At 47.5% G+C, this 72,089-nt stretch overlaps 1 protein-coding gene across 2 annotated transcripts; it reads left to right on the top strand.

The window, feature by feature from the left end:
- The first annotated feature begins 24,879 nt into the window (after positions 1-24,879).
- Positions 24,880-70,066, top strand: prss23 (serine protease 23). Of its 2 annotated transcripts, XM_072505533.1 has the most exons (3): positions 24,880-25,141; positions 26,659-26,728; positions 66,471-70,066. In XM_072505533.1, coding segments are annotated over exons 2-3 (1,125 nt in total). In that variant the 5' UTR covers positions 24,880-25,141; positions 26,659-26,726; the 3' UTR covers positions 67,594-70,066. The 2 variants fall into 2 exon arrangements, with proteins under 2 accessions (XP_072361634.1, XP_072361635.1); XM_072505534.1 differs by lacking the exon at positions 26,659-26,728.
- Positions 70,067-72,089: the final 2,023 nt, after the last annotated feature.

Raw genomic sequence — 72,089 nt, 5'->3', positions numbered from 1 at the left:
GTGGATCGACATCAAACATGTGTACACTGCAACCATTAAGATAGTCATTCAGGCTTTAAAGGAAAGGTTTGCAACACATGGCCTCCTGAACCAGGTTATCTCTAATAGAGGTCCACAATTTGCTAATGCATGCTTCACACACTTCACAGAAAACAATGCGTTTATGCATCTCCCTGAGATATCCGCAAGCCAAAAGGCACGTCCATACCATCAAAGCATTGTTAAAGAAGAACGGGGATTTTCTGACTGCACTTCCTAAATTACAGGTGCACTCCAGTGCAGGAGTGGTGAGTGAATTAGCAGCATTAGAAATGAGGTAGAGATATATCTGGTTAGAAATACCATTAATAGATTAACACTGGCAGATGATTGAATGTTTGTGTGGAACATGAGGGTCAAAGATATTGTGACAATGGAATTATTAGGCCAAGGAAAGCAACTGCCCCGGACATATATTCAAGATGCAAGGATAGAAATACATCCTACAGTCTTCTTTCATCTACTATTGTATAAACTCAGATGTTTCCTCAGATGAAATGGGTAGCAGCATATCGAAAATGGAGTGGATTGTAGTCGGCAGCAAGAGCATTGCTGATGGGAGAAAGAGCCTCTTCTGATTCTGTGCGGGTTTCTGTTCTTTTCTGATAGATTTAACAGTGAACAATATATAATGAACAATGTGAAATACACAAAGAAACTGAATTATATAGGCATTAACTTTTTCCAAATGTAAGAAACTCATCAACCAACATTCAAGCATTATACACTGCTTGCTGGGAGAGTGTGTGCACCTGACTGTTCCTTAGCCCTTCGTAACGCTAAATAGGAATCTGCTAACTTCAATGTGCTTGGGATAAATTGACCTGCCCACAAATTTATTGCTTCATCCATCGAACGACACCTGCCTCTTCTACTCAAGCCCTGGTTTAATTTATACTTCCTTTCTAAAAATTGAGAAATTCCTTGAAAATTGAGCTTCTGATAAAATTCAATGAACACTGGTTAAAAGGCAGCATCCATTTCAATATGCTACAGCCCAGCTTGTCTACGGTTCATCTATATGTACAGCACACACACCATGTAAAATGGAGCATTCATTTGCCTGATTCAGTGTAACTTGGATGCATCTCATTGCCAGCACCCATGCCCATTTAGACTGGGACATACCATTCCAAATTCAGGCTACTGTGGATGCCTTCTTGGGTCCAGCAACAGTGGTCAAATTGACTTTTATTGAAGTTGCCTTACATTGCACTCCCCCTACCTGTATGATAATATAATCCATAGAACAAGGAATTAATATATCCCTTTGCAATTTGAACTGGATACATGTCTTTCATATATATATTGCTTCAACCACTCCAAAGACAGGCTGAGTGAGCTCATTCTTATCACAAAGCATTAAACTGTCTCTTTTCCATCAGGTGAAAAATAGAACAGTTCTAATTTGTTTCATTTATTTCAATCAATCGTTTTCTGCCTAATATAAAAATAATGAACTCGCTGATGCTATCTCAATTCAGTGGGTTGCCTTACTTGATTTGAAACAATTTTCCAGACTCATTTGTCCCATATTCCACTCTTCCCAGTCCTTTATAATCTGATGGTATTTTCCACTCTCATTTTAAAAAAAACTGGTTTCAGGGTCAGTGTTTAGTCAAATACCTTCCCTCAATAGTATCATTCCCAGCCTAACTTGGCAAACACCACTGCTGCATTCAAATGAATAGGGTTGATGAAGCAACAATGACTGTGAATGATCACTGGAATGCTGAACTATCTGTCATCATCTCCTGCACACTGGTTCAGAAGTCCTGTCTGAAATGTAAATCATATTTGCGAGTCATGCCACTCTGAATTTCACTCGTGAGCAAAATGTAGCCCAATGGTAGCTTTTGAACAGCTTCCGTTCAGGTATTGTCTGAAATCTGACATATCACACACACATACACACACACACACACACACACACACACAGAATGAGACTTGGACAGAATTTGGATTATTACTTTTTATTCAAGTGGATTGTGAATATACACAATTGGCACTGGGACACACATATTCACTCCTCTCTGGCTCGAGTAAATCAGACTCAGGCTGCAAATTGCATTTAGGCTGAGAATTTTGTCAGAAAATACAGAGTTCATCCACCACAGCTGCATTATAACTTGGTTGGAAGAGCAGTGGGCACCATGGACTGTATTCTCCGTTTCGGAGACTATGTGCTGCCACCGGTGGAGAATGATGGTAACTAAGCGCTCGGAGCACAGGCCAGGAAAAGTTCAGATCATGCAAATGCGCCAGCATGCAACCCCTGTGCAGCTCGTCCGAGTCCCATCCCTGCAGGCCACTGATTTGCTGAGATCAGGAGCCGTCTTCAGAGCCTGACAACCAAGAGCAGCTTTTAAGCGCCCTACTAACCACAGGCTGTCATTCCAGCCAAGATGATGGCAGGTAAAAGACCAGCACCAAGGTTCCTGGACTTGGAGATTGAATAATGCTGCATGCCTTTAGTAGTCATGAAGGACTCTGGAAAAGAGAGTCAAAAGAATGGTTTATTACCAAAAGTATTTACAAGTAATAATCCCAGTCCCAGTCGTGACTACAGTGCAGCCCGGCATCTACCTGGGCTGGCTTTTAAGGTACCGAGTTAACTAGCCCACTGATGGGCTTCCACCCCTCAGCAGGGAGCTTTTATTCCACAAGCCTCATGGGGAGATCAATCCGGTTATCCCTGTGGGTCTTGTGGGGATTATAACAATGCCATTGAGGACAGGAAGGCCACCCTCTTCCCCAGGGTGGGGCAGAGACTCATGTCAGCTGAACAAGGCCTGGGATGAGGTGGCAGAGGCTGTGAGTCCTGCCAGCCTCACCAAGAGGACTGGCCGTAAGAGGATGAACAACCTCCTCAGAGCAGCTCAGTTGTGTAACCACCTCTGTGCCCCTGGCATCACGCCCATCCCACACTCCTCACATCTGCTCCCAATCCCCTCAAGGCCAACAACATCCCACCTGCCTGCATCTCCCATACGACCCACCCGTCACAAAACCCCAACACGTGTATTGTCCTCTTTGGCCAGGAGCCTTTCACACACATGCCACCAGCTACAAACTCCCCTTAAAATTCGCATCCCAAGGTCTCAATATGTCCTTTTCGTGTTCCCAAGGATAAAGCGGCCCATAATCGCCAGGAGTGCCAGAGGACGGGAGGGGGCCATAGCGGCTTGGCCCAAACCCTTCTGAGGAATGGACGCTGAGTCACGCAGGAAAGGTCAAGGAGAGGGGGGTGGCTGCAATGGAGTTTGGCATGTGCCAAACAAGTGAAAGTCCATTGTAACGCTGATATCCCGATAGTAATTCAGTCACCCCTCTCCCACAGACCTGTCATTTCCAAGATTTCACCCCAAGTCTGTGGTCTTGCAGGATTCCCATCAGATGAGGCCTGGCTGTCCGGGGTCACTGCCCCCCATCGAAACCCTCAAGAACACTTCGGAGCACCACTCCGGAGAAGACAACCAAGTCTCAACACTGCTGTCACCTGCACCATCCACCATCACAGAGACTATCACCTTGTGACCAGGCTGCTGGGTCACCCTCTGGTGAGCACCACACACATGCTGCAGCAAATCAGGTAGAGGCAGGGACTTCCAGGGGAGTGTTGAGAGCATTGGTCAAGCACTGACTGACCTTAGCTAGGAACAGATGGACATGTCACAGTCACAGAGGGACACGACCAAGGCAGTGAGGGACATGGCTCACTCACTGAGAGACATGACCCAGTCTCAGTGTGCCATGGCAGAGGGCATCGAGACCATAGCTCAGACGAGGGCGGGTCTCCTGGACTGGAAATGTCAGGTGATGGTGGGGTCCCCGGAATTCACTCCGGCCTCCCCTCTGTCCCATGGAGCAGCCCGGGGCCAGCTAGCACCCCGAGGGATGAGGAAGTGATGGGGCCCATTCCAGCACCTCCAGTAGGAGAGGTGCGAGAACACATCAGCCCTTCCGAATTCCCCCACCTGACAGTTCCGTATCTCATGGGCAGAACAAGCTGACACGTCACCACCTGTGACCACTGAAAGTATGTTTGGGGGGGACATATAGGGTGCCCATGACGCCTGAACGTCCCACATAGTTACATGGGGCAGCAGTGTGGGCCCGCCTTGTAAGACAGTAACCTCAACCCTAACCGTTGACTATCTCCTACACCACTCCCACCCCCTCAACATATTTGGGCTCGTGAGAAGGAATCGGCAGCACTAGTGCAGAGATCATCCAGGCGGGTGACGGTATGTTATATTGAGGACAGGAGTCATCCTTTGTCAGACCTTTGAGGAGCACCAGAGCTCATCTCACAGCGAGTCATTATCATCCTCTTCCATCCCCCGGCAAGACCCGCTGACATTGCCAACCCAGGACCAACACCCTGTGGTGGAAGACTAAGGGAGAGGGAAGGGTTGAGAGGCTCAGGAGAAGGTGGATTCTGTATTGGTGGGGTTTGAAGTAGGGGGAGGGGAGAAAGAGGTGGGACAAGGTGGCGGAGCAGCCTGTGGCCAGGCCTCCTCATTGGTAAATTGGGAGATGATGAGATTGTCCCGCTTTCGGCCGCCCTGGACCACATATTAGGCGGCTCTCCGGAGCCTCTCCCAAGTCTTCCCGGAAACCATCCTCGTTCTCCTCATCAGATGAGGCCTGCCATTCATGCTCCTCTTCCAGCATATAGACTGCTGCTGCGCAATGTTATGAAGGTTGCAGCAGGCCATCATGATGCTTGGGACCCTCTGGGGGGCTATATTGGATCATCCCACCAGTGCGATCCAGGCAGCGGAAGCGCATCTTGAGCTTGCCAATGTACCACTCGATGACTCTTCTGGTTGTTGTGTGAGCATCGTTATAATGGGTCACTGTGGCAATCTGGAGCCTCCGCACAGGCATCACTAACTATGATCTCAACAGGTAATCTCTGTCACCCTCTTTCCAACCCCTCACCTGAGGGAATGCCTCGAAGGTTCCCGGAATCAATGAGTGCGCCAGGATGTATGCATTGTGGATGCTGCCTGGATATCGGGCGCAGATGTGCATAATGTGCAGCTGGTGGTCGCACACCAACTACACATTCATAGAGTGGAAGCCCTTTCTATTGACTTCATGTCGAGCCGGTGTTCCGAGGGCGACATGAGTGTCATTGATCGTCCAGACATGGTGGCAAAATTTACTGCCAGGGCACCCTTGTGTACCTGGTCCAGGTTGAAGGTGATGTAATCTGATGCCCGGGCAATAGAACATCCGTAACAGCGCAGATGCACCTGAGCGCAGACGTTTGAGAGATCCCATACAGGTCCCCACTCAAGCCTTGGAATGAGCCAGAGGCATAAACATTCAGGATGACTGTCACCTTGACGGCCACCGGAAGCGGGTGTCCTCCTCATACCCCACAGTGCCAGGTGCGCCAACGTCTGGCACAGATAGTGTATGGTCTCCCTGGTGAGCCTGGGTTGTTGGCGGCACACGTGGTTCAATAGCTCCTGGAAGGACCGGCGCCAACAGTATATAATGGACTGATGCAGCGCCTCCTTTGCACCTTCTCCTTGGCCTGGTGGATGACCGGCACTTGAGCCTCACTGGTTGACCCCTGTTCTTCTAGAGCAGGCTTTTCTTGTGCAGGCTCCTCCCAGGGCTGGCCCGAGTGCTCTCGTCGGCGTGCATCTGGATTTGGCTTCAGGGGCCAAGTAGATAGCGAGCATAGCTGGCTGTACTCCGAAATCCATATCTTTGTGGGGGGGAGGGGCTAGACAGGGAATATCAGCAAGGTGAGGATTTCCGTGACTATCCAGTGCCACCAGTTTACATGGCCACCTGAGTTGTACTGCTGCACCACCCTCAACACCAACCCCCCACCACCGAACCCCCCTCCCCCACCCACTAATGCCCTTTGAGATGATGTCATCCGCACTGCACCCCTGTCCCCATCAGTAGTTGGCACCGTCCTATGATGTGGGGGGCCTCTATCCTCGCCACCCTGTCCTTGCCAACTGAAGTACCAGTGGGTGCCACAACCAGTGTTAATGTTAAGCTCTGTGGCCCCTGTCCTGTTTCTCCCAGTCTGGATCTCCTTACTGGGTGAGTCTTGTGCTATTCTGCCAAGAGGGTGGCAACTGGTTGTATGATGGAGACGTTTATGCTGTGCAGCCATTCATCTCCATGCTGAGAGTCTGGTGTGCGGGGAGGCCCCATTGATAGGAGTGAGCGAGGGATGCTTGTGTTTGCTGGGAGATTAGCTGCCGTGTTTTGTGGAGCCTGGGATTTACACACAGGTTGAGGTGCTGGTTGGGGTTCTTGGCCTGGGGCAGGATGGATGGGAGCAGGAGCATGATGGACAGGCAGGGCCTGGAGAAATCTCATGATCCTCAGGGGTGGGCTAGCTGATAGTGTCACTGATGAGGCTTCTACTCTGAGAGGGGCTGTGTGCCAGGCAGGGTTCCAGCGGTAATGTTGCATGTGTCCTTTGTTAGGGGTGAGTTCTGCTAATCCCGTGCTTTCTCTGCTGTGGGGTTGCACTTCTAAGGAGTGCACTGTGGAGTGCCAACCCATGTTGGGCTGGTGACTGAGCATGGCCACGCCCATCCCCTTGATGATACATGATGGGATGAGGAGATGCCCAGGCAGACAAGTTGGGTGGGTTTCCACCTGACCAGATCCTTCAGAACATTTGCGGGTCTCAGCAGTCGGGAGCCTGTAAGTTGCCACTAGGAGGTGGGTTTAAATGAATTTATGCAGCAATGGGCGTCACAGCCAGGGTACTCTGATCCTGAGGGAGACACCCCGAGTCTACACACTTGTCAGGCCCTGTGTGTCCGTCCTCTGTGTGTCCATCCTCTGTGTGTCAGTGTCCTGGGTGTCCGTGCCCTGAGGCCCTGCCAAGGCGGGTTTTCTCACAGCGGTTGCGGCAATCCAAATAAATCCCCATTGACTTTGGCGGGACCAGTAGTTTCTTCCAGCAGACGGGCCCCCTGACTTGAAGCCAACTCCATAAGCATTCAGGCAAAACCCTTGAAAATCAACTCTGATGAACTGAACACGGCGTCCCTAAAAGCATCTGCCCGACACATCCTATTTCCTCAACTCTCAAATGTCAAAAGTTACAGGGGAGGACACAGAAAATGCTTCAAAGCTCTCCTCGAGGGGCAGCAACGCTGACCTTAATGACTGGGACGAGCTTGCTACCAATCATTCAGAATGCCGACAACTTGTCCATCAAGCTGCAACACACTTTGAGTCCTAATGTTTTCATGATGAGATAGAGATGTGGCAGAGAAGGAAAGACAAAGAAGCAAATTCTACCCTTCATATCCCACTACCTCATAGACAGCCTGCACCCGTGTGTCCAAATAGCTATGGGTTGAGAATTAGCCTGTTCATTCACATGAAGACAGTGATGGAACCTCGGTTTTATTTTTTGAGATAGACCCTAATTGGAAAGGGAAACTGGGAAAGGAAATGACCATCCCAGTTGATAAGGAAACTAAGACTGAAACTGAGATTGGAAACCAAAACCTCTGGCGAGACTGACACTAGCTGAAACCATGTAAGATGACACAGAGCCATCAGAACTCAGATGATGATCCCAGTGGTGCCGTACCGGCAAGCTGAAGAAAATAAGGCTCATCCAGAAGCTTTGGTTGTTTTTCGGGAGGTTGATGTTGTATCCTTTCAATCTAAAAATTACAATTTTATAAGTAAAATATATGGGCTGGGATTCTCCGAGCCCGCGCCGGTTCGGAGAATCGGCGTTCACGAGGGAAAGTCGGGCGTCGCCGGTCCAACGCCATTTCACTATTCTCCGCACAAACAAAAACGGCGTGGTCGTGAAAGGCGCTGCACGGCCCGGAGAATCGCCTGAGGTGGTCCACTGAGCGATTCTCCAGGCTCTCGGCGAGACTGCGGCCCGCATGGGCCGAAGTCCCGACGGCGTGACCTCGCGGCGCGGTTCTAATGTGGTTTCAAAAATCGTCAGCCAGTTGTGCTGGCTGGCGATGCGGCAGCAGGAGGTAGGGGGCGGCGTCCTACGGCTGCTCCTACCTCCACCTGCTGTACCGGGACGGCTGTGTGGTGCACGCCAGTGAGTGTCCCAGAAGCCGCATCACTAAATTGCCCGACTGAGGTGAGAGTCTCTGTGGTGGTGGAGGGTGTGGGAGACAGCAGTGACAAAAAATCCATGTCGTCATCGGAGCCAAAGTCAGGGGTCCCCTGTGTCACCCCCATCTGTGTGTCACTGTCCGGTCTGTCTGTCCTCTGTGTGTCAGTCCTCTGTGTGTCAGTCCCCTGTGTGTCCGTCCTCTGTGTGTCCGTCCTCTGTGTGTCAGTCCTCTGTGTGTCAGTCCTCTGTGTGTCCGTCCTGTGTGTGTCCGTCCTCTGTGTGTCCGTCCTGTGTGTGTCCGTCCTCTTGTGTGTCCGTCCTTTGTGTGTCAGTCCTCTGTGTGTCAGTCCTCTGTGTGTCCGTCCTCTGTGTGTCCGTCCTCTGTGTGTCCGTCCTCTGTGTGTCAGTCCTCTGTGTGTCAGTCCTCTGTGTGTCCGTCCTCTGTGTCCGTCCTCTGTGTGTCAGTCCTCTGTGTGTCAGTCCCCTGTGTGTCAGTCCTCTTGTGTGTCCGTCCTCTGTGTGTCAGTCCTCTGTGTGTCCGTCCTCTTGTGCGTCCGTCCTCTGTGTGACCGTCCTCTGTGTGTCCGTCCTCTTGTGTGTCCATCCTCTGTGTATCCGTCCTCTGTGTGTCAGTCCTCTGTGTGTCAGTCGCCTGTGTGTCCATCCTCTGTGTGTCCGTCCTCTGTGTGTCCGTCCTCTGTGTGTCCGTCCTCTGTGTGTCCGTCCTCTGTGTGTCCGTCCTCTGTGTGTCAGTCCCCTGTGTGTCAGTCCTCTTGTGTGTCCGTCCTCTGTGTGTCAGTCCTCTGTGTGTCCGTCCTCTTGTGCGTCCGTCCTCTGTGTGACCGTCCTCTGTGTGTCCGTCCTCTTGTGTGTCCATCCTCTGTGTATCCGTCCTCTGTGTGTCAGTCCTCTGTGTGTCAGCCGCCTGTGTGTCCATCCTCTGTGTGTCAGTCCTCTGTGTGTCCGTCCTCTGTGTGTCCGTCCTCTGTGTGTCAGTCCTCTGTGTGTCAGCCGCCTGTGTGTCCATCCTCTGTGTGTCAGTCCTCTGTGTGTCCGTCCTCTGTGTGTCCGTCCTCTGTGTGTCCGTCCTCTGTGTGTCCGTCCTCTTGTGCGTCCATCCTCTGTGTGTCCGTCCTCTGTGTGACCGTCCTCTGTGTGTCCGTCCTCTTGTGTGTCCATCCTCTGTGTATCCGTCCTCTGTGTGTCAGTCCTCTGTGTGTCAGCCGCCTGTGTGTCCGTCCTCTTGTTGTCATGATATTCAAACACACACATCATGATAGACACACCAACAGACAAATCAGAACACACAACACCACAACCTATCTCAGAAAGATATAAAAGCACAAACACGACACCTGGTGGTCAGTATTAGCTGGAGAGGAGGACCAGGACAGACCTGCTACACGACACACTCAGGGAGACAGCACGTGCAGGGTATCCAGAACGAACTGTAGATAAGAGTTAAAATAAAATAGAGTTGTACTACATACAACTGTGTTGGCTCATCTGTGCACCAGAGAACCCAACACCACATGGTACAGGAGTGGATCGATACCTGCCGGCATACCTCAGTGTACACAGACAACCAGCAGTGCCCAGGCAAAATGATAGAGCTCCCGGTTCCGCAGCCGCTTCAGTGCCACGGCGATCTCCGCGAAAACTGGCGGCGATTCCGGCAAGTGTTCTCATTGTTCCTGGTGGCAGCTGAACTCCAAGACCTGGATGATACCGAAAAAACTGAATTTCTCCTCACCATCGCCGGTGCAAGGGCAAGAGAAATATTCACAAGGTTCAAGTTCTCCAGGAGGCAGCAAAGGTACGATTACCAGGCAGTCCTGGACAAATTCTCAAGTACTGTGAAGAAAACGCAATCCAATCGGCAAGTAAAGGTAAGAAAAGCGGCAGTACTCACCTCGTGGCCGGGATCCCGGAGCCCGAATTCCCAGAGGCCGAAATCCCGGGCCTGAGAGAGGGCTGGGTCGAGGTCGGCGGCCATCTTGCTAAAGGTATCACGCTAGCACAGTTGCGCGAGCAGTGCGCAGAACCGGAAGTTTCGTTTGCGCATGCGCGGGATGCTGCGCATGCGCAGTCAAGAAAACGGACATCGGTAAAGGAACAGCGATCTGAGCATGCGCAGTCGCTTCCTACGTGCTACATACCGAGCGTCAGGATGTCAGAGGCCCCAGACTGCACCAATTTAAAGGGGAAACGTCCCAAATCCAATTTAAAAGGGAAACGTCCCAAATCAAAAAAACAAAAATCTGTTAAAGCTGTAAAACAACCTTCCCTCACCTGGAATGACAGCACATTGCCGCAAATTGACCCAGGAGATGAATTTGACCTCCGAAGAACCCTCCGACAAGCAGTTACCTACGCACAAGCCGATGATTCCGACCTCAAATACTTCGATGATGATCTTTACAGTGTTTCCGGACCTCGCGAGCCCAATGATAGCTCCGTGGTCCTATACGACTATGACTCGGACGAACCTTTCGTGTTGCACATTGGCGGCCCCCACATTGAATCCGACGCAGATGCGGATTCATTTTTCGGATTTGAGGATCTTCAATCCAGCAGATATGACATCCCAACTTATCAGTACCGGATGATGCTGCAGCCTGACATTAACAGACAGGGAGCGGTGCAAGCACACGGAGAGCGCCCTGCTGCCACACAGAGCGTGGTCCACGTCCCGCTCAACGTTCCCGACTCTATGAAAGAAGACATGCAAGACTCCAGAGCGCAGTCCTCGCATGAACCAGAAGTGACTCCAGAGTCACAAGCCTCCACAGCAAGCTCATGGACAGACTCCACAATTGCAGAAACGCAAGACTCCAGAGCGCAGTCCTTGCATGAACAAGAAGTGACTCCAGAGTCACAAGCCTCCACACAGAGCTCGTGGACAGACTCCACAATTGCAGAAACGCAAGACTCCAGAGCGCAGTCCTTGCACGAACAAGAAGTGACTCCAGTGTCACAAGCCTCCACAGAGAGTTCGTGGACAGCCTCCACGATAGAAGCAACGCAAGACTCCAGAGCGCAGTCCTTGCACGAACAAGAAGTGACTCCAGTGTCACAAGCCTCCACAGAGAGCTCGTGGACAGCCTCCACGATAGAAGCAACGCAAGACTCCAATGTGCGGTCCTTGCAGGAACAAGACCATGAGGGTCTAGCAACCTCTCCTGACCAACCAGCGGCAGACGATGCAAGTCTGCCATGCTCACGTGAACAGCAAGAAGGCTATAACAGCCTACCATGCTCCACTACACAGCAGCATGACCATGACGGTCTCTCATGCTACAATGAAGAGCACAGCGCTGAAGACTGTTCCAGCCCAACTGAAGACAAGCCAAAGGAATCGCCTCTTCCAAGCCCGAAGAAAAAAGGTTTATGCGCTGACCTTCAGGATCATTATAGCCGAACAGAGATTAATAATGCTGCACGGTCACAGAAGGATGCTGAGGATTTGCTAAAGAAATTAATTGAATGTTTAACTTGCAAGGAGCAGACTGAGAATTGCCAGTGTTTTAGTACGGATCGAAAAAATGGACAAGACATTGATCCTCAGGTAATGGAAATAACTCAACCTGAATCATATCTACAGCAGGGACAAATGTCTCCCTTCAACACAACGCCGCAAAGTCCCAACTTCGGAGACCAGCAGTTAGTCAGTAATGACTCTTCAAACCTTGAGGGGAACATTAATTGCATTGAACCTATACACACTCCACTGATAAATGAGCAGAACATTGGAGCAAGAATCCTGAGGACACCGACATCGAGTAGCCAGATAACGAATTTAAAACCCGCAGCAGTTTCAAGTGAACCAAGTGTGCTTTCCACTAATGGTGAAGATGCAGATAAGGTCGACCCGATTATCCATTGTACCACACTAGCCCCAGTGATTAAGCAGTTATGTATGGGGTGTATAATGTGGGCAATTGAGAACAGTAAAAGAGAGACTGTGACCATGCCAGTCCCAGTAAAATCAGACCCAGAGACCATGAAGGCATGTACATTAGACAAAGATACATATGAGGTACCTGAGAAGAAAAGTGAAACGGAATGTTCTTTGGAAAATAGTACAATGTCGATAGAAACACTGGATCCTATATTCGAGACCATACATATGGGAGAATTTGGGGGTAATAAACAAGGTTCTGCAATGTCTGGGGGAAGATTTAAAATTCCAAAGAAGAAAAGCCCAAATGAAGGACAACGGCAAGACAATGACAGTCCACCGACATGGTGTGCACCACCAGATGAAAACTCTGACAATTTACCCAACCCTAGTGAACAGCAAGCTGCTAATGAGGATCTATCCACGGGATGTGAGACGAGTGACGACAGCATCCCACTTCCCATGCAAAAGGTGCAAGGTGACAGACCTCGCCTAGTGCGTACCGAGGCACTCGACGATCACGGTGGGACCACTGACGACTGCGGTGGCGGCGCACCGCTTCCACCCTCGATGGCTCGAGCCTCTCCACTGGTTGGTGCATTCCTGCATGTTCCGACTCCAGAAGTGCAGCTTCAGGGAAGCTCAGCTGCCTCCAGTGAACCTGTTGGGACTCCGGATGGAGAGCATCGACGGAATGCAGACCGGACTCCAGATGGGGAGCAGCCAAGTGCCGACTCTGATTTGCGCACGCCAGACCTTGCTCCGGACGGGCGGTGTCGCGGCCTCGGTGATGGCACGCTCAGGGTGACGACGGATGCCACGGCGACAGGGAATGGATCGCGTGGCAGTCCCACTGGGTCGGCAGTGGCGACCAGCACCGGCGGTCCAAGACGGACACACCAATTCGCGCCATCGCCAGACGTTGATGCGAGCAACAATTCTCTCTCCAAGGCGACATGCTTCGACGTTACTCTGCGGAGTCGCCCTTCCGGCACAGCAGGTGGCCGGAACCAGCGTGCACGGTCTCGGCCAACTTCCACATCTGGCACAGTCATCGCCTTGCATGATATTAGTGATGGTGCTTCTTCGATGGCAACGACCCATCGGCTACAAGATGCCGTCCACCACAAACATAAAAAGAAAAAAGACTCCACCTTGTTCCTGGCATGCAGGGCGGATGGATTGGTGCGTAGGCGCAATCAGCGAGCTTTGCGCCGCCTTCCACGCTCGCAACTGAACTGTACGCACACGCCGGATCCTCCACTGGTTCCCAAGGATGACTTTGTGGAGATGCCACGGATCATGCCCTTCCAACGCCACCAGAACCAAACCACAGCCAAGGCAACACTAACAAAGATGTTGAATGTTATATTTGCACGAATGAAAAACCAAGCACTGCACGAAGTACAACAAATGGAAAAGTAGAGACTTCGGCAACAGCATCACCTCCAACAGTCCAAGGTGATCCAGTGTGACCCCAAATCTCCACAGCTGAACCGGCTTGAGGACCAGCCTATTCTTGAGGCGGTCACCCATTAGACTGGACTTATAACGCTGTTCATACGTTCAAAAAGTCAAACACTTCTGTATTATAACCTGTTGTTGTTTATCGTTCCAGATATCGTCTGACCGGACCACTGTTCAAGTTTTTTTTTTTCTCTCGCATTCATGTTTTGTTATGGTACAACCTTGTTAGTGTGACGCACCCAACATCGCCCCATGTAAATAGTTATGTCATATACACACACTGTACACAACACACACACACACTCTTAGATGCACTCACGACACGATTATATTTATAACCACGTAGGCACATACCTTTGTAAAAAGGGGGGATGTCATGATATTCAAACACACACATCATGATAGACACACCAACAGACAAATCAGAACACACAACACCACAACCAATCACAGAAAGATATAAAAGCACAAACACGACACCTGGTGGTCAGTATTAGCTGGAGAGGAGGACCAGGACAGACCTGCTACACGACACACTCAGGGAGACAGCACATGCAGAGTATCCAGAACGAACTGTAGATAAGAGTTAAAATAAAATAGAGTTGTACTACATACAACTGTGTTGGCTCATCTGTGCACCAGAGAACCCAACACCACACTTGTGTGTCCGTCCTCTGTGTGTCAGTCCTCTGTGTGTCAGTCCCCTGTGTGTCAGTCCTCTGTGTGTCTGTCCTCTGCGTGTCCGTCCTCTGTGTGTCAGTCCTCTGTGTGTCAGTCCTCTGTGTGTCAGTCCTCTGTGTGTCAGTCCCCTGTGTGTCAGCCCTCTGTGTGTCTGTCCTCTGCGTGTCCGTCCTCTGTATGTCAGTCCCCTGTGTGTCAGTCCCCTGTGTGTCCGTCCCCTGTGTGTCCATCCTCTGTGTGTCCGTCCTCTGTGTGTCCGTCCTCTGTGTGTCCGTCCTCTGTGTGTCCGTCCTCTGTGTGTCAGCCGCCTGTGTGTCCATCCTCTGTGTGTCCGTCCCCTGTGTGCCCGTCCCCTGTGTGTCCGTCCTCTGTGTGCCCGTCCTCTGTGTGTCCGTCCTCTGTGCATCCGTCCTCTGTGTGTCAGCCGCCTGTGTGTCAGCCGCCTGTGTGTCAGTCCTCTGTGTGTCCGTCCTCTGTGTGTCCGTCCTCTTGTGTGTCCATCCTCTGTGTGTCCGTCCTCTGTGTGTCCGTCCTCTGTGTGTCAGCCGCCTGTGTGTCCATCCTCTGTGTGTCCATCCTCTGTGTGTCCGTCCTCTGTGTGTCCATCCTCTGTGTGTCCATCCTCTGTGTGTCCGTCCTCTGTGTGTCCATCCTCTGTGTGTCCGTCCTCTGTGTGACCGTCCTCTGTGTGACCGTCCTCTGTGTGTCCGTCCTCTTGTGTGTCCATCCTCTGTGTGTCCGTCCTCTGTGTGTCCGTCCTCTGTGTGTCAGCCGCCTGTGTGTCCGTCCTCTGTGTGTCCGTCCTCTGTGTGTCCGTCCTCTGTGTGTCCGTCCTCTGTGTGTCAGCCGCCTGTGTGTCCATCCTCTGTGTGTCCATCCCCTGTGTGTCCGTCCTCTGTGTGCCCGTCCCCTGTGTGTCCGTCCTCTGTGTGCCCGTCCTCTGTGTGTCCGTCCTCTGTGCGTCCGTCCTCTGTGTGTCAGTCCTCTGTGTGTCAGCCGCCTGTGTGTCCATCCTCTGTGTGTCCGTCCTCTGTGTGTCCGTCCTCTGTGTGTCCGTCCTCTGTGTGTCCGTCCTCTGTGTGTCCGTCCTCTGTGTGCCCGTCCTCTGTGCGTCCGTCCTCTGTGCGTCCGTCCTCTGTGTGTCAGTCCTCTGTGTGTCAGCCGCCTGTGTGTCCATCCTCTGTGTGTCAGTCCTCTGTGTGTCCGTCCTCTGTGTGTCAGTCCTCTGTGTGTCAGTCCTCTGTGTGTCCGTCCTCTTGTGTGTCCATCCTCTGTGTGTCCGTCCTCTGTGTGTCCGTCCTCTGTTTGTCAGCCGCCTGTGTGTCCGTCCTCTGTGTGTCCGTCCTCTGTGTGTCCGTCCTCTGTGTGTCCGTCCTCTGTGTGTCAGCCGCCTGTGTGTCCATCCTCTGTGTGTCCGTCCTCTGTGTGTCCGTCCTCTGTGTGTCAGTGTCCTGGGTGTCCGGGTCCTGGGTCTCTGTGTCGGTGGCAGGGCTTCTGCGACGGCTGCCCTCCCCGCCGTGGCCTGTGTCCCTGGGGGCCACTGGACCTGGCAATGGCCATGGGACTGGTACACGAGATGGCCTGGGATGACCGGCGGCTGGTCCTGTAAGACACAAAACAGCATCGTTAGACAGGCGGACGGGGTGAGGTGGTGGAATTGGGGGTGGGGTGAGGGAGTGGAGTGGGGATCTGGGGTGAGGATGTGGAGTGGGGGGCTGGAGTGAGGGGGTGGAGTTGGGGTGCTGGGGTGAGAGGGTGGAGTGGGGGGTTGGGGTGAGGGTGTGGAGTGGGGGGCTGGAGTGAGGGGGTGGAGTTGGGGGGCTGGGGTGAGAGGGTGGAGTGGGGGGCTGGCGTGAGATGGTGGAGTGGGGGGCTGTGGTGAGGGTGTGGAGTGGGGGGCTGGGGTGAGGGTGTGGAGTGGGGGGCTGTGGTGAGGGTGTGGAGTGGGGGGCTGGGGTGAGGGTGTGGAGTGGGGGGCAGGAGTGAGGGGGTGGAGTTGGTGGGCTGGGGTGAGAGGGTGGAGTGGGGGGCTGGCGTGAGATGGTGGAGTGGGGGGCTGGGGTGAGGGTGTGGAGTGGGGGGCTGGAGTGAGGGGGTGGAGTTGGGGGGCTGAGGTGAGAGGGTGGAGTGGGGGGCAGGGGTGCGGGTGTGGAGTGGGGGGCTGGCGTGAGATGGTGGAGTGGGGGGCTGGGGTCAGGGGGTGGAGTGGGGGGGCTGAGGTGAGGGGGTGGAGTCAGGCAGGGGAGTCTCACTTGGTGGTGCGCCTCCGACCTGGCAACTGGGAATCTCCCGGCCCTCGGCTCCGCCTACGAGGACCAGCGCCCTCTGCTCATGGACGGTGAGGGGGTGCAGTACAGGTGGACCTCCTCCGGTTTTTCCCCGCTCCCTGTGGTTGTGGGCACTCTTATCCTGGGAGGGGGTGGGGAACAAACATCAGTGTTAGACGGTCCGACGCATGCAGCGCAGCTGTTGTGTATATGATGGCATAGGAGCGCGGGACACCCGGCAAATGCGGCTGGCATGGGTGGGTGCAGCACATGTGGGGCAGGGAGGGCGTTTTATCATCCCCCTGGGAGGGGGGTGGAGCCTTTCACATGTGTGGGGGGTAGGGGGGGTGATGCCAGGGGGTGTGTACTCACCCTGGTTGGCCTCATTAGGATGTGCAGCTTTTTGAGGCACTGTTCGCCGGTCCGTGGAGTGTGCCCCACGGCGCTGACGGCCTGGCCCACCTCCCTCCACATACGCCGGACGGTGCTGGGTTGTGGTGGCCCCGACTGGGGCACAGGACCACTCTCCTCTCCTGCACCGTGTCCAGGAGAGTGTTGAAGATTGTAGTTTAGACGGCCCGCCTAGCCGACGCCGGTCTGGGGCCCCTCCACCCGTGCTTCTCGCGGCTCCCGTGCTGACCCCTTGTGCGGCGCCGCCTAGCGGCCTGCTGACACCGTCGCAAAACGCTCCGGCGTTTACGACGGCGTCAACACTTAGCCCCATTATTGGAGAATCCCGCCCATGTAATTGGAAATATGAAAAGGTATGCAATAAACCATTTGTTAAAATCTTTAGGGTATGAACTTGCTCTCCTTCAAAATTGTTGTGAAGACAACTTTACTGCAGTAACGCTTTCTTTTTCTCCAAAGGGGTAATGGAATCTGTAGTTTCAAAGTTTGTATTTTCTGAAACAGATCCTAATTGAAGAGGAAACCTAAAAGAAACTTTCCCTTTCAGTTTCAAAGGAAAGTACAGGCTGAAATTTCTGTTCCCACCCGCTGCCAGGATCATCCAGTCCCACCGAAAGTCATTGGGATTTTAGATGGGCCGCTGAAGGTTCAGTGGCCGGTCCCACCACACTGGAACTGGAAAATCCAGTTGATGGATCCCAGTGGTGCAGTACAGGCAGGCTGAAGAATATAGATCTGGCAGTTGAGAATAGGCAAAACAGTTGCTGTGGCTGTTTCTGTTATAAAGATAATTCAGTAAGTTTTAAAGTGCTGGTGGGCAAGGATAAGAGTGGTCCTTGGGTGAATGTGCTAAATTGGGGGAAGGCTAATTATAACAATATCAGGCGGGAACTGAAGAACATAGATTGGGGGGGGATGTTTGAGGGTAAATCAACATCTGACATGTGGGAGGCTTTCAAACGTCAGTTGAAAGGAATTCAGGACCGGCATATTCCTGTGAGGAAGAAGGATAAATATGGCAAATTTCGCGGTCCTTGAATAACGAGGGATATTGTAGGCTTTGGCAAAAAGAAAAAGGAGGCATTTGTCAGGGCTAGAAGGCTGGGAACAGACGAAGCCTGTGTGGAATATAAGGAAAGTAGGAAGGAACTTAAGCAAGGAATCAGGAGAGCTAAAAGGGGTCACGAAAAGTCATTGGCAAATAGGATTAAGAAAAATCCCAAAGCATTTTACACGTACATAAAAAGCAAGAGGGTAGCCAAGGAAAGTGTTGGCCCACTGAAGGACAGGCAAGGAAATCTATGTGTGGAGCCAGAGGAAATGAATACTTTGCATCAGTATTCACCAAAGAGAAGGAATTGGTGGATGTTGCGTCTGGCGAAGGGTGTGTAGATATCCTGGGTCACATTGAGATCCAAAAAGACCAGGGGGCGTCATTCTCCGCCGGCGGGAGTCTCCGTTCTGCCGGCGCCCGGGGGTTTCCCGACGGCGTGGGGCTGCCCCACAATGGGAAACCCGGCCGGCGGGAGTCTCCGTAACACCGGCCGGTCGGCGCAGAAATGTGGCGGGGCGGGTAGGAGAATTTCGCCCCAGGTGTTGGGCGTCTTGAAAAATATTAAGGTGGATAAGTCCCCAGGGCCTGATTGGATCTACCCCAGAATACTGCAGGAGGCTAGAGAGGAAATTGCTGAGGCCTTGACAGACATCTTTGGATCCTCACTGTCTTCAGGTGATGTCACGGAGGACTGGAGAATAGCCAATGTTGTTCCTTTGTTTAAGAAGGGTAGCAAGGATAATCCATGGAACTACAGGCCGGTGAGCCTTACGTCAGTGGTAGGGAAATTACTGGAGAGAATTCTTCGAGGCAGGATCTACTCCCATTTGGAAGCAAGGGGTCGTATTAGCAAGAGGCAGCACGGTTTTGTGAAGGGGAGGTCGTGTCTCACTAACTTGATAGAGTTTTTCGAGGAGGTCACAAAGATGATTGATGCAGGTAGGGCAGTGGATGTTGGCTTTATGGACTTCAGTAAGGCCTTTGACAAGGTCCCTCATGGCAGACTGGTACAAAATGTGAAGTCACACGGGATCAGAGGTGAGCTGGCAAGATGGATACAGAACTGGCTAGGCCATAGAAGGCAGACAGTAGCAATGGAAGGGTGCTTTTCTGATTGGAGGGCTGTGACTGGTGGTGTTCCGCAGGGATCAGTGCTGGGACCTTTGCTGTTCGTAGTATATATAAATGATTTGGAGGAAAATGTAACTGGTCTGATTAGTAGGTTTGCGGACGACACAAAGGTTGGTGGAATTGCGGAGAGCGATGAGGACTGTCAGAGGATACAGCAGGATTTAGATCTTTTGGAGACTTGGGCGGAGAGATGGCAGATGGAGTTTAATCCGGACAAATGTGAGGTAATGCATTTTGGAAGGTCTAATGCAGGTAGGGAATATACAGTGAATGGTAGAACCCTCAAGAGTATTGACAGTCAGAGAGATCTTGGTGTACAGGTCCACAGGTCACTGAAAGGGGCAACACAGGTGGAGAAGGCAGTCAAGAAGGCATATGGCATGCTTGCCTTCATTGGCCAGGGCATTGAGTATAAAAATTGGCAAGTCAAGTTGCAGCTGTATAGAACCTTAGTTAGGCCACACTTGGAGTATAGTGTTCAATTCTGGTTGCCACACTACCAGAAGGATGTGGAGGCTTTAGAGAGGGTGCAGAAGAGATTTACCAAGATGTTGCCTGGTATGGAGGGCATTAGCTATGAGGAGAAGTTGAATAAACTTGGTTTGTTCTCACTGGAGCGAAGAAGGTTGAGGGGCGACCTGATAGAGGTCTACAAAATTATGAGGGGCATAGACAGAGTGGATAGTCAGAGACTTTTCCCCAGGGTAGAGGGGTCAATTACTTGGGGGCATAGGTTTCAGGTGCAAGGGGCAAGGTTTAGAGGAGATGTACGAGGCAAGTTTTTTACACAGAGGGTAGTGGGTGCCTAGAACTCACTGCCAGAGGAGGCGGTGGAAGCAGGGACGATAGTGACATTTAAGGGGCATCTTGACAAATACGTGAATTGGATGGGAATAGAGGGATATGGACCCAGGAAGTGTAGAAGATTGTAGTTTAGACGGGCAGCATGGTCGGCGCAGGCTTGGAGAGCCGAAGGGCCTGTTCTTGTGCTGTACTTTTCTTTGTTCTTTATTGGTGGATCTATATCATCCAGACCCTTGTAAGTAGAGTTGAAGAAGTTCTGTTGTTAGACCATAAGGCATAGGAGCAGAATTAGGCCACTCAGCCCATCAAGTCTGCTCCGCCATTCAATCATGGCTAATATTTTTTTCATCCCCATTCTCTTGTCTTCTCCCCACAACCCTTGATCCCCTTATTAATCATGAGCCTATCTACCTCTGTCTTAAAGACATTCAGTGATTTGGTCTCCACAGCTTTCTGCGGCAAAGTGTTCCACAGATTCACCACCCTCTGGCTGGAGAAATTCCTCCTCATCTCTGTTTTAAAGGATCGTCACTTTAGTCTGAGATTGTGTCCTCTGGTTCTAGCTTTTCCTAGAAGTGAAACATCCTCTCCACGTCCACTCTACCCAGGCCTCGCAGTATCCTGTAAGTTTCAATAACAGTGCCTTCAGTTCCTTCTTCTTTGGTGAAGACCGTGCTTGTGGGACTCGGGTTGGTTGTGCACTGCTGTTGAATGGGGATCAGGCTAGATCGTGGAAGAGGAGCTGAAATTCATGAGGAAACATAAATCTGAAGGGCTTTGTGACTGAGATTTGTAGCCATGTAAAATGGCTGCGTTCCGATTAATCTGCCCAAAACCCAGTTTAAAATGGCTAACCCGAAAGACTGCTGGGAAAAGCAGCCAAGAAGACACAAGCAGGCAGCTGCAGACAGGTTTGCATATTCAGCTCTGGGAACGTAGCCCAGATCGATACTCAGGGCTATCAACAGCCCATCAACCCAGGTATCCACAGTTGCATTCAGGACTGTTTACACCTAATCCACTCAGACATCCACAGTTAAATCGGCTATCCCCGGGAACAATTGCAACATATTAGCAATTGAATACCGGGCCAGACCTGTCGGCGCCTGCAGTGGCCGAAACAAAGACAGGTGAGCGACCACCCCGCGATCGAGGAATCGCCTCACCATTGGACACATCGACCCCAGAGACTGGGGACAGAATCCAATCACTTGGGACTCAGGGTCGAGGGCCGCCCCAGGAGGCGGGAAGCCCCTGGGCCCTATAAAAGTAAAGGTCCAAGTTCAGATCTCTCTCTCTCTCATCTTCGCCTGCTCGAGACCTTCGCAAGACCAGCCACCGGCAGCAGGAAGTTTGAATCCAACGATCGCTATCCGGTAGAGACACCTAGCCACCGACCTGTAGCAGCCTTTTGAATCCCGCGGGCCAGATTTGATTGGACAAGCCATTCGTTTCCCTGACCTGGTGGGCTCTTCCTAAGTTAAGTATTGGCCAGTAGTGATAGGTTTGTTATATAGAAAGTAGTATCAGGGTATTAATATTGCTTGTTGTATATAATAAATGACCATTGTTTTAATCCTTACTAAGCAGTGTGCTGTGTTATTAATCATAACCTGAACTTGAACCACGTGGCGGTATCATAAAGATACCTGGCGACTCAGGAGCAAAGGTGACCTAAACAGAGCAAATAGACTAAAGCTAGAAAGAGCAACAGATTGATGATGTACATGCTGAGTGGATGCTGAGCCAACTCGTAAGGTCCATATTAGTTGTCGTTTTAGCTTATAATTGACTGCAGTTTGCCTATTAATTCAAGTTTAACTTCTGTTAATTCTGGGTTTTAGCATATAGGCAACTACCCAAAATAATATTTAGTGCATGCTTTGACTCTTTCTAGGAAAAATTATTATTTTTAAACCATGGAATCTTGTGGCTTCATTCTTTCAGTAAATAACTTGGATTTCTTCTATTTTCATGAAAAAGGTTACTGATGTTGACCAAGATCATACCAAGACCTGTGACAGAAACCTATGTCCTTGAGTATAGACATCATCCTAGAATCAAGGGACAGCCAGTCACAATGGTTATTTTGCACACAAAGGAAATGTGATACAGTAAAGCTGTGCAGTAACAATATAGGGATGCACGAAAGTTGTAGAATACCAGATTGGAGTGAATTGACTGCTTTTGTCCTTTAACACGGGAGGGGACTGCTTTCAGCCAGGTGTGTTCGCTAATATGAAATAACAAAACCATTTTCAATATTTCAGCTTGCCCCTGGGAGCAGATCGGATCAAACAAAAAAGGTGTCCAGACAGGGTGCGGCACTGCAGCTGGAAGGCACTTTAGAGAAAACCTTTTAATGCTGATCTACAGATGATAAAATCACTGTCAATCTGAAGTTAGAAAATGATTCAACAGCTAGTGGCTAGTTGCCTAGCTGCACCTGATGGTAACCATATCTGCATACATAGGAACACAGAACATAATCGGAATATCGTTTTGCCCAAAGGATAAAAGAACTTTAATCCTGAAACTAAGAGTGACCGATGGGGTTTTGTATAGCCTCACAATAGCATTAGGAGGGCTGCTTCTGCAGAAGAACAAATGACAAGAGGAATGAAAAAGGACCTGTCACTCTTTCCAGGCCAATCTCTTCTTTGAGCCCTGTGTCATAATGTTCCAAACATTTTCATTCCCGCTGTACTCAAAAATTCCTCTCCATTCCTCAATGAATTAGGCCATTTTAAACTGAAATGCTGCTTTATTCGGTCAGACTTCACTGCACAAAAACACTTTTCAGACTGCAAAATAGAGTCAATAGGTGCATCCAAGTGCTACCCTGTGAAAGGAATAGGCTGTACCCATCCCCTCACTCAATGCTTCCGTCCACATCCCTCTGCTTAAACGGTTAAGTAGGACAGACATTAGATTTAGTTCAGCACCCTCGAAGGGCTTATCTTTACAATATCAATCATTCCCTGGGAGACTGCATGTCACGGGTGAAAAACTAAACTCTTCAAACCGAGTGAACAGTTTTCTCTCACCCCAGTTCAGTGCTTGGGTTTAGACAGTGATATAATATGCATGTTATCACCAGGCCAGGACATTACATGACAGATGCGTCAGCAGTTCTTATTTTAAAGTCGCTAAATCCGGAAGTTATTCAGACATTTCCAAGATACAAGGCAATTTGCCAGAACTGAGATATCCCACCTTTGCAAAGGGCCTGCAAAAATGTTGATGCTTTATTATCTCCCGCCTTCAAAAACATCTTTACTGCTCCCCTTCTGCCTTGATAAACATCCTAAAATTGGTCTTCACAAAGTCTTTGGCCTTCCTCCTTTGTATTCTTTCCCCATTCAGATTATACCCCTTACCTTGTAATGTGCTCTATTACTTCAGGAGCAACATATAAATATAAGTTGTCACTGTTGTACTTTTATCCATCTGTGTTTGTGTATAATATATATAGGTATTTGTAGCAATGTTTCCATTTATTTCCCTGTATTTGTGTAAAACAAAGACTGGCAACATTTCAACTGTCAAATTAACCATTGTCTGTGTCAATTTATATCGACACACGATTTAGTTGAAATGGTTACACTATCATCAGAAATCCATGGCTTGCAAGCCAAGAATCATATATCTGTATTGTAACAGGGCCAAAAGTGGACAGACTGTGGCAGAAATAGAAATCTATTGAAAAGCTAGAAAATTTATCGCAACAACTGTCCTGGCTTAAGTTACTGTCGTAGTCTGGTTGAACTGAAAAATAGAATTGCTTTTCAGCTTCCAGTGGCATCTCCAATCTTCAATGTGCCTTAAGTTCTGTTCACTAATTTCTTAGTGTATCCATCCCTCCGCCACTTCATTTAACCTGAATTTCAACCGAGGCCAGAGTTGTTTGCACTTCTCACAAAGCACTAACGTAATTCCAGAATAGAAAGAGTATGAAGAACCTCAGATAGCTCTCAAGATTGGCAGAGTACTTTTAACAGGGAAATAAGTGCCAGTACGTTGAGGGGTAAAATGTAATTTTTAAAGAGTTATTTGAAGCATACTTTGACTTACAGGAATATAAAACAATAAAAAATCAATACATGTATCAAAATAAATTTAAATGCTACATATAATAATAATTTTTATTCTCACAAGTAGGCTTTCATTAACACTGCAATGAAGTTACTGTGAAAAGCCCCTAGTCACCACATTCCAGCGCCTGTTCGGGTACACAGAGGGAGAATTCAGAATGTCCAAATTATCTAACAGCATATCTTTCGGAACTGGATCCGTGGAACACATACAGGCCACCAACACTTAAAATGGTACACTATTTTATTAAGTTAGAAACTGTTGAACATACTTTCACTGTGGATTAACACGATGTTAGATTAAACTAAAGATCTATGCCTGTCCTAACCAGTCTATGCACTCAGCACATGGTGAAGATCTGTGCTGTAAGCTGTAAGCTCTGTCCTTCTGAGAAGCTGCATCCCGAATGAGCGGGAACTCTGATGCCCTCTGTCTATATAGTGAGTGTGCTCTAACTGGTGATTGGCCGCGGTGTTGATTGGTCTTGCTGTGTGTCCATCAGTGTGTGTGTGTCTGCACCATGATATACTGGTGTATATTATGACACGGAGCACCCGGAGGAAACCCATGCAGACACAGGGAGAATGTTCCGACTCCGCACAGACAGTGACCCAAGCCGGGAATCTAACCTGGGACCCTGGCGCTGTGAAGCAACAGTGCTAACCACTGTGTTACTGTGCTGCCCATTTCACACGACTTGCATTCATATGGTGCCTTTAATGAAGTAAAATGTCTTAAAGGCACTGTTCAAACATACAGCGCACATCAAAATATGTCACGTGAAACAGTATATAGTAACATGTCTGCCTTGACGTTGCACTGTATTAGAAATCAGACCAGAACTTGCTGGCACTAGGACCGCAGAGGAAACTTTTCAAGGCCATGTTAGGAAACTGATTTAAAATGCAAGCTCCCATACAGCCAGTAAGCAAGAAATATTCAAACACAACTAGTGTCTGTGAGCAGCAGAAAGAGAGAAATTTCAGCAGTCTGGATCTGGCGACGTACGCCAGATGTAACCCCAGAGGCAGAGTTCTGAGCTGGATGTCTGCATTAAAACGATATTAGCTTAAAAGCAGCAGAGACAGAGAGGAGACAATTGATTTGTGAAATGGAAATTGATTTGAACTTCAACTGTTTCACACGCAGACTGGAGTTAAACAAAGAACTGTGATTTTGTTTGCTTAAAAGTACAGGTAAGGACTTTTAGTTTACTACATTCTTGAATGCAATGCATGGATATTCTTTGAACAAAGTATTGAAAATCAAATCATGGAACTCAGTCACTTGATTACAGCATTGCTGTGAACTGGGTTCTGAACATACTCAATGAATATTTCACTAAGAATAATTTAATTCAGAAGAATATAAAATGAGTTACAGTAAAAGTCAAATTTTTGTTTCCAGTCCATGTTAATCATTCACAGAGACTCATGGTGCAGATACACATACACTTAAATGAGGGGGAAATGATTGATTTATTTTTGCATTTCAAAGCCCAGGTGAATGATCGAGCCCCTTAATACAGGACAAGGGAAATGTTGAAAAAGTACAAGACAAAATAAATTGAGAAGTAATGGTTTCATGATGCCAAATTTTGATTTTTAAAGTTGCTACAACATGACTGGAAGGGAAAATTAAAGAAAGATTAAGAAAAAATAGTTTTCAAAAATATAAAATCAATTGATCTTCTAACTGGTGCTGCTGACTCCAGATGGTATCATCAAATGTAATCAACTGTGACTTTAAATCTGAATAATTGAGTGATAGTTGTGTGTCAGGGTAATATTTTGTAGAACAGTTTGATTACCATTTCCACAGCGTCAGTGAGCAGGAAAATAATTTGGTCCATTTAAATTCAGAAACCTATGTATGACTGGGAAGAGGTTTAACTCATTCCAATTTCACAGAATGGAAGAGAATGGGGAGTGAATTGTTCCTTTGGAATTTAATGACTGGGTCAAAACTTGTATCCGATGCATCTTTGCATCCGACGCAAAATAAGTGCGCACGTTTTGCAGTCCTTATCCCCTTCCCCCACTTGTAATTTTCACCTTATGAATCTGGTAATTGGTCCTCTGAAAAAAGAGAGTCTTATCAGAGCTCAGGAATGGCTCCTGCCAGGTGCTTTGGTTGAAGTGTAAATGATACCCAGTAAAAACTTTGGAAGGAGTGCAGGGTAATGCAGGAATGAAGTACAAGCACCCAGGAAATCTAACTTGTTTCAGCATGAAGGAAGTCACAAATTGCACCAGCCCTGCAAATAATACAAGCAGCTTTCTTCACTTATTCTTCTGCAATAGGTTGTTACTGTTCTGATAGCAATAGCTTAGACAGAAAATCTGAAATACAAAATACCAGAAAAACACCACAAAGTCTGTTGGCACCAGAAAGAATAAAAAGATTTTTCCTCGAGTTCTTTTGTCAAAATTTCACTGCAAATCCTAGCTACCTTCAGATACTGGTCTAGCCTGATTTGTATAGTTCTCTCTTTTAACTTAAAACGTGTGTTCAAACAAAAGTGAGAAGAGAACTGGTTCACGTATTTTGTTCACAAGGCACTGTGGTCTGAATAGATGCCATGCAATAGTGCTTCTAATATTCCTTTATGAATGTTTAGAAGAAATATTGATATTTTCATTAAAAAAGCATTTGGCAGACATCTTTTTGTCTGGTGGTTATTTGGAAACTATGAGCTGGATTTTTGATCTAGGTTTGGAACCATTTCTGAGTCCTGAGCCCACACCACATCAGATTTGGACCCCGCCCCCATCTGCACTCATGTGAGTATTCATACAAAAGGCTAATTAGTGGTGAGAAGATGGCATGCCATTCAATTAAGGCTAATGAGAAAGCTTCTAAACCTGGAGAGCCAATTGAAGGTAAGGGGGAGAGAGAGAGAGAGAGGAGGAGGGGGCACCTCAAGTTGCAAAATTGTTAAATATCAAATTGTCCACAGAGGCCAGATGGAATCCCTCCACAAGGGAGTATTCAGCCACAGCTGCAGCCATTTAAAACACTTGTCTACAGAGGCGGGGTGTTTAAAAAGCCCGCTGGAGAGTTGACTTGTGTACCTGCCGCAACGATCCCACCTCTTCTCACTGGCTGGACACAGCTAGTGCTGCTTCATCCTCCACCTAGCCTTTTGGAAAATGTCTCAGCCGCCCACCCATGCTGGAAAATGGGCACGCTGGCCCTTGGTGGAAATCTTTTAGCCCCTGCCTCCAATCCCACCCCTCCCCAATCAGTCTTTGTTTATTCTGTTTAATATTATTGTACCACAAATTACAGCTCGTCATTCTGATTCATCCTCTTTCCAATAAAAAAAGTTTGCCAGACTCTTTTGTTCAGAAAATGTCTCTTTAAATTAAAGGAAAGTTGCCACTTCGTTGATCCGTTTAAAGGAAAGAATTGCGGTGTTGGGATGTTGCCAATTTCTGGAACAGTTAATAACAATGTTCTCACAAATTCAGGATTGATTGCAGCCAGGTTGGCAACAATTGCAAGTTGACACCACATGTGTATGTGCTGTGATTGCATATTCAGTCTCATTGCCTGCCTCTTTTTTTTTTTAAAGGGGCAAGGTTCCCAATTTTATCCCCTTTTCCTTACCCTTCCCCTTTCAGGAAATTAAACTTCCTTTAGTATGATTGCAGTATTACTTTGTCCAAATTTCCATTCTTCTTGTATATGTCCAGATAGTAAGTGATGGAAGCATAGAAACCCTACAATGCAGAAGAAGGCCATTCGGCCCTTCGAGTCTGCACTAACCCTCTGAAAGAGCACCCTACTTCGACCCCCACCCTATCCCGGTAACCCCACCTAACCTGCACATCTTTGGACACTAAAGGCAATTTTAGTATGGCCAATCCATCTAATCTGCACATCTTTGGACATGGCGGACAGCACAGTCAAACCTATACCCATCCTCATCCAATGTCCACACAAACACACTTTCCAGCAGGAGACACTTGATGGTGATTTGGAATGAGAATACAGGCTGAACATCTTCTCCCTAGTAAGAAGTCTTACAACACCAGGTTAAAGTCCAACAGGTCTGTTTCAAATCACTAGCTTTTGGAGCACTGCTCCTTTCTCAGGTGAATGAAAAGGTATGTTCCAGAAACATATATATAGACAAAGTCAAAGATGCAAGACAATGCTTTGAATGTGAGCATTTGCAGGTAATTAAGTCTTTACAGTTCCAGAGATAGGGGTAACCCCAGGTTAAAGAGGTGTGAATTGTCTCAAGCCAGGACAGTTGGTAGGATTTCGCAAGCCCAGGCCAGATGGTGGGGGATGAATGTAATGCGACATGAATCCAAGGTCCCGGTTGAGGCCGTACTCATGTGTGCGGAACTTGGCTATAAGTTTCTGCTCGGCGATTCTGTGTTGTCGCGCGTCCTGAAGGCTGCCTTGGAGAACACTTACCTGGAGATCAGAGGCTGAATGCCCTTGACTGCTGAAGTGTTCCCCAACTGGAAGGGAACATTCCTGCCTGCCGATTGTCACGCGATGGCCATTCATCCGTTGTCGCAGCGTCTGCATGGTCTCGCCAATGTACCATGCTTCAGGACATCCTTTCCTGTAGCGAATGAGGTAGACAACGTTGTCCGAGTCGCACGAGTATGTACCGCGTACCTGGTGGGTGGTGTTCTCATGTGTAATGGTGGTACCCATGTCGATGATCTGGCACATCTTGCAGAGATTGCCATGGCAGGGTTGTGTGGTGTCGTGGTCACTGTTCTGAAGACTGGGTAGTTTGCAGCAAACAATGGTTTGTTTGAGGTTGCGCGGTTGTTTGAAGGCAAGTAGTGGGGGTGTGGGGATGACCTTGGCAAGATGTTCATCTTCATCGATGACGTGTTGAAGGCTGAGAAGAAGATGTAGTTTCTCTGCTCCGGGGAAGTACTGTACAACGAAGGGTACTCTGTCGGTTGTGTCCCATGTTTGTCTTCTGAGGAGGTCGGTGCGGTTTTTTGCTGTGGCGAATTGGAACTGTCGATCGCTGAGTTGAGCGCCATATCCCATTCGTACGAGGGCATCTTTCAGAGTCTGTAAATGTCTGTTACGCTCCTCCTCGTCTGAGCAGATCCTGTGTATACGGAGGGCTTGTCCATAGGGGATGGCTTCTTTAATGTGTTTAGGATGGAAGCTGGAGAAGTGGAGCATCGTGAGGTTATCCGCAGGCTTGCGGTAAAGCAAAGAGCTGAGGTGACCGTCCTTGATGGAGGTGAGTGTGTCCAAGAATGCAACCAATTCTGGAGAGTAGTCCATGGTGAGTCTGATGGTGAGATGGAACTTATTGATGTCATTGTGTAGTCGTTTCAGTGATTCTTTGCTGTGGGTCCAAAGAAAAAAATGTCATTGATGTATCTGGTGTATAACGTTGATTGAAGGTCCTGTGCGGTTAGGAGGTCTTGTTTAAACATGTGCATGAAGATGTTGGCATATTGAGGTGCGAATTTGGTCCCCATGGCTGTGCCATGCGTCTGGATGAATAACTTGTTTGTTTTTTAAAATATTTTATTGAAAATTTTTGGTCAACCAACACAGTACATTGTGCATCCTTTACACAATATTATAACAACACAAATAACAATGACCTATTTTATAAACAGAAAATGAATAAATAATAAATAACAAAAATGAAAACTAACCCTAATTGGCAACTGCCTTATCACAAGTTACAATCTCCAAAAATATAATTTAACAGTCCAATATATAATTATCTGTAGCAACGACCTATACATATTATACAGTATATATTAACAACCCTGAGAGTCCTTCTGGTTCCTCCTCCCCCCCCGCCCCCCCGATCCTGGGCGGCTGCTGCTGCCTTCTTTTTTCCATTCCATCTATCTTTCAGCGAGGTATTCGACGAACGGTTGCCACCGCCTGGTGAACCCTTGAGCCGACCCCCTTAGAATGAACTTAATCCGCTCTAGCTTTATAAACCCTGCCATGTCATTTATCCAGGTCTCCACCCCCGGGGGCTTGGCTTCTTTCCACATTAGCAATATCCTGCGCCGGGGACGCAAAGGCCAAAACATCGGCCTCTCTCGCCTCCTGCACTCCCGGCTCTTGTGCAACCCCAAATATAGCCAACCCCCAGCTTGGTTCGACCCGGACCCCCACTACTTTTGAAAGCACCTTTGTCACCCGATCCAAAACCCCTGTAGTGCCGGGCATGACCAAAACATATGGGTATGATTCGCTGGGCTTCTCGAGCACCTCGCACACCTATCCTCCACCCCAAAAAATTTACTGAGCCGTGCTCCAGTCATATGCGCCCTGTGTAATACCTTAAACTGAATCAGGCTTAGCCTGGCACACGAGGACGACGAGTTTACCCTGCTTAGGGCATCTGCCCACAGCCCCTCCTCGATCTCCTCCCCCAGCTCTTCTTCCCATTTCCCTTTTAGTTCATCTACCATAGTCTCCCCTTCGTCCCTCATTTCCCTATATATATCTGACACCTTACCATCCCCCACCCATGTCTTTGAGATCACTCTGTCCTGCACCTCTTGTGTCGGGAGCTGCGGGAATTCCCTCACCTGTTGCCTCGCAAAAGCCCTCAGTTGCATATACCTGAATGCATTCCCTTGGGGCAACCCATATTTCTCGGTCAGCGCTCCCAGACTCGCAAACTTCCCATCCACAAACAGATCTTTCAGTTGCGTTATTCCTGCTCTTTGCCACATTCCATATCCCCCATCCATTCCCCCCGGGGCAAACCTATGGTTGTTTCTTATCGGGGACCCCCCCAAGGCTCCAGTCTTTCCCCTATGCCGTCTCCACTGTCCCCAAATCTTCAGTGTAGCCACCACCACCGGGCTTGTGGTGTAGTTCCTCGGTGAGAACGGCAATGGGGCTGTCACCATAGCCTGTAGGCTAGTCCCCCTACAGGACGCCCTCTCTAATCTCTTCCACGCCGCTCCCTCCTCCTCTCCCATCCACTTACTCACCATTGAAATATTAGCGGCCCAATAATACTCACTTAGGCTCGGTAGTGCCAGCCCCCCCCCCCCTATCCCTGCTACGCTGTAAGAATCCCTTCCTCACTCTCGGGGTCTTCCCGGCCCACACAAAACCCATGATGCTCTTTTCAATCCTTTTTAAAAAAGCCTTTGTGATCACCACCGGGAGGCACTGAAACACAAAGAGGAATCTCGGGAGGACCACCATCTTAACCGCCTGCACCCTCCCTGCCAGTGACAGGGATACCATATCCCATCTCTTGAAATCCTCCTCCATTTGTTCCACCAACCGCGTTAAATTTAACCTATACAATGTGCCCCAATTCTTGGCTATCTGGATCCCCAGGTAACAAAGTCCCTTGTTACCTTCCTCAACGGTAGGTCCTCTATTTCTCTACTCTGCTCCCCTGGATGCACCACAAACAACTCACTTTTCCCCCATGTTCAATTTATACCCTGAAAAATCCCCAAACTCCCCAAGTATCCGCATTATTTCTGGCATCCCCTCCGCCAGGTCTGCCACATATAGTAACAAATCGTCCGCATACAAAGGTACCCGGTGTTCTTCTCCTCCTCTAAGTACTCCCCTCCACTTCTTGGAACCCCTCAACGCTATCGCCAGGGGCTCAATCGCCAGTGCAAACAATAATGGGGACAGAGGGCATCCCTGCCTTGTCCCTCTATGGAGCCGGAAATATGCAGATCCCCGTCCATTCGTGACCACGCTCGCCATCGGGGCCCTATACAACAGCTGCACCCATCTAACATACCCCTCTCCAAAACCAAATCTCCTCAACACCTCCCACAAATAATCCCACTCCACTCTATCAAATGCTTTCTCGGCATCCATCGCCACTACTATCTCCGTTTCCCCCTCTGGTGGGGGCATCATCATTACCCCTAACAGCCTCCGTATATTCGTGCTCAGCTGTCTCCCCTTCACAAACCCAGTTTGGTCCTCGTGGACCACCCCCGGGACACATTCCTCTATTCTCATTGCCATTACCTTGGCCAGGATCTTGGCATCTACATTTAGGAGGGAAATAGGTCTATAGGACCCGCATTGTAGCGGGTCCTTTTCCTTCTTTAAGAGAAGCGATATCGTTGCTTCAGACATAGTCGGGGGCAGTTGTCCCCTTTCCTTTGCCTCATTAAAGGTCCTCGTCACTACCGGGGCGAGCAAGTCCACATATTTTCTATAGAATTCGACTGGGAATCCATCCGGTCCCGGGGCCTTTCCCGCCTGCATGCTCCTAATTCCTTTCACCACTTCTTCTATCTCGATCTGTGCTCCCAGTCCCACCCTTTCCTGCTCTTCCACCTTGGGAAATTCCAGCCGATCCAAAAAGCCCATCATTCTCTCCCTCCCATCCGGGGGTTGAGCTTCATATAATTTTTTATAAAATGTCTTGAACACTCCATTCACTCTCTCCGCTCCCCGCTCCATCTCTCCTTCCTCATCCCTCACTCCCCCTATTTCCCTCGCTGCTCCCCTTTTCCTCAATTGGTGTGCCAGCAACCTGCTCGCCTTCTCCCCATATTCGTACTGTACACCCTGTGCCTTCCTCCATTGTGCCTCTGCAGTGCCCGTAGTCAGCAAGTCAAATTCTACATGTAGCCTTTGCCTTTCCCTGTACAGTCCCTCCTCCGGTGCTTCCGCATATTGTCTGTCCACCCTCAAAAGTTCTTGCAGCAACCGCTCCCGTTCCTTACTCTCCTGCTTCCCTTTATGTGCCCTTATTGATATCAGCTCCCCTCTAACCACCGCCTTCAGCGCCTCCCAGACCACTCCCACCTGGACCTCCCCATTATCATTGAGTTCCAAGTACTTTTCAATGCACCCCCTCACCCTTAGACACCCCCCCTCATCTGCCATTAGTCCCATGTCCATTCTCCAGGGTGGGCGCCCTCCTGTTTCCTCCCCTATCTCCAAGTCTACCCAGTGTGGAGCGTGATCCGAAATGGCTATAGCCGTATACTCCGTTCCCCTCACCTTCGGGATCAACGCCCTTCCCAGCACAAAAAAGTCTATTCGCGAGTAGACTTTATGGACATAGGAGAAAAACGAGAACTCCTTACTCCTAGGTCTGCTAAATCTCCACGGGTCTACACCTCCCATCTGCTCCATAAAATCTTTCAGTACCTTGGCTGCTGCCGGCCTCCTTCCAGTCCTGGACTTCGACCTATCCAGCCCTGGTTCCAACACCGTATTAAAATCTCCCCCCATTATCAGCTTTCCCATCTCTAGGTCCGGAATGCATCCTAGCATCCGCCTCATAAAATTGGCATCATCCCAGTTCGGGGCATATACGTTTACCAAAACCACCGTCTCCCCCTGTAGTTTGCCACTCACCATCACGTATCTGCCCCCGTTATCCGCCACTATAGTCTTTGCCTCGAACATTACCCGCTTCCCCACTAATATAGCCACCCCACTGTTTTTCGCATCTAGCCCCGAATGGAACACCTGCCCCACCCATCCTTTGCGTAGCCTAACCTGGTCTATCAGTTTCAGGTGCGTTTCCTGTAACATAAGAAACTTAAGGCAGATATGGTTAAGGTGTGCGAGTACCCGTGCCCTCTTTATTGGCCCGTTCAGCCCTCTCACGTTCCACGTGATCAGCCGGGTTGGGGGGCTTCCTACCCCCCCCCCCCCTGTCGATTAGCCATCCACTTTTTTCAGCTCCTCACTCGGTTCCCACGCAGCTGTATCTCCCCCAGGCAGTGCCCCCCCGCCCATCCCCTCCCCTCCCATACCAGCTCCCCCCTCTCCCCAGCAGCAGCAACCCAATAATTCCCCCCCCCGCTAGCGTAATTACTCCCCCCATGTTGCTCCCAGAAGTCAGCAAACTCTGGCCGACCTCGGCTTCCCCCCGTGACCTCGGCTCGCACCGTGCGACGCCCCCTCCTTCCTGCTTCTCTATTCCCGCCATGATTATCATAGCGCGGGAACCAAGCTCGCGCTTTTCCCTTGGCCCCGCCCCCAATGGCCAACGCCCCATCTCCTCCACCTCCCCTCCTCCCCCATCACCACCTGTGGAAGAGAGAAAAGTTACCACATCGCAGGATTAGTACAGAAAACTCCTCTTTCCCCCCTTTTTAACCCCCCTCTTCGCCCCCCACATTCGCCCCACCACTTTGTTCAAACGTTCTTTTTAATAACCCGCTCATTCCAGTTTTTCTTCCACAATAAAAGTCCACGCTTCATCCGCCGTCTCAAAGTAGTGGTGCCTCCCTCGATATGTGACCCACAGTCTTGCCGGTTGCAGCATTCCAAATTTTATCTTCCTTTTATGAAGCACCGCCTTGGCCCGATTAAAGCTCGCCCTCCTTCTCGCCACCTCCGCACTCCAGTCTTGATAAACGCGGATCACCGCGTTCTCCCATTTACTGCTCAGACTTTTCTTTGCCCATCTAAGGACCATTTCTCTATCCTTAAAACGGAGGAATCCCACCACTATGGCTCTGGGAATTTCTCCTGCTCTCGGTCCTCGCGCCATCACTCGGTATGCTCCCTCCACCTCCAACGGACCCGCCAGGGCCTCCGCTCCCATTAACGAGTGCAGCATCGTGCTCACATATGCCCCGACGTCCGCTCCCTCCGCACCTTCAGGAAGGCCAAGAATCCTCAGGTTGTTCCTCCTTGCGTTGTTCTCCAGTGCCTCCAACCTTTCCACACATCGTTTCTGATGTGCCTCATGCATCTCCGTCTTCACCACCAGGCCCTGTATGTCATCCTCATTCTTGGCTGCCTTTGCCTTCATGACCCGAAGCTCCCGCTCCTGGGTCTTTTGTTCCTCCTTTAGCCCTTCGATCGCCTGTAGTATCGGGGCCAACAGCTCTTTCTTCATTTCCTTTTTGAGCTCTTCCACACAGCATTTCAAGAACTCTTGTTGTTCAGGGCCCCATGTTAAACTGCCACCTTCCGACGCCATCTTGGTTTTTGCTTGCCTTCCTTGCCGCTGTTCTAAAGGATCCACTGCAATCCGGCCACTTTCTTCTCCTTTTTTCATCCGTATCCAGGGGGGATTCCCTTCTGGTTTACCGCACAGTGTTTTTAGCCGTCAAAATTGCCGTTGGGGCTCCTATCAAGAGCCCAAAAGTCCGTTTCACCGGGAGCTGCCGAAACGTGCGACTCAGCTGGTCATCGCCGCACCTGGAAGTCGATGAATAACTTGTTGTCGAAGGTGAAGACGTTGTGATCCAGAATGAAGCGGATGAGTTGCAGAGTTGCGTCTGGAGATTGGCAGTTGTTGGTGTAGAGTACTGAGGCTGTTGCAGCAATGCCGTCGTCATGGGGTATGTTGGTGTAGAGTGCCGAGACGTCCATTGTGACGAGGAATGTTCCTGGTTCAACTGGTCCATGGGTGCTGAATTTCTGTAGGAAGTCCGTGGTGTCGCGACAGAAGCTGTGTGTTCCTTGTACGATGGGTTTCAAGATGCCCTCGATGTAGCCAGAGAGGTTCTCACACAGGGTCCCATTGCCTGATACGAGAGGACGGCCTGGTGTGTTGGCCTTGTGTATTTTCGGGAGGCAGTAGAGATCTCCAACGCGGGAAGTACGTGGGATGAGAGCACTTGGGTTGCTCTGAAGATCTGGATCCAAGGTCTTGATCAGTCTGTTGCGTTCGCGGGTGTGTTCCTTGGTCGGGTTGCGAGTAACTGTCTATCGTGTTCCTGGTTGTTGAGTTGTCAGTACACTTCTTTGCAATAGTCCATTCTGTTCAGTGTGACGGTGGCCCCTCCTTTGTCTGCTGGTTCTCCACATCTTCTCCCTAGCCCACGGTATTAAACTCAGCTTGGAGATTCCCATTGCTAAAGATTATTAGTCACAGACCTGGCATAAGAAATATAAAACCAGAAAATTCTGGTCATGCTCAGCAGGTCAGTCAGCACCTGTGAAGAGAAACAGAGTTAATGGGCTGAATTATACAGGATTCCAGATTCCTCCCCACCACCAGAGTCTTTTAGCAGTTGTTAATAGGGATGCCAGCCCTTCTGAATCAGGACACCCCACCTGTGAGAGCTTTTGGCCGTGATGTGGAGATGCCAGCTTTGGACTGGGGTGAGCACAGTAAGAAGTTTTACAACACCAGGTTAAAGTCCAACAGGTTTGCTTCAAATTCCTAGCTTTCGGAGCACTGCTCCTTCCTCAGATGAATGAAGAGGTATGTTCCAGAAACATATATATAGACAAAGTCAAAGATGTAAGACAATGCTTTGAATGCGAGCATTTGCAGGTAATTAAGTCTTTACAGAGCTAGAGAGAGGGGTAACCCGGGTTAAAGAAGTGTGAATTGTCTCGAGCCAGGACAGTTGGTAGGATTTCGCAAGCCCTGGCCAGATGGTGGGGGGTGAATGTAATGCGACATGAATCCCAGGTCCCGGTTGAGGCGTACTGATGTGTGCGGAACTTGGCTATAAGTTTCTGCTCGGCGATTGTGCGTTCTCACGCGTCCTGAAGGCCGCCTTGGAGAACGCTTACCCGAAGATCAGAGGCTTAATGCCCTTGAAGAACAAAGGGACTTTGGCGTGTTTGTCCATAGCTCTCTGAAGGCAGAGATGCAGATTAATAGGGTGGTGAAAAGGGCATATGGACCACTTGCTTTTATCAATTGGGGCATAGATTACGAAGGCAGGGAGGTCATGATGGAGCTGGATAGAACTCTGGGGAGGCCATAGCTGGAGTACTGTGTGCAATTCTGATCGCCACATTATAGGAAGGATGTAATGCACTGGAGGGGGTGCAGAGAAGATTCACCAAAATGTTGCCTGGGATGGAACATTTGAGGTTGGATAGGCTTGGGTTGTTTTCTCTGGAGCACAGAAGACTGAGAGGTGACCTGATTGAGGTGTACTAGATTATGAGGGGCATGGACAGGGTGGATAGGGAGCAGCTGTTCCCCTTAGTTGAAGGGTCAGTTATGAGGGGACACAAGTTCAAAGTGAGGGGTGGGTGGTTGAGGGAGATTTGAGGACAACCTTTTTTAGCCAGACAGTGGGGCAGTCTGGAATGCACTGCCTGTGAGGGTGGTTGAGGCAGGTGCCTCATATCCTTTCAAATGTACGTGGATGCGTACTTGGGACATCATAATATTCAAGGCTATGGGTTAAGTGCTGGCAAGTGGGATTAGATGGGCAGGTCAGGGCCTTTCGTGCGTCGATCGCTCGAAGGGCCTCTTCTGCAATATTCTGTGAGAATAACAAGTGGGTGGGGGAATTCACTGCCCATTAAGGAGGGAAACCCCCATCCACCACCAGCCCATGCAGGGAAGCTTGGTGGGCAGTGTGCTTGCATGGACTTCTCGCACTGCCAGTTAAATCCAGGCAGCGGTGGAATGAGGTCTTTAAATGGGCATTAAATATCAATGGTAAATTGGCAGTGGGTGGGAAGGCTGCTGGCTGGATTTTACGTGTCCCGGCTGACAAACCCAAACATATAATCAAGCCCACGTTTCAATGATGGCCCTTCATCAAAATGCATCCCAACAGAGCAACTCTTTCCTGTTAAAATCCACAAGAAGTGACAACTTAATAATAATCTTTATTATTACTGTGAAAATCCTCCAGTCGCCACATTCCAGCGTCTGTTCGGATACACTGAGGGAGAATTCCGAACGTCCAATTAACCTAACAAGCACGTCTTTTGGGACTTGTGGGAGGAAACCGGAGGACCCGGAGGAAACCCACGCAGACACAGGGAGAACGTGCAAACTCCGCATAGACAGTGACCCAAGCTGGGAATCGAACCTGGGACCTTCACGCTACGAAGCAGCAGTGCTAACAACTGTGCTACCGTGCCGCCCTTCAGATCATTTGTTCCAATGAAGGGTCATCTTGATCTGAAATTTCTATCCATGGATGTTGTCTGAGCTGCTAAGGATTTCCAGCATTTTCTATTTTTATTTCAGCTTTCCAGCATTTGCAGCATTTTATCTTTCTGATGGGATAAAGTTCCTTTTTGAAGTATCACTCAGCATCGTGCCAAGACATCAGCTGCTAATTTTTAATGTATAGTTTTCTCAGGGGAGTACCATTGCCTTTGTTTTATGCCTCGTCCCTGATCTCCTTCTACCACATGCTAACTGCAGCTGAGAATGCAGGTGAATGACCTGTTCCACAGCTCTTCCTGCTGCACTGATCAGCTGCTTTAAGGTGAAGAACTGGAGCTCAGAGACAACTATCTTTCCAAATTTCTCCAAGTGAGATTGGGAACCAAACCTGCACCCCTCTTATTGGGTATCACTGTGACCTGATCATTTCAAGTTTGATACAAGTATGAACTCCTTAATCATCAAATATTTATACTGATGGACTTCCTGTGGCATTATGTAGGGGCAAGCCATGCACGAGGCAGCTCCCGCTGGAGTACTGCACTTTTAGCCTTTTTCTTTAGTTGCGGGGGTATTTTTATTTGAAAACCCACATATTTAATAGGATAGGCTGAGATGGGCAAGCGAACATTGCAACTCCGGGCAATTTTTGGGCTGGCAGTCTGGGTCAGGCACGCAACCGATCGGGGGCACTCTGTTTAAGGTCCAGCTCCACGGTCTGAGTCCGCCATGGAGCATGACCTGGCCGCAGGAGGCCGCCGCCGTGCACATGGGCTGCCTCTGACCTAGAGGTGCAGGGGGCCATATCTGTAGCAAAAGTTGCTAGTTTCATGTTGGTTCACTGCTAGCCCCCTGCAGGGCTAGGAATATGTGGCCCTTTCATGCAGGTTTTTCTGGCGTGAAAGTCCACAGTTTTTACGACGGTATGGGAACACAGTCCCCAAAACAGAGAATCCAGCCCATCATCTCCCCAAGCTATCTGGGTGGCCCATGATTTGGCCTCGCTTCATAAATTAAAATATACTAGTCTGGTTAATGATGTCAAATCTGACTCCCCATAATTGGGACAACAAGCCCTATGCTTGGGCAGGCTGGGTTCAGAGTATTAAAATAAATGTAATCCTGAGATTTTTCTTTTTCTTTCAATGCCTCTCCTCTTTTCTCCCAAGTTCTTCTTTGTCAAAGTTAATAAATGAATGTCCTCATTTATTTTGGCAGTTAAGACCCCAAGGATATGTGGGGGATTTCTCCAGAGAGAAAGGCAGTCAGGAGTTTGGCTTTACCCAATTTATTATTTTACTTTTGGGAAGCCAATATTCAGAAGGTACTGTTGTGGTTCAGTAATTCCATATGGGACAAATGGAACCAAGCTCCTGCAAAGCTTCTAGCCTTGGTGCAATAGTAACCGCATCGTTGCCTTTCTGGTAAGATTTTCCCTGAATGCGGTAATGGTGTCCACTCTGAGAATCTGGAAGCAGTTCAGGCAGCATTTGTTTCATGTCTTTGAAACCCCCCATCTACAACAACCACCTTTTTCTGCCAGTGAGTTTGGACCTGACCTTTAAGTCATGGGAAGGGAAGGTCTTGGAGAGGTTTGAGGACCTGTTTCTGGACCTGTAACTGGCTCCAGTCTTTTCAGATACGTGGGGCAGAATTCTCTGATAATAGGGCTATGTTCCCACACCCGCGAGAAAACAGGCACGTTTCCTGGAGAAAGTCCAGAGTGATTCTCCATTTTGAAAGGGGCTTGCCGGGCCCCGGAGTACTCCACGCAGCTCCGGCTGCTGAAATGAGGGCTGTCGGCTGCACTTCCGGCCGCGGGTCCGCGCATGCGCGCGGTGGCTGCCCATGTTATACGTTTTAGTTACCATTGTATGAAGAGTCAGAAGTCCTGTCCCTTTTCACCAAAAACCATTTATTTCACTCCCACAGCCTCTGCACAAAACTCCAACAACTCACCACCTGACACAAGGGCCACCTGAAGGCCCTTTAGATATCATTGTCAATCATTAGATACTTAACATAAATGAGACAACTAATTGCAATGTCTCTTAATGCATTACATAACTCTTAACCCATTACGTAACAGTCTCCCCTTCCTTGGAGAAAAAAATAATTTGGTGAGAACAAAATTTAAAGAAACTCAAAATCATATACGCAATTTCCCCCTTTTTTTCAAATTTTTTTTGGGGAAGAAAAAAAAACCCCACAGAAACAGGCGCCCTTCATTAACAATATCCAAAAGTTACATTTCTGTCAATATCTGAGATATATAAAAGGCCAAATCCACCGCCTCTACAAAGCTTAACGTTTCAGCAGCCAAAGTGCTTTCGACCACTTTCCTTATTTTCTTTGTTTCCCACACAAGAGGACAACATTCACCATTTTTCCCCAAAGGAAAATTATAAAACCTCCTGTGCTTGATTTGCAGAGCACGCATCACTATAAACTATGAATTTCAAGTGCCTAAGGTCACCTAAAACCTGGAACCTCAAAACACACTCCTGCATTTTTAGTTTGGCCAAACGCTTTATTTGCTCTTATTATGTCTTCCACTTTGGGATCATTCATTTTTGTACTCAACTCTAAGACATCAAAACTCACATCCGGTCTAGTCTGTCTCCCTAACCAATTCAGTTGCCCAATTAAACTTTGCAGTTGCTCTTTTTACATCTTTGAAACCTTGCATCGTTTTGTGAAAACCCGGCCACGACTAATTGCTATTGGGCTGATGCTTTCCAAATAAGATTGCTGACGTAAAGTTGCCCCTAACTTAGTCTGTCCGATTTCCAGTCCAATATATTTAAATGCACCGGAAGCCTGACTTCCGACCCTGAATTCTTTCCTCAAACCAGAGATTACAAAAGCTTCAAAATCACTAGTCCCACCCCACAAAAATTATTTGCCATGCATCATAAAGATGCCAGAAAGGTTCCCTTTATAGTGCCAGCAAAACATTACCAGATCTACTTTCAACTGGTAACAGCTTAACTTTAACAAAACTGACCTTACCGAAAAATACCAGACTCTAGATGCAACATTTAAACCACATACACATTTGTTCAACTTCCAGAGTACCCCTTCTGTGTTAGCTGCTTCTTTAGGAGGACGGAGAAAAATGTCTCTCTGGAGCTGATGCCCCTGCAAGAAGGCAGCTTTCATATCTATAGATTTGCATTCCCATGCCTTGGTGGCTAAAAAAGATCTTTAAAATTAACCTTTCCTACTGTAGGTGAATCTACCCTTAAATCCTGATCTTCTAAGCTTTCTTCAAATCCCCTTGCCACAAGCCTGGCCTTTGCCTTATAAGTTCCATCCAGAAGAACCTTTTCCGTGCAAATCCATCTGTGGGATAGAGTTCTTTGTCCCCTATCCAGTACTTCCGTGTATACCCCAAATTCACTCCAACTATGCAGTTCTTGCTGTTTAGCATCTTTGATAACTTTTCATATAATTTATTGGAAGCCACCAAAATCTCACGTGCATGTGGGCTTCTACTCCTATTAGTATTCGTAGTCTTACTCATGTTCTGAGACCTTGATAAACTACGTCCTCTCTCCCGCCTGGTAACTTGTTCTATACTGCTAGTGCTTGATCTTTCCTATCTGCTGTGGGATGTCCTTTCAAAATTCTCGACCTTTTCCTGCGGACCTGTTCACTAACCGATGTACTATCTGAACTGGCACTGCGTTTCTGTGACCTCCATTTTTGAACTTTGTGTTCCCAATCCATTTCTTAACTCCCTCCTCTGAATGCTGTACATTCAACCAATGTTTATACTTTCCAGTGGCCTTGCCTGCTCTAATAACAGTTGCATCCTTCCCTTGACTAGGTCCTTCAGGCAAGTATGTCACCTTTGTACCAACTTTTGGTAGTTGTCCTTTCGGAAAAATGATCTTATCCCAGATCTTAATGTCCACAGCCACAATGTTGTTAAAATCCCTGGCCAAAGGTAGGGTTGCTATCGGTCATGCTGGTTTCCTTCTGTACTTCCTACAAACCCCCACAGCAATCACTAACCTGTTCTATCAGTTTAGTATAGTCTTCATCCCTTACCCCTGCATCCTTTAATAATTTTTCAGCCTCCGAGGAGACGGATGTGCAAATTGCCTATGCAGTTTTAATACAACAAGCTTTTTATCAGCGCAAGTCCCATTTTCAACTGCCATTAACACAGCCTTAACCACTCTACTTGAAATATTATTTGTCAGTAATGGAATACAATAGTGTCCCGACTGTGTAAATTGTAAGTCCACTGTCTTTCCAAAAACTGTTGCCTTATCCTGTTCCATATCCAGTTTCATGTGTGCTTTCTTCATCGATGGTCTGCTCAGAAGCAAAGGTATCTCGCTTGATACAACATCCGTGCTAATGAAATGATTCACTTCGGCAATATTGCAAGGGATCACCACTCTTTTCAGCGACTTCAGAGTATTATCATCCCCAAACCTGAAACTTGTGGAACTTTCAAATTCCTTAACCTTGTTACGACTTTCAGCATTCAAGGAGTCCAGGCAACATTTTAACCAGTCAATTCCACACACAGTAGATGTGCAGCCACTGTCCAATACAGCACAATTGAAGGATTTTGCAACGAACACCCTCATTACCGGCGTAAAACTGCTTGTTAATAGGACAATGTCTTCTCTCTGAACACTATCTTTTTCCTCTTCTGACTCTTCGGTGTCATGTGTTGCTTCAAACACTCTATCATAACGTTTTGGACAGTTGAAGACATAATGGTATTGAGAGTCACATCGATTTATCATGCCCCGTGCATTTCAGGGGTTCATCTTCCTATTGTAAGTTCTTACTGTGTTTCTGTCTTCATAATTTCCTTGTCTCGATCTCCTTCTATAGTCTTGGGCCCTGCTCGTAGCCGTACAATTGCCATCCTGTTAGTAGTGTATCTTCCATATTCTGCTTTATAGCAGGCTGACCTATTTGAGTCATCAGAGCCATCGGAATCGAATATTTCCCCAGAAACTTTTTTAAAGCTTTTGTCGAATAAGGTATCCTCAACCGTAAACTGAACTCCTGTCAAAACCAGGAGCCTATCCATGTTGCTCACTCTAGCACAGTCACATAATTTAAAGGCCAACACGGACTGTGGAAATTCCAGGTTGTGTTTCTGCAGCCTTTTATATAGTCTGCCAAATTCCATTATATGGTTTTCCATAGAGAATTCCTCTATTTTCCAGAACTTAACAAATTCCGACCATGCTTCATACGCACTTAACAAGTCATCTTTCTTGTAAATCTTATCCATATATTGTAATAGAATCCCCAGACCTTCTTCTGAGTCTAACTCTTCCAATTCCAGCTCAGAAAGCACTTTGTTTCGGATTTTACTGTCATAAGGTAGAGAAAGAGCCAATGCCATACCTTGTTTTCTCTTTCCCAAGGCAGTCACCTTGGTCCACATAACTACTGCACTTCTCCATTGGTCGTATGATTCCCTTTCAGAAAATAAGGGGGGATAGTTATATCCAGCCATCTTTATCCTGGGTTCAGCCATATATCTTTTTTTTTTCCTTCTCACTCACTCCTTGGTTTGATCAGGAAAAGTTGTATCTTTCAAACCTTCACATTTGCACAGCAACCATCCTCTGCTACCATTGTTATACATTTTAGTTATCGTTATATGAAGAGTCAGAAGTCTTGTTCCTTTTCACCAAACACCATTTATTTCACTTCCACAGCCTCTGCACAAAACTCCAACAACACATCACCTGACACAAGGGCCACCTGAAGCCCCTTTACATATCAGTGACAATTGGATACTTAACATAAATGAGACAACTAATTGCAATGTCTCTTAATGCATTACATAACTCTTAACCCATTACTTAACAGCCTACAGCGGCAGCCCCGCGCAGCATGGCAGACCCACACAACGGGCCGGCCCCAACAATATAGGCCCCCCCCCCAAATTGTGCGCGCCCGCAGATTGGTGGCCCCCGATCATGAGCCTGGCCATCCTGGAGGTCCTCCCCGGTGACGGATCCCCCCCACCCCTCACCAGGGCGGTTGTGGACTGTGTCCGCAGCCGCCACTCCGAGTGCCCGCCGGGTGGAACCATGAGTAAACCATGTCGGCGGGAACTCGGCCAGTTGCTGGCGGAGAATCGCCGTGGGGGCCTCTTTGAATGGCCCCCCACCGGCGCTGCGTCCCTGGAGAATCGCGCAAAGGCGTCGGACCCGATCGCGGGGCTGATGCCCCATTCTCCGTTCCCACACCGAGCGCGGTTGCGGCGCTGATGCTTGGAGAATCGCGGCCGTGATTTTTCGCATAAGGTTTTTCCCTCTTTCCCCTTGGCACACCTTCCTCCCTGTTGAAGAGGATTTTGTCTTTGGCCGGGTCTGGTGGGGGGACTATTTTGTGCATGAAGAGCCAGATCCTATCAGTGAAGTTGGCTCTGTTGAATTAGGTAAAGTAATGGGAGGATGAGTCGAGTCCCATTCTGGATGATGAGGTATGGAGCGAGGTTCTTCACAGGGTCAACTCCTCATCCTCCTATGCTGATTTAGTCTGATCCAAATCAAGGTGATACACAGGGCTGGCCGGCTAACCACCCTGCTATGTTCTGAATTTGTCCCAAGTCAGTAAGCTTTTGGGTCTCTTTCTTCAACACCATGTCGGAGATACTCAGTGTTGATTTGGAGCCATGTCCGCTGGTGGCCATTTTCGGGGTGTCAGACTCGCTGGTGCTCCAGACGGGTGTGAAGATGGATGCCTTCACATTTGCCTTGTTAATAGCCTGGAGATGTGTTCTGCTTGGGTGGAGGTTTCCTGCTCAGCCCAGTGCCTCGGCCTGGTTGGGTGACCTCATGTAATTCTTACATTTGGAGAAGGTCAAGTACACCGTTAGGGGGTCGGTAGAAAGGTTCTACCCAAGATGGCAGCCATTCATTTCCTTTTTTATACAGTTCGTCACTGTTCGTTGTTAAGGGGTTTAGTTTAGTTATTTTTTGAATTAAGTTACTAGGTGTATTTTCTCTTGTTGAAATCTTGTTTTGTGTTTATTGCGTAACTCTGGTTCCTTTGTGTGATTTTGTTTTTTATGAATTTTTTAATAAACATAATCTAAAAAACTATGAATCATGCTTTTGGACACCAACCTGGTTAATCGGACTATAAGACACTGTACCAGATGCACCATTAGTGTTACCTAAAAATGCCAAGGAACTTAAAAGTCTCAATGTCAAAATAAATGAATAAAATTAGGAGAGAGTGGAACCAATCAATCAATCAGGATTGCTGCGACTAATTTTATTTTCAAAAACATCTTTGAAAACTCAACTAGCTCCAGTTCCTTTGCAGTGTAGACTGCTCAAGGAGCTGGGCCGGCCTGGAAATTTGCCCGAATGTACTGATGCCTGTTGCCTTATTTACAGCAGCAGTCCAGTCACTGCTGCCTTCAACAAACGACCATAGGGCGGTCAAATTACCCCATTATAGGGAGGAGGTCACACTGACACAGGCCCACTGGATCAAATGGCTTCACTGTTAATATCCTTCTCAATATGAAGATAGGGATCCAGTAACATACATTACATATTTCTGGACACAATCAGCACTTGTCGGTACAATACACACTGGTTATTTTACTGGATTACTTATTTACAAAATCACATTAATATCAACACCAGCACTTCGTCACCTTTACTGAGACTCAAGCTATTGCCAGTAAACTAATAACATTTCAACATAGGAATGTAGAGGACTGGAAAATGGATTATTTTGGTCGCTCCGGACAGTGAGTTCAAATACAGAATATATTGTGCACTGCCTATGTCCGTTAATTGATCTTCTCATCAAAAGTCTGACTAGATCTTAAAATTTCTGATCCATTTGAAATCATCAGCACCTCTGTGTGATGGACAGTGTAGTTTTCACCACTCTGCATGACATATTCAGCTGCTACAGAATTGTATTATGTTTATGGGAATTGAACCAGAACATAAAAGTCAGGGAATAAACAAGATAATTCAAAACATTTGTTAGTTGAACATACGGGTAAATTCTGGTTTATATTAGTGTTTCAGTCAGATGGAAATGAAAAAAACATTGATGTTTCCAGGACAGTCTGAGGTTTGACACCCTGAATGATGAGTTGGTTAATCTCAACCGGAATAATAGTGAAAAAGTTGTGATAATGCCACTGAAATATAAGACACGGGGAGAGGGGGCCGGGTGGCAAAGCAAGCAGATATACCATTCTCTAGTAACCCCTGCTGAAAAAAGTGTGCAATTGTGTGCTGTTAAGCAGAAGAAATAATCTTGCGTCATTTTGATGCCTCCCGCGGCTAATTAGAGGAGGTCTTGTAGTACAATGAGTAGCGTCCCTGCCTCTGAGCCAGATGGTTCAAGACCCACCGCAGGATGTGATGGCCAAGGAAGGTACGTTCATGATGTGGTCAAACAGGTTGTGTGTCAACCTAAAAATTCCTTCCAACACGCCAATAGCTGGTGGTAAGAGCGGGAGAGAGGCCTGGTCAGCCATGCTTGATATGGAGTGGTGCCCCTCAAGTTACAAGCCCCTGGCAACAGGCTAGTGACCTGTTTTGGGAATTATTAGCTATGGTAACAGACAAAAAAGTCTGCCTTAGGGCACCACCGGGAAGAGAATTGGAATCAGACAGCTAAATAGTCAGTCTGGGATTATGCATGATCAATGGTCACATGGGCAAGGTGCCCCTGGAACTCTACCCCACTGTCAACTCAAGAGGGAGTAAAGTGACTATTAAAATAAATGGGTGCAGCTCTTCCATTTTGGAGAAAGGGAAGGGTGAAAATTTGAGACCAATCTATCTGTTAACAACACTATTCTAGAAGACTGTAAGCGTAAGCCCAAGTAATACAGACATGTTACACACACTCTCCTACACATACATACACACCCACCCATATGCGCATAGTGTCCATTAGTCATTAAGTACAATGCAAGTGGAACTTTCTCTGGAAAATACTTAATCATTTTGGAAACCTGTGGCCTTCAAAACCTTTCAATGTTCAAGCCACAGATATGCCACAGAATGTGCCCGCATATTAATGGAGTCCAGACACATCAGGATAAGAGTAGAGCCCTATTTTGGAGGATTTCTAATGTACAAATTATACATCAACAGTAAGTATCTGTGGATGGTGTCAGAAATCATAATTATGTTATTAAGCAGCCAAATGCACAAAGGGTTAATGATTAAACCTGTTGCATGCTGCTACAGCAGTACACTAGAAGAGGTTAATGGGATTGAGTGCAAATACTCTAAATCTTGACAGCATTTGAGGGAATAAATAGTAAAAGGTTATTTCCACTGATCAGTAAATTGGTAATGAGGCACAATAAACTGAAGATTGGTTCAGAAATGTAATATGGAGATTGGAAAATATTTCTCATCAAATGGTTGTTTGGGTATGGAATGCATTATTACAATTAATTCCCATCAGTTTGGAAGGAATTGTAAGAGTTATATCAAAGGGTATGGGGAAAGAATGGGAATTTGGAATTCGAATAGAAATCACTGGAGGAGGAGGCCACACTGACACAAGCACAATGGATCAAATAGCTTCACTTTGTATGGTTTTATCAAAAGCCGGCCATTTTAAGATTAGTTCCACGAGTTGCCGGTGGAGACTGGTGATACACAGTGCCCTGTTAGTGATAGAACAATGCAACTTTGTTACTCAACTCAGCTAACCTGCTGCAGGGAAAGACCAACTACAGGCTGGGTTGTCCCTCCAGCATCAAAATGAGGAGGGAAACGTATATATATTCGAGAGGTAATAAAAGTCCTGTTGGAGATTGTCAGCTTTGTTACCAATGAACCACAGGTAGATTTAAGCCTCAAGGAAAAATAAAGGAATCCACAAATAATCAACAGCGATCAATGGGCCTGAGTTTCCACTGCTGGGACCGTCCACTCCTGCCTAGTCAATTGACTTTTGGTTGGGCTGCCAAATCTCCAGCAGCAGGTCCCGCCACCACAGGGCTGTAAAATCCCAGCCAATGTTTCCAGCTGACTGAAATGGTGGTTTTAGGAGATTAATTCAGTGGAATTTTTCTAGATCATAAAGGTTCATGAAAAGCATACATTTGTGTAATGTAATCATCACCGTGTGGCAAATCAGTAATTAATGTCACCTGCTCAGCAGGACAACCATTGCGCAGGCCACCGGGCTTCTGAAAATGCCTGTCAAGTGCCACACCCTTCGGTATCCTCCTGCAAGGGTCTCGCTCATTGTGATGGCCTGTTGACACCATCTCCCATGGTCCTCCAGAGAGATGTGGACCTTGAGAATGGTGAAGCCCTGGAAGGATACAGCTCATCAGGGGGAAAGAAGGAGCAGAAAGTGGAGGGAGATGTTGCTTTATAGAAAGGTAGCTCTGCTGCATGGCCAGCCTTGGCTTGGGGCTTAAAAGGCGAGTGAGGATGCCACCAATGTCCTGATTTAGGAATGTTACAACAGAATCCTGTCCCAGATTGAGGTGCATGGTGTGGAAGGGAGACTGAGCTAACACTTGCATGGAAGTCACAGCCTAGAACATCTATCACTTACACTTGCCAATCAAGAAAGTACATCTGTGCAGATACTTTACCCTTACCGTGAAGATGCTGATCTCTCTTTCACCATCTCATATTTCCTTTACTGTCACAGCAGCGATATGGGCCTTAATGCATCATCATTTATACATTGCAAAGAGAGGCAAACAGTAGACAGAGATGGTAAAGAGACACTCCAAGGATCCACTCAATACTCAGAGTGACATGGTGGACTCTGCGCTCAGCCACTCTATAGAGTTCTTCCCTTGTGGCCTTGGAAGAGCTGGAGGCTGCCTGCTCCATTGTCTTGTTTGTACCCGAGGTCCCTGTGGTGGTTGTCTTCATCATGGAGCAACCTGTGGGACTATCCCCAGAGGCTGCTGAATCTGCATTATTGCTGGCTTAGCCTCCATCACTTGGCCCTGCTGCACATGTGGTCCTTCGGTCAGAGGAGCCAAGAAGGCAGAGGATGATCAGGGTGCCCCATAAGAGGTTGCATCCTCATCATTCCCATGACATGCTTAGCCCTCGCCAGGTGCTCTGGATGCCTGGCGGGGGACCCCTGCTGGGGGCAAGGATCTCCATCAACAGTATCACGCACCAGTAATGTTACACAGAATTCCATGCAACCTGTGGATGTCAGTTCCTGCATGCACCATGTGGCTCTCCAGTAACTTGGTTACTATGCCAATGTCGGAGCTCATTCACCCATCGTCCCGAGCTATTGTGGTTCACCAACTGGATGGAGGACTCAGTCCTTTGCCCAAGACCCTGAACTGTCTCAGGGAACTCCAACATATAGGAACACATCTCTGTTGCTCTTCAAGGTAGTGACTACATTCCAGTGACTCTGAGGGCCTGTGGCCAGCTGAGCTGGGCTTTGTCTATCCTCCTTGCTTTGAGGAGAACTGACCACAGCTTCCTCTTCCTCTGCCATCTTCTCCTGCACACATATACCATGATCACCACCTTGTGCCCCCCTAGGTACACACATACACGAGGATACACCGAGGTGGGAGGAAATGTGATGGTAGATGTTTCTTCTTCTTTTCCTCCATGCTGATCTGGGCCCACAGACGGAGAGGGTGGACATCTGCACCTGTGGGAGATGCAAGAAGAGATGCTGAGAGCTGGCCTGGGAGAGTAGAAACAGCTGCAGTGCTGAGGCTACCTAGTGTTATTCCACATGACACATGCTATTGAATGGGGTTGGAGTGCAGTGAAGAGAGACTGCACGTGAGTGATGTACAGAGGGATCTAGGTGTTCTAGTGCATGAATCACAAAAAGATAGCATGCAAGTCCAACAAGTAGATAAAAAGGCAAACAGCATTTTGTCCTGTATTGCAAAGGGGTTGGAGTTTCAAAATAAGGAGATTTTATTGCAATTGTACAGCGGCCTCACCTGAAATACTGCATACAATTTGGTCCCATTACCTAAAAAAGGATCCAGTAACATTGGAGGCAGTCCATAGGAGATTCACCAAGCTAATTCCTGGGATGTCCTATCAAGAGAGACGAAATAGTCTGGGTCTGTGTTCCTTGGAGTTTAAAAAAGTGAGGGCTATGGGAAATGGCACGCAAAAGAAGTTGAGGCTGGCATAAATCAGCCATGATCATATTAAATGGTGGGGTAGGCTTGAGGGGACTGGTAGCCTATCCTGCTTCTATTTCTTGTGTTCTTTTGTGGGAAAACATAGGCACAGAAATTCTGTTCCTGGGGGGGGGGGGGGGGGGGGGTTTAATGCCCTCGAGGTATCCCAGAAGGTATGCTGACCGACCTTCTGGAAGGACTGCATGGGAATTTCCCAGGATGCTAAATGTACGATGGGCAATTACCTGGCACTGGGAACCATCCAATATCCCAATTTAAATTGGAGACTTTGGATGGTTAAAACTCTCTTTGCAGAATAGTTGTCCAGGAAAAGGTAGAAGGATTAAAACAACTTCTAACACTAGTGTATCTATGGCACTGGATACCCCCAACCACCCCCTTGACCACACTGCCTTGACCCCCAATACGCTAAACATCCCACACCATGACTATTCCCTACCCTCCAGCCTTCGACTGCCCCATCGCCCATCCACCTTCTCAACTCCACCCGCCTCAGCCCCTCCAACCAACCTCCATACCATTGCCCCAATTAGCCGATTAAACCTTTTTCCTGACTACCGAACTCTGACACCTTCCTCTCCCTCACCCCTCATCCTTAGACATTACCTTCTCTCGGGCTTCTCAAAGTGGCCAGGACCTTTAAACTTGTCCGGTGAACAGCATTTAGTGCTGTAACAAGGGAGTTGTTTCCTTTCCCCTGACACTGCCGTCCTGTGCTGGAAGGACTCTGCACTGCGCCAGGGACCCGGGTTCAATTCTTGGCTTTGGTCACTGTCTGTGCGGAGTCTGTACGTTTTCCCGGTGTCTGCTTGGGTTTCCTTCGGGTGCTCCGGTTTCCTCCCACAAGTCCCGAAAGACGGTGAATTGGACATTCTGAATTCTCCCCGTGTACCCGAACAGGCGCCGGGGTGTGGCGACTAGGAGATTTGCACAGTAACTTCATTGCAGTGTTAACGTAAGCCTACTTGTGACAATAAAGATTATTATTACCTGCTGCTCGCATAGGGGAATGCACATGGGTGGATGTTCGAGCTCCTGAGGGGGCTGTGGGCCAGGGCATTGCTAGGGCTCATCAGTCACTTTTATGTTCCCTTCCTTTCAGTTATTGAATTGAGGGAATCATGAAGCCAGTTGAGCTGGCAGTGCTCTTGATAGCTGTGTAGTAGCAGCAACATCAGCGTGTGCAGAGGAGGGGTTGTCTGGGACCGCTGATCTTCCAGGAGCAGGGCCATAAATGGCAGAGCTTCGGAGGAGGCACTACCAGCGATGGGTGTACAGCCAGAGAACTTCTTACCTGCCAGATATCAGCGGTCCAGTGCCAGAGAAGCTTGTGTCTGCCCAGGGGGACGGTGGACCACCGTGCCAGGTGATACAAGTGTTGGCACCTCAAGGACTGGGAGGCCACCCATTGCTTGTGACCCTAAAAGTTACTGCCACTCTGGACTTTCAGGTCAGCGACTCCTTTCGGGGCTGCACGGGGACGATGTGGCAGAATTACCCTGGCTACACGAAGGACATTCATTTTCTGTTGCTGCTGGAGAGGGGTTTAAATAGCGCGTCCCACTGATTGCAAAGATTGTAGCGAGGCGAGTGAATCAGAGGCAGACCACCATGGACACGGCCTGAAACTGATGAAACAAAATTCCTTAAAGAGGCTGAATGTACAACAGGCTTTTTCACTACCGGGATTCTATCCATTTTCTCGCTGAAACCAACACTTTGAAAAAATATCAGAAAATTCTGCCCAATGAATGCAAAAGGCAGAACAAATCTGCCGCATCTATTAACGCTGTCTTGTGATGGTTTAATTAAACAACATTTTACAAGAAAAATGTTAAACTTAAGGGCCCATTATTTTCGATTAAGAGTCAAGTTACTGCAGACAAAGAGCCCACAGGGGCATACTTACAAGATGAACTGATACAGTTAGGACTTTGAAAATAGATCTCACAGCAACCTAAAAAGCGAGTACTCTTGAAATGAATTGTTGTTTGTCAAAATTTAAGAATTCACTTTCAGGCCTTTGGCAACTCTGTGCTTAATTCTCAGTTTTCATGCAGCATGCATGTGTAGGCGTACGTTTTTGAAGAGCTGCTCAACATGAGGGTCACTTTTCTTTTCTTTTGACTGCTGGCAGTACCCCAAAAATCTGTGATCTCACTCCATTACAGTAACAATGGCAGAGCAGAATGTTCATCGTGGCTCTGTGACTCAACTGGCATTCATAGGGTCAAAGACATTTTCATGGGATGTGGGTTCCACTCCCAGCGCCAATGCAAATCAGGTGATTCATCTCCAACAGGAGAACATAGGGCGGGGTTCTCCATTGCCCGGTGCCAAAATCGGGAACGGCGATCGTCCGGAGAATAGCTTCTGATGGCGAAATCATGGCAGGCACCGTTTGGCGTCGAATCCCGAAGCTTCACCACCTCCAAATCAATTTCATTGTGACACGCACCGCACGTGGTTGCAACCGCGTTCGCTGCTCATTAGCGGGCCCACCCGTGATGGGCCACCTCCCATGGGCCGAGATCCCGACAGCGCGGCCGTGTGTGGTCTCAACAATCGTGAGTCAGGCATGATGGCTGCGGAGAGAAAGGGCAAATGTCCAGCACCGCCATACTTTGCTGACAGTCATGCCGCTGGCCAGGTGACTTCTGACAGGGCTGGGGAGAGTAGTGAGGGGTGGCCGGGAGGTGGGGTTGGGGTGGATAGGTATGCGGTCCAGCACAACCAGCGCCATGTTTTCGGGCGAGATTGGTGCGCGTGTGGGGGGTGTAAGTGTACACAAGGCTGTAGCTTGCAGCCCTGCACGTGCCCAGCATGGACCTGGCGATTTTCCCATCGTTTTTTCCGTGTTCCGCGGGTGTTTCACGCCATGCTGGTGTTAGCATGGTAGCGGTAGCGGAATTGTTGCGGGTATGGTGCCAATTTTTCCGTCGTGGAACTCCATGGATCATCCATTGGCGTCAGCAGTTAGCCACAGGAACAGAGAAACCAGCCCACAGTCTTCCAAACGGAGAGTCCAGCCTTAAATTATTTGCACTGATGCTACAGAATGAATTTCAAAGCTAGTGTCAATTATTTTTTACAATAGGGGGGCTAGTGAGGGGAGACACAGGTGGGTATACAATTTTTCAAATATGTGAGGTGGAATTCTCCCGTCTGGAGCTACGTCCCCTGGTGGAGACCGGGGTGTGGAGTGTTTCCTACTGTGAAGACAAACAGGAAAACATGCAATGTCTTCTGACCCTATTAATTATGCAATCCTGTGTTTTGCACCATAGTCCGTGGTGGGGCAGGCCTGGTGGCGCGTAGTCCTCACTGACCCACTATTGGGGCAGCACGGTAACACAGCTTCACAGCAAAGGGTCCCAGGTTCGATTTCTGGTTTGGGTCACTGTCTGTTTGGCGGCTGCACATTCTCCCCGTGTCTGCATGGGTTTCCTCCGGGTGCTCGGTTTCCTCCTCCAAGACCCGAAAGATGTGCTGTGAGGTAATTTGAACATTCTGAATTCTCCCTCTGTGTACCCGAACAGGCGCCGGAGTGTGGCGTCTAGGGGCTTTTCACAGTAACTTAATTGCAGTGTTAATGTAAGTCTGCTTGTGACAATAAAGATTATTGGAGAAAGAAGATGGATCACCTGAAAAAGATAGATCACTGGGAACACTCAGACACCGGGAGAAAGAAGATGGATCTCCAGAAACATTCCATGGCTAGAAGGTGCACCTCCTCCAGGACACCGAAACTGGAAGATCCTCCCGTAGATACCCCCACCCACTGCTTGTGTTTCGGGATTGCCGGCAGCCTCCATTCCCAATTCTGGAGGCAGCCCCAGGCATTGTTGAAGTCAGTCCCGGCATCTGCACACCACATGGCTCCAGGTGTGTTTTCCCTCTGGCATTGCAGAGAATCAAGTGTGGGTGTTTCCACAAACAGCAAGGTTATTGGATCATGTGATCTATTTTTCATGATGTTGATTGGGGAATAAATATTGACCAGGGTGGTCTTCCTCAAATTAATGCCTCGGTTTGCCGTCTCATTCAAAAGAGGACACCTCTAGCAGTGTTCCCTCAGTAGGGCATTGGAGCATCAGCCTTGGTTTTTGTGCTAAGAAGAGAAAACACGTTTCATAAATCCAGTATTCCTACATCGAATTGGAACATTAGGCCCCAGGATTGAATGTATCTTCGCACATATTTCTCCATTATGGTATCTGTGGGTCAGTCGGTACTCCCTTTTAACATGTCCTTCGGTGCTGATTTGCTTATTATTGGCCTTGAGCCCCCTGTATAAAATTAGATTTTTATTTGCCAGATTTCTGTAAGAAGGGGAGAAAAACATAACCACAGCAACTTGTCCCTCACATGGCTGCACTCATAATTTATCAGACGTCTTCATTCAGCCTCTGCAAAGCCATCCATGGAGGATAGATGAGCGACCTCCAATCCATTCTTCTACATTCTGGAGCTCAAAAGGAGCATTCCTTTCACCTTCATAACATGTGGAGAGAGTTAGTGTGAAAATTGAAGAATGGAAACTAAAAAGAGTATCGGCTGGATTCTCCGCTGTTGGGATTCTCCGTTGCGCCGGCAGCCTGGGTATTTCCCGACGGCGTGGGGCTGCCCACAAAGGGAAACCCCATTGGCCAGCTGGTGAGACGGAGAATCCCACTCAATATTTCCCTTGCGTTTAGCGACTGATAGATCTACCATGCGGATTCAGCTGCACTTTGTGAATCACAAATTTCAGTAGAAATTTAAGTTAAAACTTGTCAGGTGCAAATAAGAATAATTTAATTTGTCTTCTATTGATTACAATTGAGAGTCATTTAAAAGGCAATTTGTAGACAATTGAAACTTTCAAAGAATTACAAAATGATTTTCTTGCTTAGGCAAACAGCTCGCAATAACTTCAAAAGTCAAGTCAGAAAGTGAAATATTAAAGACAGTGAATAGTTAAGTCAAAGTATAGATTGATTCCGGAAAGAGAGAGAGAGAGCGAGAGAGAGCGAGAATGATCCAGATAAAAATGGCCGAACGAAACTTCAGTTATACTGTATCATATCTGTCTTCAGTCATCTAATTACATCCCGATGAAATAGGATTACATCAAATGAGTTTGATTTGAGGGTTAGTTGTCACTCATTTATAGGCAACATTAACCTAAAATGTATTCTTGTCTGAGCTAGGAATGTGATTCGGCTTTCTTATCATATGCTTGCCTTGTCCTTGGCTTATTTTATCTTGCAAATATATTTTGCTGGCTGCATAGGAATTTCTGTTTGCTGCTCTGTTCTTGAAATGCTGAATGTGTGTTTTTTTAAATGACCTGAGATTATGAGTGTTTCAATAGACCAGGGGCACAATACTAAATAGCTATCGTTCGAACTATCACTTTTACCTATTAGATGTATAAGGAAACAGCGAGCTTCTACAGTGACTGGATGTCACAAGTCAGTAAGATAAATGTCATCATTAGCTCTGGGACACTGGTCCAATTTTAGCCTAGATTGAGAAGACGAAAGGGTTCCCTATACTTGTTTCTGGTCACTCAGAGACCCAAGCAAAACGAGTTTGAGTAATGTGAAACCAGTTCCGTGTAGGCAGAGACCAGAGGAGACCTTTGGCTGTAATTCTAAACCAACTGGCATTAATTTATCTGTTTCACTCCAAGAGGTTACACAAGATGACTGAAGTGGAAAACAGATAAATCACCGAAATTAAGTGTGGGTAACTCTTCCTGGATTAAAACCAAACTGATATTTTTGATCAGTTATGAGAGATTAACTAATTGGAAAATAGGGTTACACCAAATTTCCATCTATTTGCTGCCAGTCCAATTTCCTGATGTGGTTTTGTGAAGCCATTAGAAATACTGGCATGCTTTTGGTTAATTAGAAAAATACATTATACAGAGGACAGTGCAATATTCCTCATGTTTGTGTCTGTTAGATGATTTCATCTGCCCACCCTGAAAACAGATGTCCAGGGCTGCTGGGTGTGTGGCTTCTAGAAGTGCATTTAAACAGCTCAATTGTGGCAACAATTAGACTCCAAGGTTAACCACGCCAAATATGAGCTCGCCCTTTAAGGGGGTGGGGGACTCTGTACCATGTGTCATTAGCTTTGTATAAAGTCGGACGGTTTTGGTACCGATGGGAAGAAACCCAGCAGGGATCTTCCATGTAGTGTATAGAATTGTTTATCGGAAGGCGGCACGTGGTGCAGCGGTTAGCACGGAGACTGCGGCGCTGAGGACCTGGGTTCGAATCCTGGCCCTGGGTCACTGTCCGTGTAGAGTTTGCACATTCTCCCCATGTCTGCGTGGGTTTCACCCCCACAACCCAAAGATGTGCAGGTTAGGTGAATTGGCTATGCTAAATTGTCCCTTAATTGGAAAAGAAAATAATTGGGTACTCTAAATATATTTTTAAAAATAATAATTGTTTATCAAAGTAAAACATTTTCCTTTAACAACTTGGTGTGGACTCTTTCCGGCCTTATAAAACTGGTGATGAGGGTGAAATTGGTCTGTTGTCAGCGCTGCTACACTGTCAGTTAAGCCACCTCTGTGATCCCACTGGATACAGATTGGACCTTTTCTTGTTTAAAGCATGCCCTTGTTCGTAAAATTAGGGGCATTTGATGCCAGTTTGGAAGATTGGACTCAGTATGTGGAGAGAATGAGCTACTTTTTCCAAGCCGATAGTATTATGGGGAATGAATGGCAGACAGCTATTTTGATAACTGCATGTGGTGTCCATACCTATGGTCTGATACGCAGCTTCACATTTTCGGCGGCTCCTGACACTCATACTTTCGAACACCTAGGAACACGGGTGGGGCAACATTTCAATCTGATGCCGTCCGTAATTGTGCGGCGTTATCGCCTTAATACAGCGGAAAGGACTCCGGGTGAGTGTGTCATTGGGTTTTTGTCACGATTAAGAAAGATAGCCACGTTCTGTGAGTATCGCACCTCCCTGTCTGAAATGCTGCGCAACCATTTGGTATGCGGTATCAATAATGTGGCTACCAGAAAAAATTGCTGGGCGAACCATCCTCAAACCTGCAGCAAGCAGTGCAGATCTCACTGTCCCACGAAAACATTGAGCGCGGGGTACAGGAAATCCAGGAATGAAAGTTAATGCCTTAGGGCGTGCTGCCTCCCAGCAGAAAGCCCCTCCCAGTACTGGTACCACACCCTGGACAGAGCGCTGTACAGGCCTGACCCGCTGGCTGAAAAACCAGTCGTCCCAAAGGGGTACCTCCCCAGGCTCTGCAGAGGGTGAAATAAGACTGTTGCAGAGCATGTGGCCGTGGGACCCGATGGGAACGCAGACCACTGGTCAGCCAGAGATCCGGCTGCCCCAGTAGAGGAAGACGTTCACCTTGGGCCCGCACCTTCCAGCTGGATGAACCAGAGGGCGACGACTGCATGCAGTTATGTGGCAGCATCACGGGTTGCCCCCATAAAAGTCATGGTGCAGGCGAATGGGCATCTATTAGATGTGGAGCTGGATATTGGAGCTTCAGTTTCCATTGTGGGACAGCACACTTTCAACCATATAAAGAAGGGATGCAGAAATTGGATCGAAGGGACACTAATGCTCGATTTAGGCACTTATACCGTCAAGCCGTTGGACATTGCAGGAACCACCAGGATCCAGATGGCTTATGGACACCAGGCAGTGTGCCTCCTGTTGATCGTGGTTAAGGGGCATGGCCCCAGCTGGTTAGGCCGTGACTGGTTGAGTCGCCTACATCTCATTTGGCCGCACGTCTTCCAGATGGAATTCAGGGGCCTGTGCGAGGCACTGGGGAAGTACCCTCTGGATTTTCAGCCCAGATTGGGAAAAATAAAGGGAGCCATAGCCAAAATCTATGTTGACTTGGGTCCCCTGCTGTGATATTTCAGTGCCCATCCGGTCCCTTGTGCTGCTGCGAAGGTGGAGACCAAGCTCAGCCAACTTGAAGGAACAAAGAAAAGTACAGCACAGAAACAGGCCCTTTGGCCCTCCAAGCCTGCGCCGACCAAGCTGCCAGTCTAAAGTAAAATCTTCTACACTTCCGAGGTCCGTATCCCTCTATTCATGTATTTGTCAAGATGCCCCTTAAACATCACTATCGTCCCTGCTTCCACCACCTCCTCCGGTAGCGAGTTCCAGGCACCCACTACCCTATGTGTAAAAAACTCGCCTCGTACATCTACTCTTAAGCCTTGCCCCTCGCACCTTAAACCTATGCCCCCTAGTAGTTGATCCCTCTACCCTGGGAAAAAGTCTGACTATCCACTGTCTATGCCCCTCATAATTTTGTAGACCTCAGGGTAGCATGGTGGCGCAGTGGGTTAGCCCTGCTGCCTCACGGCGCCGAGGTCCCAGGTTCGATCCCGGCTCTGGGTCACTGTCCGTGTGGAGATTGCACATTCTCCCAGTGTCTGTGTGGGTTTCGCCCCCACAACCCAAAAGATGTGCAGGGTAAGTGGAATGGCCACACTAAATGCCCCTTAATTGGAAAAAATGAATTGGGTACTCAAATAAAAAAATAAAAATAATTTTGTAGATCTCTATCAGGTCGCCCCTCAACCTCCTTTGTTCCAGTGAGAAAAAAACAAGTTTACTCAACCTCTCCTCATAGCTAATGCCCTCCATACCAGGCAACATCCTGGTAAATCTCCTTCTGCACCCTCTCTAAAGCCTCCACATCCTTCTGGTAGTGTGGCGACCAGAATTAAACACTATACTCCAAGTGTGGCCTAACTAAGGTTCTATGCAGCTGCAACAGGACTTGCCAATTTTTATACTCAATGCCCCGGCCAACAAAGGCAAGCATGCCGTATACCGTCTTGACTACCTTCTCCACCGGTGTTGCCCCTTTCAGTGACCTGTGGACCCGTACTCCTAGATCTCTTTGACTTTCAATACTCTTGAGGGTTCTACCATTCACTGTATATTCCCTACCTGCATTAGACCTTCCAAAATGCATTACCTCACATTTGTCCAGATTAAACTCCATCTGCCATCTCGCCGCACAGGTCTCCAAACGATCTAAATCCTGCTGTATCCTCCGACAGTCCTCATCGCTATCCGCAATTCCACCAACCTTTGTGTCGCCTGCAAACTTACTAATCAGACCAGTTACATTTTCCTCCAAATCATTTATATATACTACGAACAGCAAAGGTCCCAGCACAGATCCCCAGCACAGATCCCTGCGGAACACCACTAGTCACAGCCCTCCAATCAGAAAAGCACCCTTCCATTACTACTCTCTGCCTTCTATGACCTAGCCAATTCTGTATACATCTTGCCAGCTCACCTCTGGTCCAGTGTGACTTCACCTTTCGTACCAGTCTGCCATGAGGGACCTTGTCAAAGGCCTTACTGAAGTCCATATAGACAACATCCACTGCCCTACCTGCATCAATCATCTTTGTGACCTACTCGAAAAACTATCAAGTTAGTGAGACACGACCTCCCCTTCACAAAACCGTGCTGCCTCTCGCTAATACGACCACTTGCTTCCAAAAGGATTAAGGATAATCTGGTCCATGCATTTCGTGGATTGGGCAGCGCCAGTGATACCAGTGCTGAAGTTCGACAAACGGTTCAGTTATGTGGGGATTATAAGCTGACGGTGAATAAGGCTTCACAATTGGAACTCTACCCGATGCCCCGCATGCAAGATCTTTACGCTAAAATGGCTGGCAGACTCTTCTTTACTAATCTTGATAAAGGTCATGCGTATTTACAGCTCAAACTAGACTCAGCCTCTCGAAAATACATGATAAACACACATTGAAGCCTGTATGAATGCATCCGGCTACCCTTCAGCATGTCAGCGGCCTGTGCCATATTCCAGTGGGTTATGGAGAACGTTCCATGTGGATTACTGCAGGTAGCAGTATATTTAGATGATGTATTAGTCACCGGAGCTACCGAACAGGAGCACCTAGTCAACCTGATGGAAGCGTTGTGGCGTTTCCTGGAATCAGGCATCCGCCTACGGAGAGCTAAGCGTGTTGTTCACGCAAAGGAGGTGGTGAATCGGGGTTACTGTGTGAACCGTGGAGCTTACACCCAGTCACAGAAAATGCGCGCGCCATTCATCTGGCTCCTTCCCCTATAAACGTATCGGAACTTTGCTAATTTTTAGGGCTTGAGCTATTACGGAAAACTCATCCCGGGCACCGCTATGATGCTGGTCCCCCTGCATCTACTTTTAAAGAAAAAACAGGCGTGGGCATGGAGCGGGTGGAAGCTTTCCGACAGGTGAAGCAACAACTGTCGTCCTCTGGATTATTAGCGCACTATGATCCTGCCATGTCTTCCATCATCACATCGCCTTAAGGCATTGGGGCCATTCTGCCCCAGCGGATGACAGGTGGCAGGGATCGACCAATGGCTATCACCTCCCAGATGTTGGCCGTGGCTGAACGCAAGTACCCGTATATCGAAAAGCAAGGCCTGGCAGTGGTTTTCACGGTGAAGAAATTCCACCAATACATGTACGCCATCCATTTCACCACCATCAAGAACAACAAACTGCTATTCGGCTTTTTCAAGGAGGACAGGGCAATTCCACCCATCACTTATGCTTGGATCCAGTGGTGGCCCCTTTTGTTGGTTGCCTAAAAGTATTCGTTTAGACATCATCCAGGCATGCAAATTGGACATGTCAATGCGTTGCGCTGAGTGCCCTTGCCAACTAGCCCTCCATCTCCTTCCCCCAAGGCAGGCAAAGTTGTCGCCGTTCTGAACTTCATGGATCCATTGTCGGTAACTGCATCTAGCATCTGTGAGTGGACCCAAATGGATCCAGTTCTTTCAGAAGTTCGGCATATATTGTATGGCGGAGAGCACCAGCTTCCGGGTGAATTGCGATCTTCCTCATCAAAGCTGCCCGAGCTTAGTGTGGAGGACGGTGACCTGATATGGGGTACGCGTTTAATCGTCCTGGAAAAGGGCCAGGATTTAATCTTGAAAGACCTCCGGGACATTCGGGAGTGTCTAAATAAAAATGTTACCGTGTGTCTAAATAAAAATGTTACCGTGCAACTATGTTTGATGGTCACGTCTGGATGAAGTCATTGAATGTATGATGCAACAATGCAATGTCTGGCAGGAGCACCAGAAGCTCCCATCAGCCATACCCCTCCACCCTTGCGAATGGCCAGGACGGCCATGGGCATGGTTACATACTGGCTTCGCCGGCCCATTTCAGGGCTTAGTGTTTCTCCTGCTGATTAATGCATTCCAAATGGCTGGGGGTCCACAAGATGGCGGCAACAAGCTCCAGAGCAATAATCACAAAGCTGCATTTGTCCTTCAGTACGCATGGCACCCGAAGTGTATTACGGACAACGGCACGATACAGCACATCCGTATAGCCCCATGCCACCTGGCTTTGAATGGGCTGGTGTAACAGGTTGTGGAAACGGTCTTCAGGGTCGATGGACCATGTGTCATTAGCTCTTGTATAAAGTTGGTCAGTTTTGGTACCAACGGGAAGAGACCCAGCAGGGGCCTCCCGGGTAGTGTAAAGAATTGCTTATCAGAATAAAACATTGTTGCCTTTCACAACTCGGTGTGGAGTCGTTTCGACCTTACAAAAAGAGTAGGATTGATTCGCACCTTGAAGCCAACACCAAAATTCATGAGCTGGATTGTCAGAAAATGAGGCTATGTCCCCACGCCAGCTTAAAACCTCTGGGGCGGGATTCTCCACTCCCATGCCGAAGTGGCCGCGCCGTCGTGAACGCTGTCGAGGTTCACGACGGCGCGGAACGGCCCCGGTTCTGACCGATTCAGGCCCTAACAATGGGCCAGTATCGGGGCCGCGTCATCTACACGCGTCAGGCCTTGTGTCCCGCGTAAAAGGGGCGCCGCATAGATGACGCGGCCGGCGCCGCATAACGGGCGTCATCCACGCATGCGTGGTTGCCGTCATCTCTTAATCCGCCCCGCAAGAAGATAGGGGACGGACCTTGCAGGGCCGCGGAAGGAAGGAGGTCCTCCTTCAGAGAGGACGGCCCGACGATTGGTGGGCACCGATCGCAGGCCACCCCACATTCCAGGTAAAGCCCGGTGCAGGATCCCCCCTCGCCCCCCCACAGGCCGCCCCCCCCCCAGCGTTCACACACCGCCCACGACCTCAGCGACCAGGTGTGGACAGCGCCGGGGGAACCCGCCGTTTTGGCTTGGCCGCTCGGCCCATCCGGGCCTCCGAATAGTGGGGGTGCCGGAGAATCGCCATTTTCGGTGTCTCCGGCGGTTCTCCGGCCTGCAAACCTCGACCGGGCCGTTCCCGCCGCTTGGGAGAATCGCGGGAGGGCGTCGGACCGGCGTCCCCGGAAATTCTGGCGGCCCAGTCGATTCTCCCAACCGGCGTGGGAGTGGAGAATCGCGCCCCTGGCGTTTCACTCTCGACTTTCCTCAGAAAAACCTGCAGCTATTCTCCTATCTTGCAGGGGCTGGCAGGGTCCCGCAGGGGCTGGCAGGGTCCTGGAGTGCTTCTTGCAGCTTCAGCTGCGGATACGCATGGACACGGTGACGGCCTGCAGTAGCCGCGCCGTGCTCGATGGCGGACATTGACTGACATGGGTAATGTAGCCACCCCCCCCAACGAGATGGTGCCGCCCGCAGATCCAAGCCGCCCAATCGCTGCCCATGAGGTCTCCCCCAAAAAAAGCGTTTTTTGAGCAAATGACAAGTGGGAGAAGGACAAAAGGTCTGTAATAGGGTGAATGCGGTTGAAAGACAGAAGATTTACTCCTTCAGGACCGAAGGGAGTTGTGATTGGGCAAGAAAAGAAACAAAAGATGTGAGCGGAACAGGTGTGCTATTCATCCAGGTTCAGGACAAAACTGCTAATTATGTATCACCTGCCTGATGTCAGATCAGAAGGTCCAATTGGAAAGTCCACCACCACTCTAGGGAAAAATTCCATGCCATGTATCATACAACTTTCCAAGGAGGACAACGATCCCACCTTCCAAATGCAGATCCCCCCCCCCCCCCCCCAAGGCGAAAATTTGGTGAGGTCCGGGAGACATCCCACCCTTCTGGAGGTGCCTCCTAATTGGATAATCCAAGTCAGGGTATGTAGGGTTTCTCAGGATGATTTGAAAATATTCGACTACAATGTTTTCAAAAAATTGGATCCATAAACCATTCTTTTGAACTGCAAATACGATGAGTCACACCAACCTTAGCAAAATATTAAACAGAAAGGCAAGCATGAGCGCAATATTGGTCTATTAGGACAGATGAAATATTGCAGCTGCCAATGTTAGCAAGTACTTGGTAGCACTGCCTTTCATAAACTAGTTTTAAAACTGTTATGTAAAATCTTGTCCCCGTTCTAGGCTTTGCATTTGCTATTATTTTCATTATCGCCATTAGGAGGCGACGGGCAAAATAAATTCCCACGTAGCCACCATGGGATCCCATCACAATGTCCATTTGAGATGACAGTGTGCCAAAACAATAGTTTAATTTGGCACTTAAGCAGCAGCCTGTTGGCAAAAAGGATCAGTCTGAGTGAGAGAAATATGTTCCATTATTGCTTCATGGGAAAGAGCTGGATTTGTATTGTACAGTGTTGTGATCTCGCCCAGAGCTTTACTTCCATCTGCTGGAAACAAAGCACATTACAGCAACCAGATATCAAGGACAAGTCTCTTCAGACTGCAGAAATAGCATTGAAGGCTGACAGTATTCCCATGTTTCTGATTTAAAGGTTACTAACTCTTGCAGAATAAATTGGTTTGTGCCATCATTAAATGCCAAGGATTAAATTAATACATTCAATGTTCATTCTGTAATAGATGAGCAACAATAATTTCAAGCCACATGACAAATGCATTTTTTCCCCCACATTTCCATATGAATCAGTTTTCTTAATTTACCTGCTAGTATCATTACGGCATTGCAGCAGTCAGGGCCCACAAGACTAGTTTCACTGCCAACTTTAAAAACTAGGTTAAGAGGTTTTCAATTGTGTTCGCAATTAAAGAAAATCAGTGAAAACATTCAAGTTTAAAGAACAAAATAAACCCTGAGAAATCAGTGAACAAATGTTTTTGTTTTTACTTTCAACATCACTAAACCTGAAGAAAACCAATGCCATATAGTTACACTAAATCCATTAATAATTCATACACTATTTGTATTGATCATCATGGCAGTTTTTAATGTAATACATGTTCCAATGATCACAATATACTGTCAAACTATTTTAGCAGTAAAATATAGTAATAAAATTGTTAAAAGTAGCATATCTTGATCATTGGATGTAGTTGACATTTTTAAAAAGCTGAATGTTGAATACTTTATTCTAAAGTTTAACAGTGCCAAGAATTGTGGTTAATGGAATACTGACCTTTTTTTTTTTACCTAAAGGAATAGAATACAAGGGATAGAAGTCATGCTTCAACTTTACAAAGGCCTGGTTGGACATTACTTGGAGAACTGTGACTAGTTGGAGAACTGTGACTATGTTCTGGGCGCCACACCTTAGGAAGGATATATTTGCCTTGGAGGGAGCAGAGTGTAGATTTACCAGAATGATACCTGGATTCCAATGGTCAGGCTATAAGGAGGGTTAAACAAACTAGGTTATATTCCCTGGAATTTAGGGTGATTTGATCAAAGTTTTCAGGATGTAAAGGGGACTAGATAGGGTGGATTGGGAGAAACAATTTCTGTTAGTTGGGGTATTATGGTGACAGGTTTCTTTGGAAGGGACCTCTGACATGGTCTTTGTTGCAAGACAATTCCAAGAAAAATTCTGAGAACACCACCAGGAACTCTTTATTGCCAAACCATTTGGCAGGGTAAATCACTATGCTCAGTGGATAATGCTTCAAAAGGTTTGGATGCTCAAGAAACGTCACAATCCTGCAGTTGCTTCAAGATTAAATGACTGAAGCGGTGTTGAAGTATCTGCCATCAAAATCCAGACCAGGTCAAGCAAGGTTGTGCGATTGCCCCCATACTATTTACCATATACCCGAGGTGCTTATTCACCTCAAAATCAATTGTTCGTTGGTATCAATATTAAATATCTTCTAATCCCACTTGCCTCTGTCAAAACTAAACTCACCACCACAGACAACATGATTAGTTTGCAGAGGACAGCAGTGTCGTTGCCCACTCTGCACTGAATTTGCAAGCCACTCTCAATCTCTTCAATTCTGCATACAAGAAACTCTGCCTGCCCTTGAATGTTGCAAAATAAAACTCAAATCAACTCACAGCTGGCCAGCTAAGTATTCTACCTTGAATACATGTTGGAAAGACTCTGGAATTTGTTGCACAGTTAAGTCTCTCAGAAGGTGAGATCGCACATGGCATCAGCTGCCTTCTACAATGACAATAATGACTTCTGCAAATCAACAAAAGTCTGTGTACAGAGCAATCATAGTCATCACTCTTCTGTACTGAAGTGAGGCCTGGACTGTATATCAGTGACACACAAGAGCACGAGGGAGATTCCTTGCTGAATCCTCCAGATACAATGGGAGAACCGTCAAACAAACCCTACTGTCCTTCTTGAAGCCGGTTGCACAAGTATTCACCAACTGGACATGCCAAAAGGCATCTCCTCTGCCAGGTCCTGGTCTCTCAACTCTCAAATAGCTAATGTTCTAAGGGAGGACAAAAAAATGCTTCCAAGACTTTCTGAAGCCCTCCATTGACATTAATCATTTGTAGAAAGATCTCAATCATTCCGAAAGGTGACAATTTGCCCATCAAGCCACATCACGCGTTTGAGTCATAGCATCTTAATGATGAGGCAGAGTGACAGCAGAGAGGAAAGCAAATCTTGTTTTCTGGATCCCTCTACCTCGTGGCATATCCAGCCTTTTGTTCCCAAAGATCGGACCTGTTCAGTCACATGGAGATGTGACCCTGAGTAGACATCATCCTCAAATCGATGGACAGCCAAAAGAACAAGTCAGAAAATTAGAGTCAGACCTCTTTGAAGTGAAATTAGGAAACACTTCTTCATGGAAAGGCTGGTAGAAGTTTGAAACTGCCTTCTTCAAATGGCAGTTGATCAATTGTTAATTTGAAACTGAAATGGATAGATTTTTGTTATGCAAAGATATTAAGGAGTATGGGGCAAAGGCTACTGTATGGAATTAGGTTAGAGACCAGCCATGATCTCAATTAATGGTGAAACATGCTCAAGGGGCTACATGGTTTGTTCCTATATAACTGATCAATTTTGTTAACATAACTGTAGTCATTGAAGCTCTCCAACCTGCATCATACGTGCAACCTTCAGACTCAATTTCTGAAGAGATCATTTTTGCTGATTCAAGCAAACAAAAAATGGAAACATTTGCAAATTTTAAGTCACTAAAAGCTCATTTTAAACGTCACTATTTCACCATTAATTGAGATCACTATTTATAAAGTTGATGTTTTATTTCCTATAAAATATTGGAGTTCAATGTTTTAAGAGATTCAAGCCAAGATGGTAAATTTTCATGTTCATAACAACAAGAAATCACATACTATTTTTCATTTTGTTTGGGCAGGTCTTCAATCTACACAATGAACCAGTTACAGGTCCTAGCCATTGTTCTGTATTTCACCAAATTAACTGCCACTGACCCCAATACAACCTGGCACAGACACAAGATCCCAACTTTTCTTCCCCAAGAAACACTGAAGTTGGACAAACCCCAATTCTCTGCAAAAGCCACGCTTGAACTGATGACCCACTGTAATGCAGAGTGCCTGTGGAAAGAAGCTCACCCTACCTTAGAAGATTTGAAGGAAAATCTCTCCTATGAAACACTTTACACCAATGGCACTCGAACCCTCACTGTGGTAGACATCACTGACTTTGACCCAAGTACCCACGTCTTGAATCAGCACACCCACGGAAGGTCACGGCGTAAACGGCAGATTTTTGGCATGGATGGCAGATTTGATATTAGTGGGAAAACATTCTTGCTCAACTTCCCTTTTTCAACAACAGTGAGAATATCCACTGGGTGCACAGGTGTCCTGGTGTCAGACAGGCATGTGTTGACAGCAGCGCATTGCATTCATGATGGGAATGATTATGTCAAGGGGGCAAAAAAGTTAAAGGTTGGGTTTTTAAAAGAGAATCCCAAAGCCCAGTTGACAAAACGTTCCAAAATTCCACCAAAATTATTGACAAGGTGGTTGCGTGTCAAACGTACGCAAGTGCCAAAGGGTTGGATACGATCTCAGAATGAACTTAGCATGGACTATGACTATGCTCTGCTGGAACTCAAGAGGCCTCATGACAGGCCGCACATGGAGATCACAGTCATGCCAACTACAGATCAAGTAGCTGGCAAGAGAATCCATTTCTCAGGATTTGACAGTGACAGGCCTGGACAGCTGGTGTATCGATTTTGCCCAATAATCAACGAGACACCCCATCTAATCTACCAGCACTGTGATGCCCAGCCAGGCTCCAGTGGTTCCGGTGTGTACGCCAAATTGTGGTTGCCAGAGAAACGGGATTGGGAAAGGAAGATTGTTGGTATATTTTCAGGACACCAGTGGGTGGACCTCAATGGGATGCAGCGAGATTACAATGTGGCTGTTCGCATCACACCACTGAAATACGCACAGATCTGTTACTGGATCAAAGGCACTTACAGCGATTGCCGTTCTGATTAAAGCAATCCGACAGCATCACAGAGGAAAGCAGAATAGTCCTGTCCATTTTAAACATTCAATACCAAATGCCTTAATTCCCTGCACAAACATTGAGGCCCTGCACAAGGGGACAGACAGTTGGAACCTTTCTAAAAGCATCATTCATCACAGAGGTCGAGGTTACTGATGAGAAGTTGGGGAACTTTAACCAAGACTTGGTATGTCCAGGATAAGGTTGTTTAGTGTAAAACTAAACCGGGTGCAGAGTTGGAGCAAGGGTGAAGTTCACAACTGGAATTCACACATTTTCCCAGCTGTTGATAAATTCATTAAAAATTGACATTAGAAATGTGTGAATTAAATGGATTTCATTTTTTTTTTTTTATAAATCAGACATTTGTTATTGTTCAATTTTTATTTAAATGTAATGATTCTGGAGTCACCAATCAAAAAGGATAGTCTGGTCAAAGCATCAAACTGATGGCAGCCCTACTCCAGGAAAACCTTCATGAAGTTGCCATTTCTTGCACCCCAGTGGTTCAGAAGCAGATGGGAGTCTGGTTACAAAGAATACTTCTCTCTCTAGTTTGCACAGATTTTGTAAAGTGAACTTCAATAAAACTGTAAAAAGGAAAAAAAAGAGATTGGAAAAACAGAAAATCCATTTAAAACACTGAAATGGACACAAGTTGTGATGTCACAAAGTAATTTTCAATACCATTTGCTAACCTTGCCATGTCTTTGCCCCTCAATTTTGTTTGAATAAAGTTTTTAACCATCCAGCTACAGCCCTGAGAGAGTTAACAAAGAAATCCACCTGTGAAAAGGTAAATTAATTTTACCACCTTTCACCGTAGAAACTTCACAATTTGGACATTGCTGCCATTCAACAATCATGGAAGTTTCTGGAAATGTCATTAATTTAAAGGGGTTTTTCTCGCTACAGTAAAATCTTTATTATCCGGCAAGGACAGGGAATGTGTGGTGCCAATTAATCAAATGCCAATTAACGAGGAATTTGGGGCAGCACGGTAGCACCGAGATCCCAGGTTCGATCCCGGCTCTGGGTCACTGTCCGTGTGGAGTTTGCACATTCTCCCCAACAACCCAAAGAGATGAGCGGCTAGGTGGATTGGCCACGCTAAATTGCCCCTTAATTTGAAAAAAAAAATGAATTGGGTACTCTAAATTTATATTTAAAAAAAGAGAATTAATGGGGAATTCCACTTACTAATAGAATACAACAATATTTGCAGCACAAAATATGCCAGTGCCCAGGAAGTGAAGAACACTTTTTTTTTTAAAACTTCTGTTTTAATTTGAAGATTATACAGGTATGGGTTCCCGATACTTTTGGAATGAGTTCTCAGAACTTTGGCCAGTCCATCATTCTGTACCACAGCAGAATTGGCGCTGTATTACCAGTTTGTATTGGACAGTCACAAATAATGAAAATGGTTGGAAGGGAGGATGGGTACATTTCTTGATCCCAGGGGATTAAAAGAAAAGCTAGAGTTAAAAATTAAAACAAACAAGTTTGTGCCAACCAATGCTACATTTCGATTAGTCAAATCAAAACGCATTCATTCTTGTTCTAATATATTTCACATCTCCATGACAGAACATTTGTTGCTGCTAATTTGTTTTCAGTATAGGAGGGCAGGACTGGCACACAATGTCCTCGAGTGGCTTGCTTGCAAACCAACACTTTCAAAAGGGTCATTTAAGATTTGGTACTTACAAGGTAAAGTATATATTTTTAAAGCACATTTCTTAAGAAGATAGGTTGTAACCAATTTATTTTGTTTTAGGTGTGGCACAAAAGAACTTTGAGCAACTTCTGTAGATAGGACACTGACCATTATGGTTCTGATAAATGGGGGTGGGGGGGGCTTATATTCCAAATGCCAGTTAAGATCACCTCCATGAACATACCCGTAACTGCCAAGGAAAATCTGGACTTTTGCTACCCTGGATACTTTCCACCACTTCGACCAACCACAATTCCATCTCCGACCCTCCATCACATGCACATACACACCACTTAAGGGGACACACCACTTAAGGGGACATGTTTTCCACCTCTCTTGTTACTTGATTTGCCTTGAACTTGTTAAATGATTTTGGCTTTGAGACTGAATGAAGCAGTTTAGAATAACTGCATCAAATAACAAGCAAGCAAAAAGTGCAAGATTTTTTTTTTTTTTTTTTAAACGGATGCCCAAAATGTACTATGGTGCATAGCAATTATGTTATGAGTTAATTATGTTTTCGGTGTAATTATTGTTTGTATAGTTTTAGATTTGTGAGTAACAGTCTCCTAGTTCATGACTGCTGTCTCAAAACTAAAAGACAAAGACAATAATGCCTCAAAGGTATTGCAATATGCATTATAAAAGTTCAGTTAAAATCAGACTGACTCCGATCCATTACATTTGGCTTTCCTTCAACTTTTTGCTATAAATGTTTCATTAAAATTATATGGCAATATATATTTTCTGAAGCTTACTTTCAAACTTCCTTTGCTGGAGAAATACGTGATTTTGAATGCAAATACTGTGGGCGGGATTCTCCGTCGACGGGATCTTCTGCTTCGCCAGCAGCACACGGATTTCCCGATGACATGGGTAGGCCACAATGGGAAACCCCATTAGCCGGCTGCCGGGAGGATCCCGCTGGTGGTGGGGGTGCACCGTGCCAGAAAATGGTCTGACGGGACGGAGTATCACGCAGTAATTTTACAGCTTTCACTAAAGATGTACATTTCAAAAAGATGATAACGGAAGCAGCTTCAGCCAAGTAAGACTGTAGCAAATTAATATACATTTTAGGCATGTAGGTAACACAAGAACAAGAATACCAACAAGAAATTCCACTGAAGATTGTACTCTTTATCCCAAGCATCCAGCCAAGTGTTGGACTGCTTCCAATGTCTTTCACTCTTAAATATTTGGAATAACCTGTAAAGAAACTCTTTCTACTTGTTCAACGTCCCACAGAAGTTTTGACTTTCACTCCTGCGAGCTTTGCTATTGTTGGTGGTAAAGTACCATCATAATATTTTCAAGTAGCATTTTGGATTTTTGTTCAATAAAACTTCTGATGGGGCAACACGGTGGTGCAGTGGGTTAGCCCTGCTGTCTCACGGCACCGAGGTCCCAGGTTCGATCCCAGCTCTGGGTCACTGTCCGTGTGGGGTTTGCACATTCTCCTCGTGTTTGCGTGGGTTCAACCCCCACAACCCAAGATGTGCAGGGGAGGTGCTTTGGACACGCTAAATTGCCGATTAATTGGAAAAAATAAATTGGGTACTCTAAAATTTATTTTAAAAGAAAAAAAAATGATTTTTAGTTTCTCTGGCTGAAGGTTTGCTGCAGGATGCAGTCCATAACAGAAAAATTGTCTGAATTAGTCTGGAGTAATTTTGGTGCATCTTTCAAAGTTGAATCAATCCTCAACTGGGGAAATCATGCCATTGAATCTCCTCCCCCAACCACCCCTACCTCAGTCCACAAGTAGACAGAGGCTACTGCAAACAAGAACAGAGTAAGGCAAGAACCACAAAAGGTTCAGACCATTTTAAGTAGAGGTTCAATTCTGTCTGTATAAAAAGGATGAAGAAGAATCATGAAAGTTATTGATGGGAACACCAAATCATTTTTAGGAATATGAAAAAAGTGATCAGGCTCAAGAACATCCTTCACTTTTGATAGAACTTGGTCTCCAGAAATGCATATATTTGCCCCTCAACTTATCCCGTTTAAAGCTTTTCCCTGATAGCTAATTCCATGACTCAATACCCATTGCGTAGCAATGAGACATGGGCCGGGATTTCAGAGAAGTGTTGACATGTCAAAACCGGCGCGAGCAATGCCAGCATCAACGGGCCTCCAGGCCCAGTCATTCTCCCCGTCCTTGGGGACTAGAACGGCACCGGAGTACTGTGCACTGCTCTGGCGCCGAAAGCTGGCCCGCCATGGCCAGCGCAGATCCGCGCCACGGCCAGTGCTGATCCAGCATGCGCCCCACGGCCGTCTCCGCGCAGGCATCAGGCCCCTATAGGGGCCCGGCATGGAGGAACATAAAGCTCTTCTCCCCCCCCCCCCCCCCCCCCCAGAATTAGCCGCCAGCTGATCAGTTGCCCCCGATCGCGGGCCTGACCACCGTGGCTCCCCCCAACAGGACAGCCCCCGCAGCCAGTATGGCGAGGTCCCACTGGGTAGGGCCATATGCAAATGACGCCAGCAGGACTCGGCCCGACGAGCGCACAGAATTACCGCGGTCGCCGGTGAATCGACGGACCGGCGCTGGAGCGGAGTGGCGGGATTCACGCAGCCCCCACTGCCGATTCTCCAACTCGCCGCGGGCTCGGAAAATCCCTGCCATGAATTTAGTGCTGACTCAATTTTCCTTGTACTTCAAAAGCCTGCATTCTTTTACACTAAATTCATGCTTTTTTCCTCAGTATCAAACTGCAGATTAAATAGTGTATATTATCTCATTAAACTCACTGAATA

The sequence above is a fragment of the Scyliorhinus torazame genome, chromosome 5 (assembly GCF_047496885.1).
Source record: "Scyliorhinus torazame isolate Kashiwa2021f chromosome 5, sScyTor2.1, whole genome shotgun sequence".
NCBI lineage: Eukaryota > Metazoa > Chordata > Chondrichthyes > Carcharhiniformes > Scyliorhinidae > Scyliorhinus > Scyliorhinus torazame.
The sequence above is the reverse complement of the archived record's forward strand: the minus strand, read 5'-3'. Positions and strand labels throughout refer to the sequence as shown.